This window comes from Emys orbicularis, chromosome 3 (genome assembly GCF_028017835.1).
Source record: "Emys orbicularis isolate rEmyOrb1 chromosome 3, rEmyOrb1.hap1, whole genome shotgun sequence".
NCBI classification, from domain to species: Eukaryota; Metazoa; Chordata; order Testudines; family Emydidae; genus Emys; species Emys orbicularis.
In genome coordinates this window covers 102,875,025-102,946,770 of record NC_088685.1, presented here as the reverse complement: position 1 = coordinate 102,946,770, position 71,746 = coordinate 102,875,025, and the positions used below count along the sequence as shown (strand labels likewise).

At 44.6% G+C, this 71,746-nt stretch overlaps 2 protein-coding genes and 1 pseudogene across 9 annotated transcripts in view; 2 read left to right on the top strand and 1 right to left on the bottom strand.

Moving 5' to 3' along the window:
* The window catches only part of LOC135875485 (mediator of RNA polymerase II transcription subunit 23), a 56,438-nt gene extending 49,587 nt beyond the window's left edge, over positions 1–6,851 (top strand). For all 7 annotated transcript variants that reach the window (XM_065400331.1, XM_065400332.1, XM_065400336.1 and 4 more), the window contains 2 exons: positions 5,535–5,666; positions 6,693–6,851. In XM_065400331.1, the coding sequence (XP_065256403.1) occupies positions 5,535–5,666; positions 6,693–6,851 (291 nt within the window). The remainder of the gene's footprint in view (positions 1–5,534; positions 5,667–6,692) is intronic.
* Positions 6,852–15,428: 8,577 nt separating this feature from the next.
* LOC135875876 (arginase-1-like) lies at positions 15,429–29,152 on the bottom strand. 2 transcript variants are annotated; one of them, XM_065400937.1, is made up of 8 exons: positions 28,974–29,151; positions 24,886–24,958; positions 22,925–23,099; positions 21,241–21,400; positions 20,662–20,756; positions 18,635–18,742; positions 16,815–16,951; positions 15,429–15,832 (listed from the first exon to the last, which is right to left on the bottom strand). In XM_065400937.1, the coding sequence occupies exons 1-8, from the start codon at positions 29,031–29,033 to the stop codon at positions 15,684–15,686; spliced, it is 957 nt and encodes a 318-aa protein (XP_065257009.1). In that variant the 5' UTR covers positions 29,034–29,151; the 3' UTR covers positions 15,429–15,683. The 2 variants fall into 2 exon arrangements, with proteins under 2 accessions (XP_065257009.1, XP_065257010.1); XM_065400938.1 differs by lacking the exons at positions 20,662–20,756; positions 21,241–21,400 and having other exon boundaries at positions 28,974–29,152.
* A 27,605-nt stretch (positions 29,153–56,757) lies between these two features.
* Positions 56,758–71,399, top strand: LOC135876233 (mediator of RNA polymerase II transcription subunit 23-like; annotated as a pseudogene).
* The last annotated feature ends 347 nt before the right edge of the window (positions 71,400–71,746 follow it).

Below are 71,746 nucleotides of genomic sequence, written 5' to 3'. Positions count from 1 at the left end.
CATTTGCACCTGCTGGAGGGAGTGAAAAAAGGAGAGAATTTTTTTAAAAGATACATTTTTCAGAACAATGCTTATACTCTTTCACGGTGTATACTATTCACATTACATAGCACATGTGATTTCTGTGCAAGGTCGCATTTTGCCTCTTAATATTGAGTGCCTGTGGCTTTGCTGCTAGAGATCACAGACGCAGGTCCGGGCAACAGAATTCACCTTGCATGCTGCCATGGTAAGCCACTGTCTTTAGGCTTCTGCGCCCTGCTTTCACACATACCAAGCAAAGCCCGTTGTGCTGCAGTTTTCCTGTTAGCTTGTTTTCTGCTGCTGAAGGTTAACACCCCCCCACCATCCAATTCTCTGGGATGAGTGCTTTCTCCCTCCCCCCACCGCGTGGCTGGTATCAGGGAAGATCCCTGCAGGAACCAAACTAACAACCCCCCCCCCCCCCCACCCGCCATGAATTCTCTGGGATGAGTGCTTTCTCCCTCCCCCCACCGCGTGGCTGGTATCAGGGAAGATCCCTGCAGGAACCAAACTAACACCCCCACACACACACACCCGCCATGAATTCTCTGGGATGAGTGCTTTCTCCCTCCCCCCACCGCGTGGCTGGTATCAGGGAAGATCCCTGCTAGCAAAACGCGAAAAGCTCTGGGCCAATCCTCCCCCCCCCCCCCTTTGCACTTGGCTAAATGCAGGGAAGGATTTCTTTTCAGCCACAGGCAAACAGCCCAGTAGGAACGGCCACCTCTGTCCCCTTAATTAAATTCCCTTATTTCAACCAGGTTACCCTAAGCGATATCACTCTCCTGAGGATTACACAGCAAGATAAAGAACGGATGTTGCTTGAATGCCAGCAAACACCGGGACCATACGCTGCCAGGCTCTGTCAGGCAATGATACCAGATTACTTGCTACTAGCATGGCGTGGTCAAGTGTCCTACCATGGAGGACGGAATAAGGCTGCACTGCCCAGAAACCTTGTGGCAAGGCTTTTGGAGTACCTCCAGGAGAGCTTCATGGAGATGTCCCTGGAGGATTTCCGCTCCATCCCCAGACATGTTAACAGACTTTTCCAGTAGCTGTACTGGCTGCGAATGCATCCCAAGTGCTCAGGGCAAATTAATCATTAAAAATACTTGCTTTTAAAACATGTTTTATATTTTAAAAGGTAAACTCACCTGAGGTCCCTTCCATGGGGTCATGGTCTTGGGTGCTGGCTTGGGAGGCTTGGGAGGGTACTTCAGTCAGGGTGAGAAACAGATCCTGGCTGTTGGGGAGAACGGAGAGCTGGGTGCTCTCTGCCAGCTCGTCCTCCTCCTCCTCCTCTTCCCCTTCCACGGAATCATCAGGTGTACCTGATGAGATTATCCCCATCTCGGAATCCACAGTCAGAGGTGGGGTAGTGGTGGCGGCCCCCCCTAGAAATGCATTTAGCTCAGCGTAGAAGCGGCATGTCCGCGGCTCTGACCCGGAGCGACCGTTTGCCTCCTTTGCTTTTTGATAGGCTTGTCTGAGCTCCTTGACTTTCACGCGGCACTGATCTGAGTCCCTATTGTGGCCTCTCTCCATCATGCCCTTGGAAATTTTTTCAAAAGTTTTGGCATTTCGTCTTTTCGAACGCAGTTCTGCTAGCACTGAATCCTCTCCCCATATAGAGATCAAATCCAGTACCTCCTGTACGGTCCATGCTGGTGCTCTTTTTCGATTATCAGCCTGCATGGTTACCTGTGCTGATGAGCTCTCTGTGGTCACCTGTGCTCTCCACGCTGTGCAAACAGGAAATGAAATTCAAATGTTCCCGGGGCTTTTCCTGTCCACCTGGCCAGTGCATGCGAGTTCAGATTGCTGTCCAGAGCGGTCACAATGGTGCACTGTGGGATAGCTCCTGGAGGCCAATAACATCGAATTGCGGCCACACTAACCTTAATTCGGATTAACAATACCGATTTTGACGCTACTCCTCTCGTCGAGGAGGAGTACAGAAATCGAATTAAAGGGCCCTTTAATTCGAATTAAATGGCTTCGTTGTGTGGACGGGTCAAGCGTTAATTCGAATTAAGGCAGCTAAATCCGATTTAAAGTCGTAGTGTAGACCAGGCCTTTAACTACTAGAGAATACTCCTCTCAGGAAACCTGAGTCTTTAAGTTCCTCTGTTGTCAGGAAATAGTGTGTATCTTATCTCCCTCTAGTGGCTGGTCTACATAGAGACTAGCAACTGACTGGCTACCAGTTACTCTGTTATCTCAACTGGTAGAGGTCTGTGCTGTGGAACTTAAGATCAAAACCCTGCTGATGATCCAAGTTGGGGATCAGTATGACTCCACATAAGGCAACTTCTGTTTTTTTGTTTTTGTTTTTTTCAGTTTGTCTTTTTTAAAAGACTGAGGGGGGTTTTTTTAATGTAATTTCTTCTGTTAAAAGAACATTAGGCCTGCATACCTGTAAGGGGGGCAAATTTCCTATCTTGGCATGACATTTAGGAGGGCTTGACTATGCAACTTTAATATTCTTTTGATATTTTTGGATGTAATGTGTGAACATATGATGGAATAAGTGTATGTATAATATAGCTAAGTAATCATGTGACCTTGTTATTGTGTATTTATAATCTTCCTCCTTATTTCTCCCATTTCTTTGTAACTCTCACCTATTACCTTATGCTGTCTCTTGGGTTTAATTTTATTCCTTTAGACTTACAAAACCACAAAAAATCATATTCTGTGCTGCAGGCGACCCTTTACATTTCTTTAAATAACACATATCACAATAGAAAGACAACACTGCAACAAATTCCATCATATGCCAGCAATAATTTGCTAAATTTTACAGCAAAAAGATTGAAGAATTAAAAAAAAAGGAAAAATAAACTATTCAGGGCAGGAAAGAGCATCTTTTTATACATTTCTATAAAGCACCTAGCACACTTCTGAGTGCTGTATACTGTACACAGCCACTAAATATTGCCTCCAGTGGCTTCTTTCTCTCTTCCCTCAGTCAGGAAGAAAATAGATTTTTTATATCTGTATTCCGTATGCAGAGCAAGAATATAATGCTCGTCAGGAAAAGTAAAGAGAAAAGACTTAAAATTTCTTAGTCGCTTTAATCCACTGACCATCTCGTTACTTCTCCATAAAATTCTCATTCTGTTCCTGAGAGAATCAAAGTCCCAATGATGTATTCACTTTATCCTCTGCCTCCCAAATAGGGAACAAATACCTTTTGACTTAGCTGACTAATCATAGAGATCAAATGTTAAATACTCCTAGGCTGAAACATGTTTGCACAAAACATTTGTTTAATAAATACAAACAAACATTCTTTCAAATCATGATCTGTTCATGGAGAATTCATGAACAGTTAAAAGAATATATTAAAAAACAAGCAAACCCAGATGTTTCCCAGCTTTAGGTACCACTGTTCATTAATTAGCATTAGTTTATGTCCATCAACTAATAGGAGACTTTAAAATCTTTTTCTGTATTAGCATAGCACTCTCTAGGACTCCAGCAAATCACATAAGCACATGCTTAAAGTCTGTTTCAGTCAATGAGACTTAAGTTTGTGCTTAGTACTTTGCTGAAGAGGAATAGGTTGCTGACTCTGAACCTAGTAAAAATCTGATTAAAAGCATTGGGTATCAAACTACATAAATAAAACTACCATAATTCAGATTTTAGGAAGGTTATTAAATTATTCTAATTTCCAAAGTGAGGCGCCGTGGGGCCAGTTAGGCTACATGTATGCTGTGAGCTAGGAATGTGATTCCCTTGCTCATGTATGCATACTCGTGTTAGCTCTCATCGAGCTAGTACGAGTACAAATAGCAGTGTAGCTGTGGTACCACAGGTAGGGCAGCGTAGGCACAGCTGAGCGGTGCCTAGTACAAACCCACGTGAAACTGGTTGGTATGTATTCGGCACAACCGTGCCTCTACTGCCGCTGCCTGTTTGTACTTGTCCTAGCTCAATGAGAGCTTGCGTGAGTATATGTACATGCACAGGGGAATCACACTGCTGATTCATAGTGTAGACCGGGGTGGCCAACCTGTGGCTCCGGAGCCACTTGCAGCTCTTCAGAAGTTAATACGTATAGGCACCGACTCCGGGGCTGGAGCTACAGGCACCAACTTTCCAATGTGCCGGGGGTGCTCACTGCTCAATCCCTGGCTCTGCCACAGGCTCGGCCTCCACTCCACCCCTTCCCGCCCCCTCCCCTGAGCCTGGCGTGCCCTCGCTCCTCCCACTCCCCCCCAGAGCCTCCTGCACGCCACAAAACAGCTGATCAGGAGGTGGGGGGAGGGAGGCACTGATCAACGGGGCTCCCGGTGGGTGGGAGACGCTGGAAGTAAGTGGGGGGAAGCTGATGAGGGGCTGCTGACATATTACTAGGAGTCTGGTGGCACCTTAAAGACTAACAGATTTATTTGGGCATAAGCTTTCGTGGGTAAAAACCTCACTTCTTCAGATGCATAGAGTGAAAGTTACAGATGCAGGCATTATATACTGACGCATGGAGAGCAGGGAGTTACTTCGCAAGTGGAGAACCAGTGTTGACAGGGCCAATTCAATCAGGGTGGATGTAGTCCACTCCCAATAATAGATGAGGAGGTGTCAATTCCAGGAGAGGAAAAGCTGCTTCTGTAATGAGCCAGCCACTCCCAGTCCCTATTCAAGCCCAGATTAATGGTGTTGAATTTGCAAATTAATTTTAGTTCTGCTATTTCTCTTTGAAGTCTGTTTCTGAAGTTTTTTTGTTCAATGATAGTGACTTTTAAATCTGTAATAGAATGACCAGGGAGATTGAAGTGTTCACTTATTGGCTTATGTATGTTACCATTCCTGATGTCCAATTTGTGTCCATTTATTCTTTTGTGGAGGGACTGTCCGGTTTGGCCAATGTACATGGCAGAGGGGCATTGCTGGCACATGATGGCATATATAACATTAGTGGATGTGCAGGTGAATGAGCCCTTGATGGTGTGGCTGATGTGGTTGGGTCCTCTGATGGTGTTGCCAGAGTAGATATGGGGACAGAGTAGGCAACGAGGTTTGCTACAGGGATTGGTTCCTGGGTTGGTGTTTCTGTGGTGTGGTGTGTAGCCTGCATCTGTAACTTTCACTCTATGCATCCGAAGAAGTGAGGTTTTTACCCACGAAAGCTTATGCCCAAATAAATCTGTTAGTCTTTAAGGTGCCACCAGACTCCTTGTTGTTTTTGTAGATACAGACTAACACGGCTACCCCCTGATACTTGACATATTACTGTGGCTCTTTGGCAATATACCAATGGTAAATTCTGGATCCTTCTCAGACTCAGGTTGGCCACCCCTGGTATAGACATAACCTTAGAGTTGTCAGACTTCTTTCACATGAAAGCAAATGTTTAACAGGAAGTTCAGATAAGTAGAAGATGCACATAATAAATGTATTTCTCCTCCACAAAAGAATAAACTTAAAAATATAGCGTGTAAATCCAGACAGCAAATGTTTTCAACTTTTTATTTTCATTTGGTTTTTATGTGTGAAAACAGATTGGGGTGGCATTTTATGAAATGCTTCTGGATGTGGACCAATGCAGTACACATCTGAACTACATGGATCCCATATGTGATTTCTTGTATCATATGAAGTACATGTTTACTGGGGACAGCGTGAAAGATCAAGTAAGTGAACAATATACCTTGAAGCTAAAAGCAAGGTTACATTTAATCTAACAATTTGTACCATGATCTCTTTTTGTGTATGATCTTAAATGTAAAAAGATCACAGAACCCTTCACAGCTGTGTACATTCCCAATCAATTACTGGTACAGTTTTTCACAGTTAAAAGCTGTAGGCTAGATTCTGAGACAGATTTCAGACCACAGGGAAATTGTGACGAGAGTTTGATTTTCTTTATGAGATGGCAATAGGAGTGCTGCTATATAAATGTCAGTGTGTTTGATTCATAAGCATTTATGTTTAGATTTTTGTGCTGTTTCAATCCACACCTTCTGAGTTTTACTTTGAGCTTTAGGTTCAAATTAAATAACCAAATTTCATCTGGTTTTGTTGCAAAAGCATAAAACATCCCATGTTCACCAAAAGGGTTCTTGAACTTTAATTAATCTTTTACTGAAACCTGATCCAGGTTTCTATTTTGTAACAAAGTGTAAAGTCCAGATAAGCGTTATGTTTCCTGAATGAATTTTGCACGGTTTTGGTTGAGTCCTAGACCGAGGAGGTTTTGGGATGAGAACTGATGAAATTCAGAGATTCATTTAGGTAGCATTTATGATAAATCTGTCTTGCCGTATTGTTCTAGGGTATCATTCTTCTCTTGAGTTAAAATGTGTCAAATTACTTTGTGTTTTGATAATACATTTTTCAGCATTTGTGGGTACGTCTAAACTGCAGCTGGGAACGTACTTCCCAGCGTGGGAAGACGGATGCGCTACCAGTGTAGCCAGGGTAGCGCAAGTGGCTGCTCAAGTGAGTTGCCTGAGCACAAACCTGCCCAGCCCCCCTTGGGAATGTACTTTAGTGACTAGCCAAGCCGTTGCCCTTGCTATCCCCCAGCTACACCACTGTGTTTAGCGCATTAGCTTGAGAAGAGCTAGTGCATGTCCATTTGCCTGCACTGGGAAGCATACTCCCAGCTGCAGTGTAGATGTATCCTGAGGGGTCTTTTTTTGTTTTGTTTTTTATAGGTAGAGAAAATTATTTGCAATTTAAGACCGTCTTTGAAACTCCGTCTACGTTTCATAACACACATCAGCAAAATGGAACCAGCTGCTATTCCTCAGCAATCCATCAACAGCGGGTCTCCAGCACCACAGCCTAGCCAAGTGCCTGTTAATGTTGCTTAGCCAGTAACACAATAGAACAGGACATCACACTGGTGTCTATGTGAAGACTCTTTTCTATTGATCAAGATGAAACTCTCTTTGGTCTGAACTTGGTGACATTGTGTAACAAGGGAAGAGAACCATCTCCAGCCTGCTGCTTCATTTTGATTTGTGTGGTGAATCAGTTTGTGCATCATCTGCACTCCACTCCACTCCACTCTTCCTGTTTATATCAGAGACTAGATAAGGGATGTGTTGAACTGGTCAAAGGTATGCTGCAAACAGTGACATTTGTGGATGTCTGATAAGATGACTATTTTGTAAAGCAGCTCCATATCCCTCTTCAAACCATCGTAGTTTTCCTTCTTTCTATCTGTCTATATTAGCTTTTTTCAGAGGTGCCTAGAATGGTGGTATGTAAAAACCTAGTTTTCTTTTAAATGAAAACGTTAATCCTAAATGTCAGCCAGATTCTCTCTTCAAACCCTGGGATCGAATATTAATCCATGGACTAAACATAAAGATGGATACTTCAATTGTTATTCACCAGTACTGTCTACTTAATCACTAGGGGACAGATATTGATCCTCACTCATCTTGAATACTGCCTTTTTGAAGTCAGTGGGACTACCCATGTAATAAGGTGCCATCCGACATGAGTAGAGGCGGCACCGTCACATCTTGCGCGCACAAATCCCTTTTACTTGACCTCCCGCTCATGATGAGAGTGAGCTGTGAAAATTCATGTTCTTGATTTTTGATCATATGAACAAGTTTAGTCCCACAGGGAGGGCGCTTAACTACATGCTTAAGTTCCAATGGTGTAAGTCAATGAGACTTGCATATCTGATTAAAGTTAAGGCTGTGTTTAAATGCTTTCTTCAATTGGGGATTTAGGGCTTGTCTGTGCATACAGCACTGCAGCAGCACAGCTGCAGCACTTTAGTGAAGACACTGCTACACGGACAGGAGAGCATCTTCTGTCATCGTAGCTAATCCACCTCCATGAGAGAGGGTAGTTATGTCGATAGGAGAAGTCCTCCCTCCCCCCCCCCCGTTGACAGCACTGTATACTCTCGGGGTTAGGTGATACGACTACGTCGCTCAGGGGGGTGGATTTTTCACACCCTGAGCAACATGGTTATACCGATATAACTCTGCAGTGTAGACCTGGCCTTAGTCTCTTTAATGACTGTGAATGACTCATTGTAAACTAGGGAATTTACTGATGTCTTCATTAAAGTAAATAGATGAGCAGTGGCTTTGATCTAGCGTGAACTAACAGGCTGCTAGATTATTAGCCAAAGACCATCTAAAATGGAACTGTGTTTAAAATCTGTGTATTCAATTAAGATTTGCTGGCTGATATTTATTTTCCCTAGTTGGGAAATGGTGTAATTTTTATTAGTCAGTCACGGTTGGATTTTTATCACATCCAAGCTTTATTTTAGGTTTGTATAATCCACTACTTTAATTCTTCAAATTTTATTTGTGTGTGTGTACTGTCAGTTGTTTACCAGGTATGACTGGATAACAAAAGTGAAAGTAGTCTTAATTAAGATTTGTAAAATATTGATCATATTTGACATCTTTAAAGAATTTTTTAATTAAAAAAACCCTCCAAGTTTATGGTAATACTGTTTGCTATCTTACGCCTTATTACACTGCTCTACAGCCAAAATGCTTCTGAAATAAATGTAGTCAAACTTTACTAATTCTGGGTCACTGAGAACGAAAATGATGCTTAAAATTGTTGATTAGCTCTAGTTTTCAAGATATGCTATTGGGTCAGTATATACGACCCTTGACTTGGGAATGGCGGAGGATAAGTGAGTTATAAAGGGAAGGGATCTCAATTTAAACCAGAAATGACTAAAATACATCTTTGACTGGATCTATGAATAAATCTATGACTGGGTTTGGACAGTACTTTTTAGGCAAAACAATGAATGATGCAATCTGAAGCTGGTATTGCGTCATACATGATATGAATTGCATCATGTTATTCCTAGAAGTCATGGATGATGCAATCATAATGAAGCTTACATCACTCTGCTGAACAAATTGCCCTATATCAGCTCTAGAAATCATACAGTGTCGTGCTCTCTTATTTGTCAGGGTTTGATTTTGCAAAGGGACACATTTCTGTTTAGCCAAAGTGAGCAGAGATGCCTCGTACTTGTGTGAACAGTGCAGATAACTTCTGCTATGTTTGTGGTGAAGTGACTTTTGCATCACAAAAGCGCAGTATAACCACTATGGTTAAGAAAGCCTATCACCTTTATTTTGGCTGCAAAATTGGAGATCAGGACAAGAGGTGGGCCCCAAACATATGCTGCAACACTTGTGCAACAAATCTTCGCCAGTGGTTGAACAGGAAAAGGAAATCTATGCCTTTTGCAGTGCCAATGATTTGGAGAGAGCCAACAGATCATACCAGCAATTGTTACTTCTGCATGGTGCCTCCAGTTGGGAAAGGTGTGTCAAAGAAGAAAAAGTGGACTGCATTATCCAAACATTCCATCAGCTATACGCCCAGTACCCCACGGAGGAGGACTGCCGGTTCCTGATGCACCAGAATCATTCTCACTTGAGTCAGACAAGGAAGAGGAAGAGGATGAAACTTCTGGTCCTTGAACCATCAATGTCACAGGACCCACATTTTCTCCCATCCTCCTCCTCTGAACCACACCTCATAACACAAGGTGAACTGAATGACCTTGTCAGGGATTTGGAACTACCCAAGAGTAAGGCAGAGCTGTTGGGCTCCAGACTACAGCAGTGGAATCTCCTGGCAGGTGATGTTAGGGTTTCCATGTTCCGTGACTGTCAAAAGGATCTTGTCCCATTCTTCTTCATGGAAGGTGATCTTGTAGCCTGCAACAACATCGATGGTGTGATGGCAGCCCTCAACATCGTTCACGATCCAGATGAGTGGAGACTGTTCATTGATTCATCGAAGACGAGTCTTAAAGCTGTTTTACTGCATAATGGCAATGTTTTGCCATCAATTCCAGTTGGTCATGCAGTCCATATGAAGGAAACCTATGACAACATGAAACAACTTTTGAGGTGCATAAACTATGACCAACATCAGTGGCAGCTTTGTGGTGATTTGAAGGTTGTTGCTCTCTTGCTTGGTCTGCAGACTGGATACACAAAGTACTGCTGTTTTCTCTGTGAATGGGATAGTCGTGCAAGAGATTCCCACTACATCAAGAAAGATTGGCCACTCCGACAGTCATTGGAGCCTGGGAGGAAAAGTGTTCAGCATCCACCACTTGTTGAATCAAGGAAGATTTTGTTACCACCCTTACACATCAAGCTGGGTCTGATGAAGAACTTTGTCAAGGCCATTGACAAAACACAAGCAGCTTTCAAGTACCTCCGTGGAAAATTTCCAAGGTTAAGTGAAGCTAAGATAAAGGAAGGTGTCTTTGTTGGTCCTCAGATTCGTGAACTTCTTCGAGATGATGCATTTGACCATGCACTGCGTGGCAAGGAAAAGACGGCATGGAAAGGCTTCCAGTTAGTGGCAATAAATTTTCTCGGAAACAACAAGGCAGACAACTACAGGTTGTTGGTAGAAAACCTCCTCAAGGCATACAAAAGCCTTGGTTGCAACATGTCACTAAAGATACATTTTTTGCACTCTCATCTAGATTTTTTTCCACCGAACTGCGGAGCAGCGAGCGACGAGCACGGCGAGCGATTTCACCAGGACATTGCAACAATGGAGAATCGCTATCAGGGCAAATGGAGCCCATCAATGCTTGCAGACTATTGCTGGACAGTGACAAGAGATGCTCCATTTAATGAATACAAGAGACAAGCCAAGAAGCGCCGAGTAGACACTGAATAGGACTAAACTATGTACAGAATAGTTTTTTGCCTTTTGTTTCATAATAAATTGTATTTACATAACCCTTTTGCTGATTTTTACAGTGTTACATAAACAGGACAGGTGAAATATTATCATGTAAAGCAACCATAAACACATGAAAAGACCTAGGTTTACAATTTATGATTAAAACTCTACTATCTACACAATATACATAGACATAAAATGTAAAAACTTAAATATCTTAGAAACAGTAGCCAATCAGTTGTTTTAATTGTCATATTTGAATTCAGCACATCAAAATACATAATAAATAGCACATTTTATCTCTGAAGCAGACGACTTCTCAAAAATTGTAGACCAGTGTTATTTATTTGCCATGCTCTTCAGTTTAAAAATAGGGGTTAATTAGAACATCTAAGTCTCTGTGTCCTAAATCTTCAGTTCTACAACACCATCTCAGATGATGATCTCCACAGAACTCACAACTTTAGTAAGGTTAGGCCTCATGAGTACCTCCTGCTGAAAGCCCTGGTGCTTTAAAAGATAGTGTTGATTCAGTAGAAAGAATTCTTCATATTAGTCTGCATAGTCAACACCTAGCATAGTGTTAGAAGGCACTATATTGTCATACCCCCCAAGATTCTAACAAGTGGTCCAGTGTGAGTAATTATGAACTGCCTTACCTATATTCATCTTACAGTTTGCATAAGGTATACAACTTCACAACAGTTTAGGACAGGAACAGTAGTACTTCTGCATGCTGTTTAAAAAACTGTCTTGCTCCATTCCAAAGTTGAGTTAAGTGATTCTCGTGTCTGCCAGACTGGATTTGGTAACACACTGCACCTAGGTGCCCTCCAGAAATCCAGTACACATCTTGGAAGTTTAGTCTGCTTCTCCAGAGGCCTCTCCAAAGGTTATTCTGGGGCAGAGCCAAAGGGTCAATTGATAGGGTTGGGATGCAGAAGGGCTGAGTTCAGTTCCCGGGTCTCCTATATCACTCTGGTCAAATCACTTACCTCTCTGTGTTTCAATTTACTTCTCTGTAAAACTGAGATAATATTTGCTCACCTTTCTAAACAGGTTTAAGATGTATGAATGAAAAATGCTGTATAAGTATCAAGCTTCATTACTGGTGCGTGCGTGACCTCTGACCGAACAATAGCAACTACTATGTGCACGCACACTACAGAATAGTCCTATACTATGTAGAAATAATTCTTGGGGTTGGCCTGGGACTAGAATGTACATCTGCAGTTCTGTGTAGCACCTATTTACGGTCATTGGTCTTGCATGGAGAGTAACAGAGAATTTGGCCTCCTGCCTTTAGGAGCAAATGTTTAGAGCTATTGGGAACCCTAAAACCTGTGAGGTTTTTCTCACCTTTTAAAATTGGAGCCTGAAATCTTTTGTTTCTTCACTAAGCAAGCTGCAACAATATAAATTAGCCCTCTCCCTCCATCTAATGTCTACCTGTGTACATAAATGGGTTTAGTAGCTCAGTGTCTAAGCTCCTTCAGTTCCTGGCCTATGCAGAGATGACAACATGTGAAATTGGACTGAGGCCATCAAAAGATAATGTTTGGCCACTACCAGCCTGGGTTTGAACCTGTGACCTAAAGCTGAAAGGCTCTCTGTCCCATTAACAGTCTCCTGAGTCATTCTGTCTTTAGCTAGGTGGTAGAATTACTGTCCAATGGGTTTAAGTATTTTTTAAATACATAAACGTGTTAGGATATAGTCTCCTTTTGATGTGTGTGCAAAGCTCATTAGCAGGCTTCCGAGGTTGTCGCCCTTTACCATCGATTACACATTGCCACCTGGCCCCTGGGGCCCACAGGGCAGAGGCAGCCCTGACCCTGTCCCTCGCTGCGCGGGCCGCCCAACTGCCTGCCCTGGACCTCACGGGGCCGGCTGGCTACCCTAGACCTCGCCATGTGGCTGCCCCGGGCCCTGCGGGGCCGGCCAGCTGCCCACACCGGACACCTTTTGAACCACGCCAAAGGAACAACTCTACATGTTCATTCTCCACACATTTCACTTCTTCACCGTCGTGTCCCACCATGATACCAAGTGGCAGGACCTTCTACCACCTGTAGAGGGTGAGCAACCCCAGTGGACCAGCCTATATTCCACCCTAGTCCCATGGCCTGCCCAGGATGTCGGTTGGTGGCTCCTCAATAGAGCCGCGAGCACGGGCGTGTACCTGGTGCGGTTCACCCCCATCCCCGACGCCTGCCCACTTTTGCTGTGTGAGGGAGACTCTGGCGCATGTCTATCTAGAATGCGCCAGGTTGCAGCCCCTATTCCGGCTCCTCCAGGACCTCCGGTTGAGGTTCAGGCTGCACTTCTCCCCACACCTTTTCAAATACGCACACCCTGTCCATGGCCCCACGAAGTTGCGAGACCTCCTAGTCAACCTCCTCCTGCCGTGTAGTGTTGTTCCCTTGGCACGGTTTAAAAGCGAACTGGCAAGCTCCAAAGTGGCCATATATACAATACCAGGAGGAGGCTGCTGGATGGGGAGGTGCTCTGCGACTGAGGTGCCTATTTCCATTCCTCCCTTGTCTCTCATAGCCGGGCAGAGTTCCTGTGGGAGGCGTCTGCTGGCTCCCTAGACAGCTTTGAGGAGCCGTGGGGCTGTCTGGGGTTCTCTGCTCGGAGTCCCCATCTGCATCCCTAATTTTGAACCTATGACCCCCACTCCCTGCCCTGTTCTTCCTTAGTTGTCTCCCACATTCAGTTGGATCCCAGGTCCAGTGGCTCCTCCTGCAAGGCTGGGGGAGCGGCCTTTAGATGTGGACGGGCTTCTGCCCGCCTGCCTCCTGGAATTTCAGTAAGGCCCCGGAGCTCGTGGGGCCGGCTGGCTGCCCAGACCCTGCCAGTCCAGCCAGCAGCCCCGGACTCCGAGGGACCGGCCGGCTGCCCTCGAGCACACAGGGCGGGCAGGCTTCCCTGGACCCGGACTCCAGAGCTCGTCTGACTCCAGACTGCCCTGGAGCTTGCAGGGCTGGCCAGCTGCCCCAACCCTAGACATCCTGCCCTGGACCCCAGAGCTTGCGGGGCTGGATGGCTGCCCCGGGCCCCCACCCTGGAGGATCTGCTGGAGCCCCTGACCCCAGATTCCCGCCACGCTGGGCAGGCCAAAAGCCCTGACCCCATCCCCGCCACATGGGTGGTGGGGCAGCCCAGCCAGACCTCTCCGTGCTGGGCCGCAGCTGTGTGCTAATTGGGCCACATGCGGCCTGTGGGCTGCGGGTTGAGAACCACTGCCCTAGACAGTTGGAATAAGGTACCTGACCAACAGAAACAGATACCAGAATTGTTTGATGTGAGTGTCCTTAATCTCTTATCTTAACCATCAGTGGTCTAAAAAGAAATTATTGTTGCCTAATGTTGCCTATTTTGGACTGAATGCTTTAGGTTAGAAGTTGCACTTTTTTGCTCATGCTTTAAATGACTATCACAGCAAAGCATAGTTTGTGTACAATTTCAGTCCTACATTTGGGTGGCTGATCGTAGAGTTTAAAACTGAAGGTGAGACCCTCAGCTGCCCAGGCAATGGCAGCATGGGTTAATGTTTGTGGCAAGCACAGCAGCTGTCAATAATCAGATTTGCAGGAGGTGAAAGAAGGGCCTTATGCGTAAGAATTGAGAGATTGTTCTCTGTTTAGGAGGCAGCATGGAGACTGTAGAGGCATGCACATGGTTGACTGTTTATTTATCTGATATTTTTAGAGTGACCATATGTCCTGGTTTGGCCAGGACAGTCCCTTTTTTAAGCCCTGTCCCAGCTGTCCTGACTTTTTTTGGCAAAAGTGGGCATGTGTCCTGTTTGCTCTTGCCAGCTTGATCAATTCGCAAGATCAAATGGGACAGATGCCACTTTTGTCAAAAAAGTGGGGTGCGGTGCGGAGGAACGTGCAGGGAAATGGGCAAGCGGTGATGCCAGCCCCGTGCAGAGTGGGGGAGGTAGGGCTCAGCTGAGCAGTGACGCCAACCCCCCGCAAGGGGGGAGGGGTGGTCTCAGGCTACCCTACGCAGTGTCCTCTTTTTCCTTAGGGAAATATGGTCACCCTAGGTATTTTTGTATATAATGTATTTGATCAGAGGAAACTCATCTAGTAAGACTTGAACAACTGTCTGTAATGCCAAAGTCATCTGACTTAACTGAGATCAGTCTCTGGAAAAGGTTCAGTTTAGTTATTAGCCACTAGAGGGAACTCACATGGTGCATTCTCATTCCATGGTTTCATAGAGCCATAGATTCCGAGGCCAGAAGAGACCATTGCGATCATCTATTCTGACCTCCTGTAGAACACAGGCAATAGAACTTCCCCAAAATAATGCCTAGAGCACATCTGTATATTAATCTGTCTGCAAAATTTCAATATAATGTTAATTGATATTTCATTTATAATGAAACATATATACCCATTATAAAACTACTTCCCAAATCCAGTTACTTGGTATTTTAAAATGTCAATTTCTTTTTAATTTGTAAGATAACATGTTGGATGTGTTGACTCAAGTTTCAGTAATGCAGAAGGTGAGCTAAAGTAATGTTACTTACTACCTAGGGTTTGGTTTTTTTTGTTTGTTTTTTTGTATATAGAAATTTGTTGAAGGATTATCTAGTACTAACAGTTTGCATTTTCTTCCAGAAAACTTAGTTTAGTGCATAAGAAAAATGTCCACTTTCTTTTTAACGAACCAAGAACTTTATAGAGAGTAACGAAAACAAGGTCAGTAAATAATAGTAATAATGTGATTTAATGCAATGGTAGTAATAAAATTATGGTAATACTTCAGCAGCCACCATTAACACAAGTGACAATTACTGTCTCATTAGTGACTGAGCTTTGATGAAAAACTTATTTTTGTGCTTGAGGTTACCAAAGTCATTCAGTAAGCAATTGGCATTAACAAAATGTTGTTATACTTCAGGATTAAAAAACTTCTTGGAACATAATTGTATATGTTCAAATGGATTTTTGTGGCTGGGGTATTCAGCAACTGGAACTATGAGAACCTTCACGTGCTTTACCAAAACAGGACAAAATAATTGAAACAGCTGTGTTGACCGTTGAGTCAACTTCTTCTTGTGTCTTCCCAAGACACGGATTGATCTCCACTATATCTACTGCTGATAGCAACCCTGTAAAAACAAATGACAGTTATACTCAGAAAACTTCTAGTTGATACATAATTTTCTTTTCGGGTCAAGAAATTCAAAACACACTACCACAGAGGTTCCAAGGCAGGATGTATTTTTCCCCTTTTGGGTTTTGTCTTTATCAACATTAACAAAGGCTTGTATAAGAAGACTCAACCAGTAGTGTACCTTTTCCCAGTGTAGGATGCAGCTATTTAGAGTCAGATATTCTACTGTGCTCATCTTCTGCTGGACACAACAACAAGGAGCTGATATCAGAGAACTAGTTAGGACTCTAATCCTCAGCCTCAGGCATCGTTGGGGGGCTACTCTAATTTGAACCAGCTAGCTTTGTCCCCAAGGGTTCATACACTACCTGAGGCATAGCCAAAGTGCAGAATGCTCTGGATACTCCCCCCTCCCTGCCCAGGACCCATTCAGTCCCACCCCCAGTATGTCGTCTAGACCAAGGGTTGTAGGAGCCAGCTACATCAGCTCTATGCCTGTTGGGGCTCCCATACTACAAAGTTGCAGGCGATATCTAACTTTCTTTGTGTCTGTTTTTACATTTTATAGAACACCTGCGTTCCAATGAATTGACAAAGCACTTCGCAAACTAAATGCCACTAAAATACAGGTAGCTGTGGTGGGAGTGCAACAGCTACGCAGAGACCGGAGTGCTACACAGTAGGGACAGCATGGGAAATGTAGCCTATGGACATTAGTAAATCCCTATTCATGCAAAATGTGCTATGAGAGCAGACAGGACCTCAGTTAAAGGTCTTACCCAAAAGCCCTGCACAGAGAGTAAGCTATATGGTAGTTTATCTCTCTGAAGGAAGGATGAGGAGATGTTGAGGAGATTTGAACCTTTGGTTCCAGAACATCTAGTTATGCAAAACCTGCTATTTAACTCACTACTCTGTCCCCTCCCGGTTTAATTTTCATGAGCTCCACTCTTCAGCAATACTTTCGTTTATTGTACCTGTTCTATAAAGTTGTTCTGCTACATAGATACCCTCTCTCAAAGTCACTCCTCCAGGAACTGGGGTGCCTGTAGCTGGTGTCAGAGAGGGATCCAAGCCATCAACATCAAAACTTAGGTGAATTGGTCTCTTCTGACTTTATTGGTGGAAAGCAAGAGAATAAAATTAAACACGTTCAGAGAAGCTGTAAAGTGGTCCTGTGAAAATGTTCTTCACAAACAATGGAAAAACTTAAGCCCCCTGATTCAGACTTCTTGTGTCCTACTTAGAAAACATTTGTGCCACATAAAGAAGTTATGGAATGGCATACTACCTTGGACTGCATCACAGTGAAGCAAGGAACAGATTCTAAATTGGCTCCCTGTTTGTCACGAAAGTCACAGATTCCATGATCTCTGACTTCTGCAGTGGCCGGTGCTGGAGCAGTCTCGAGCCCCCCAGTCCCCTAGAAGCAGGAGTTTGGGTGTGTGGGGGGCTCAGGGCTGGGGGTTGGGGTGCGGGGCAATGCTTACCTGGGGGGGCGGGAAAGTGCTCCCCAGAAGGGCAACAGCAATTCCCCTCCCTCAGCTCCTAGCTCCATGTGCTGCCTCCACCTGCAGGCACCACCCCCACAGCTCCCATTGTCCACGGTTCCCAGCCAATGGGAGCTGCAGAACCGGGGCTTGGGGCAGAGCAGAGGCAGCATGTGAAGCTAGGAGCTGGGGTCACCACTTCCCAGGAGCTAGGTAGGGAGCCTGCCCCAACCCCCGCACCCACGGCACCCCCCGAGCCGAGACTCCCCCAACCCCGAGCACCTGTGGAACCCCCCCGGGCCGCAAACCCCCCCCCTCGCCCTGCAAGCACTTGCGGCGCCTCCCAAGTGCCCTCTCCTTCTCTTTCCCCCCCCCCCCCCCCAGTTTTAGTCAGAGGTATATAGTAAAAGTCATGGACAGGTCACGGGCCGTGAATTTTTGTTTACTGCCTGTGACCTGTCCATGACTTTTACTAAAAATACCCGTGACTAAAACCTAGCCTTATTTATAAAGCATCTAGTATGTACATTAGAGCTGTAAAACTAGAGACGGGGGAGACCAATTGGGTCACCTAATCTATCCTGCTAACAGTAAAGGAATGTTCCCTAGAATATATTCACTAGAGTAAAATGAACCAAATTGAGCTAAATTGATGATGCTGTCACCATTTCCCGATGTGAGACTGTTCTAGTCTTACAATCTCCCTGCAACGAAGCTTTCCCTGAATTCTGCCTAAAGTTGTGCTGTTTTTTAAATTTAATCCTAACACTCCTTCCTGCTACTACTACCCTCAATAAGACTGTAGGCCCCAAGGATGGGGAGGAATCCCTGCTTGAGCAGAGGAGAGTTCCAACGGTAGCAGCAGGTGGGGGAAGCCTTTAGCAGCCTAGCTCTGTTTGATCTGCGGGTGGGAAGAAGACCCTAGAGCAATTATATGATCTACAATACTTAGTGGGTCTCCTGTAACTCTCAAGGCAGAAATTTTGTTTCTCTGATCTTTAGGTTCAGAGTGTCAGTACATAAATTGGGCTTGATTTATATGCATGAGTATTTGGCAAAATGTGCCGTGTTCTCTTAGATCTGTTGAACTTTAACACAACTGCATAGTCCTATTACATAGAAAGGACCTCTTCTCCCACTGTCCTAAAACAATTTTGCTGTACTGTCCTGGCAGGTATCTATTCAGCATCCCTGGAGCGCTTCAGCGACTGGGATCTCAAAATTCTGGGGTGATTTACCTGATCATTTTTGTGCATGCGTTTCAATGTAATTTTTATCCTATATAAAAAAATGAAATAGTTTCTTACTTATTGGCCAGCAAATAACAAAGTGTTTCTTCCATCACTTTCCCAATCCCAAGTTGATCTATTTCAGTCATTGAATAGTATTTAATACCCAGAGTTTTCAGATTACGGCTGAAAGAGACATGACAGACAAATTAATGGCTTATGAATGCAACTAAAAGTACATTGTTTTTTCAGCATTTTGTAAATACACTGATCTCTGAAATGTTTATCTTCCATCAGAGAACTAAGTATAACTATTAAGTAAATTTTACATTTTAATTCTGCTTACAAATTATGAACCAGATGAGTGAATTATAAAGGCAAGAGTGGGGGGTAAAGTATTCTGCTTATATTTAAGTGCTTAATTTGTGAACTTGGGTACCTGAGCACATATATAGGCACCTAATCTTTATTGGTTATATTTGAAATATGTATTTAGTTAATATGAACTTGGATGCCTTAAGTCACCATTTAGATGCCTACAAATCAATATTTAAGTTCTTAAATTTGGATTTAAAATGTATGTATTTATACATGTGCTGGTTTAGGCAAACGGAGGAAGGGATAGGGAGCAATAGCTGGACAGGCAGGAGTTGATCGAAGATATTTTTTGATTGGAGACGCAAATGACTGAAGATTAAAGTACCAGATGGGTGGGTGAGGATAAGAGAAGAGGCAAAGAAGAGAAGGGAACGCTAAGAGATGATGTAGAGAGGATGGACTGGACATTAGAGGACAAGGAGGAGACAGACCTGTGAGACATAGACTGGGATGAAAAAGATGAAATGTACAGGGTAGGAGATGGGCAGGAAGGTGAGAGTTCTTGCTGGATTGCATCTTTTCTCTTTGAAGAAATTGGAGAGACTCCTCAGCACAGGAGAGGAGCAGGCAGCTGGTTTGAGGAGAGAGCCAAAGGTAGAGAAGAGGTGTTGATGGCTGTGGGTGCAGGCTTCATTCAGTCAGCAAAAAAGGGTTGAGCAGTTTGGGAGGAAGTCTTTGTAGTCACTGGATTTTCCCCCGACATTTCATGCATAAATGTGAGTGGAGGAATCCGATATGAGAGGAGGGGAGGGAAATCACTTCTGGTGAATGTAGCATGACCTTTTGAGGTGAGATGATATTTAAACATAGTGTCTTCTCCCTGCAGTTCTTGATTTATATATTGCAGATTTTGTCCATTGGCTGGCTGTCTTTGGGGAAGGTGGGCCTATTTTCTGCTGTATTTTCTCTTATCAAAGAATCATAGAAATCTAGGGTTCAGGCAGGACCAAGTAAACCTAGACCATCCCTGGTAGGTGTTTGTCTAATCTGTTCTTAAAAACCTCCAAAGACAGGGACTCTACGACCTCCCTTGGAAGCCTATTGTAGTCCTTAACTATCCTTTATACTTAAAGTTTTCCAAATATCTAACCTAAATCTCCCTTGTTACAGATTAAGCCCATAACTTCTTGTTCTATCTTCAGTGGACAGGGACACCAATAGATCACCATCCTCTTTATAACAGCCATTAATATATTTGAAGACTATTATCAGATCCCCCCTCAGTCTTCTTTTCTCAAGACTAAATAAACACATTTTATTTTTAACACTTCCTTAGAGGCCAGGTTTTCTAACACTTTTCTCATTTTTGTTGCTCTCCTCTGGACACACTCTGATTTAGCCACATCTTTCCTAAAGTGTGGTGCCCAGAATTGGACACGGTACTCCAGCTGAGGGTTCACCAGGGCCAGGTAGAGCGGGACAATTACCTCCTGTGTCTTAGATACAACACTGTTAATATACCCCGGAATATTCGACTTCTTCCACAACTGCATCACATTATTGGCTCATATTCAATTTGTGATCCACTATATCCCGCCCCTCTCCCCCCCACTCCCCGATTATTTTCTGCAGTACTACTGCCTAGCCAGTTGTTTCCAAATCACATCACATTAAGCCTCACACTGGTCAAGGAGGCACCTACTTTGCAGTCTGCAGCAACACCACATATCCATTTAGGCAAGGGAAATGTGGCTTATGAGCACTATTGAGAGAGGAACTAGACTCACTGTTCTTCAGGGTCCACATCTCTTAGTCCAATATACACAATGTCTTCAGCAGACAGGCACGGGGCTAACCACTGGAATCCTGGAACACCAGACACCTCAGAGAATCAAGAGGTTTTATTTTTACTACGTTACCCCCATAACAACCAGCCGCCTCCTCAAAGTGGGGTGGGGAGAATAAGGTTTGACTTCTTAAAAAGCCCAAAATCTGAGTGTAGAAAGGTTGGATGGATTGAGAGCAGGCTGAAAATCAAACCTTGCCCCCAAATCAGAGCCATAGGACACTGGGTCCTTGGGGGTCCTCCTTTACCATGGCTCCCGACCAGAGGCAGAGCTTTGAAGCTCCTGGCTGACCCTAAGGGTTCAGGGCAGGGACTGCCAGGCTTCTTGCCCACAGGAGCCATGGGTGATCCACGGGGGGAGAAGGGGTCCCAATATGAGGAAATAGGCGGGTGTGTTCCGTTACTAATTCTAAATGTTACAGTAGTAATTGGGGGAGCAGAGGATGAGCAGAACCCACATCTGTTTAGGACGAGTTTCCAAGATACTTGCAATGTAAAGAGGTGATGGCAATTGTATTACCTGGTCCTCCAGTTCCTTCAGAAGGAAAGCCACAGGCTGCCCATGCATGTTCCCAGATAATGATGTCTTTGGAGTGTTAATATCAGTGTGGGCATCAAACCAAATTACACCAAGATCAGGGTGAATCTTTGCATGGCCAGATATGCTTCCAATTGCCAAGCTGAATAGACAAGAGAGTTGTGCGTAAACACAGGCATTACATGGCACAGCACACAACATATTTTCCTTCTCACAGCACCATGCTAAACTTATTTGTAAAAGCATTTGTTGTTGCAAAACATTCTCTGAGGATGAAAATCTGCAGCCCACTGTGCAGCCAAGGAAGGCTCCTCATGCACTGGAAATGCTATATTTCTTCTGGGTGGGGAGAAGCCAGGAAGAGAGAGGCTGGAAAAGGAAAGGGTGTGGCTTCCTGTGTACTATGGAGTTGAGCTTGGGGTCAGCACTCTCACAGAAGCACAGGGCAAAACTCTGGAACATTGGCAGGAGAATGGCTAGCGAGTTCACATACTGCACAGATGCCCTGGTCCAGAATGGTAATTTGGGCCCTGATCCAGCAAAGCACTCACGCATGTGTAGAACGTCAGTTGTCCCCTTCACTTTGCTGGGAGGACTCAAGTGCCTAAAGATGCACACAGTTTGAATAGTCCCAATGAAGTGAATGAGACTCTTTGTTGTTGAGACCTGGCCTGAAGTAATTAACACCTGTGTGGAGGCCTCATTCTTTGGAAGATAGAATTAGGGAGGTAAATGAATCATCAGGCTGAAAACAGGACATTTGTGCTAAATAAAATAAGTAGATAGGTCAGAAGGCTAAAAAGACAATGAGTGAGCTAGCTAAAATGAGAGGGAGAACACCCAGGGAACTATTTACTATGAACTAGATAACAAGGGACAAAGTAAATTAGGAGTGTAGAGAATGAGGTAAAGAGGAAGTCTAAAATGGACAGCACGTGGATAGAGCATGCGGTACTGGGATCGGTTCCTACAGATTAACCAATCTGATCCTAAAGTGTGTGATGCAGTGTCTAGTAAATGTAATGAATTGTGTGAATGTGTACAAAGAAATAGTTTCTGTATAACTTTGGAGCTGTGATGTTCCCTGATCAATTCAGCGTAGCATTGTTGTATGCCAAATTACGATACCTGAGTGACAAAATTTGGAGTCAAACTGAGTTCTTGGGAAGCTGAATGAAGAGAGCTCTCCAAGGGAATCCCAACACTATTTACGTTCTTTAAAGCTACGCTCATGCTTGAGTGCTTTGCTGGATCAGCGCTTTGGTGAACAGCCACATTAACTACCCACCCCTCCCTTACTGAAACTATTTGCACTGCATAAAATTATGCATGTGCATAAGTGTTTACAGGATCAGGACCCAAATCTACATAAAACTCCAAGGTTAACCTCTGCTGGAATGAGGGTTCCTCATACATTTTTTAAATTTAAACACTGCTGTGTATGAAACAGCCTTGGCTTGCTTTAATAGCTCGTTATTTCTTCTACCAACCTTTTTAAAGGGGTGTTGGAATGGGGAAAGGCTTTTGGTCAGATTTAACAGACAGCTGCTAGTCTTGAAACTGAACTGAAAGGACTTAGCTAAAAATGAACTGCCTCTTCATTTGGGTAGTTTGTGCAGCTCTGAAAGCCATTCATGCTTTTATATAGACAAGTATAACAAAGGACCTGTGATCCCCGCCAACTACCAAACAGGTTCTTCCACTCTTCTTCACTTCTGCCGCAGCGCTGGCTAGCTTCTCGTTTGCGCGCCCAACAGTTCTGGGATTCTTTGCATTAAGATGTGGGGGGTCATCGGCAATGACATCAAACCCCAAGGTTACATAATCTTTAACATCACACCCTGTGATTAGCACAGTGGAAGGAAAAAGTTAAATGACACAAGGAAATACATTTTTCATTTAAAATTTCCTGTTCAAAACAATTGAACATTATTGTGTAGCAGGTAATATGGAGTAAATCACATGTAATTTGCAAAGCTATTTTATGCTTAGATGTGTTTTTTGTTTGCAGCTTAATCTATAATTCTTTTCTTCTTTAGCTCCTTATTGAGCAGCTTCTAACCCAACTCACCCATTTGCCTACGTTACCATTCTGAAAATCCAGAGACTGGAGCTTATGCTGCTATTACTAGCATGGCTTCCAGAGGCCTATGTGTAGGAGAGCAAACTTTCACCCCCCCAGAATAGCTAAGGATACGTCCAGACTACCCACCGGATCGGCGGGTAGCGATTGATCTATCAGGGATCGATATATCGCGTCTAGACGAGACGCGATATATCGATCCCCAAACGCGCTCCTGTCGACTCCGGAACTCGACCAGGGCGAGCGGCGGTAGCGGCGTCGACGGGGGAGCCATGGCCGTCGATCCCACGCCGTGAGGACGGGAGGTAAGTCGAAATAAGATACGTCGACTTCAGCTACTCTATTCCCGTAGCTGAAGTTGCGTATCTTACATTGCCCTCCCCCCCGCCCCCCCGTATAGACCAGGCCTAAGAGATGGTCAACAAGGGCAGGTGAGGAAGGAGCTAGCTGCTAGCTTACAGGGAAAGGAGCTCTCCGGGGCAGGGATTGGTGTTTTGTTCTGTGGTTGTACAGTACCTAGCTCAATGGAATCCTGGTTCTCTTAGGTGCTGCAGTAATACCAATAATAATAATAAATAATAATAATGGTGCAGTGGTTACGGTGTTGTCCTAGTTTTGAGAGTCCCTGGTTCAATTCCCTGCTCTGCTGCAGGCTGCCCGTGTAACCTTAGGCAAGTGACTTCGTTGGTCTGTGCCTGAGTTCCCCTGCTGAAAAATGGAGCTAATAGCACTTCTCTACTTCCCGGGTGCTGTGAGAATAAATACATCCAAGACTGTAGAGCACTCAGATACTATGGCCAGGGGGGCCATATAAGTACCAGGTAGGCAGCAGTGTACAAGTACAAGGCAGCGCTCTGTCAGATGAGGAGGCAGCAGCTCATTCAACGCCAAACGAATGTTGGGTTCTGCTACTTCTGCAGAGTTCTAAGCCTCCCAAGCACCACTGGGGCTGTGACATAGGCAGCTTCCCTCCGCTCCAGAAACGTTTGAAGAACATCTCTCCAGTGGTTTTGAGCTTGGAGGGGTGGGGATGGGAAACATATTTTCATCCTAAACCTGCTTTTTTCATTCACACACATTTGATATATAGTTAGCCCTCCTTTGGCTAGACTTCACAAAATATAAAGTTATACAGTAAGTGATGGGGGGGGGAAATCTACTTTTGGACTTACGAAGTGAGGATCTGCTAAGATGACATCACCAGAAATCTAAAATAAGTACACGCTTTTGCTGGCCAAGGGGAGGGGCAGGGTAGAATGGGGGCTTCTGGGTCAATTTGCATGAAGAAGGTAAGTGTCTCAAAATACTTAAGGAATCCTCTCAGGTGACAAAAAATTGTGAGCACAAAACTTCTACAGCTTCTGTGATTTTTAGGCACTTTGCAATTTTCTGCAAATTTTCAAACATAGTGTTCTGGTTTTATTTAAATGTTTCAGTCATTTTTTTCATTAAAGATGCCAGAGCATTGCTTGCGTACTTGTTGGTGTGTTTATAATGGATAATGTTAATTGTATTTAAATTTGTGGTTTCCATTTGAAAAATACCTTGAGCTTTTAGTTTCTCAATCACGTCAGCTTCCTTCACCACTGCCGGCCCTTGTGCCACTCCTTCCCGTGCCTGTTAATAAGAAATATAATAAGTCAGGCAGATCATGTACCTGAGCCATCATGTTAGAGAAAAACCTGTTTTGGAGCAGAATTTACATTAAACAACACATTATGTGCAAATGTGCTGCTCTAAAATAATGTGATTGGAAGAAAAACAAGTATAGCACCTATTCTGTTCTGATGCAAGTACAGGAGGCAAAAATCCTATCCAGGAAAGAAATCTGGGTCCCTATCCTGCAAGCTGATCCATGCTGAAATGAATCAGGCTCTGCATGGGTCGACCCACATAGACCCAGGTGCAGGATCGGGGCTGTAGTTGAAATAGGGCACAGAAAATAAATTGCTGTAATAAATCCATGGGTGCACATAATGACACCTTAAGGGAGCCCAGACCCTTGAAAAGTAGTTTACAAGCATCAAGCCCTTTATTCTAATTTTTCAGGTAATGGAACATCAGTCCAGGTAACCTTAATAAAAAATATTATTTTAGTTACAGTAGCACCTACAAGCCCCAGCTAAGATTAGTTACTTATATTGTCCACATTAATGCAGTATCTGAGCACCTCACAATCTTTAATGTGATTATCGTCACAACACCCTGTGAGGAGAAGTGCTATTATCTCCATTTTCAGAGGGGGAATCTGAGAGTCCAAGTGATTTCCCCAAGGTCCCACAGTTAGTATGGGGCTTGAACCCAGGATTCCCAAATCCTAGGTTAACCCCCTAATCACACTGGTGCATCCTTCTATTATATATGTACAGATATATAGTAAGAGACAGTCTTTGCCCTGAAGAGTTTACAATTTAAATAGAACAAAAAGTGGGAGAAAAGAAGTACTGTCATGTTACAGATAAGGAACTGAGGCTCAGAAAGATTAAATGATTTGCCTAGGTTACTTAGGAAGTCTGTGGCAGAGCATGACCTGAACCCAGGTCTCCTGAGTACCAATCCAGTGCCAGAAATACAAAACAAAGTTATCATCGTTTATTCCCGTCTGTTCTTATCTTTCCATTACAAACTATTTCACAGTGGAAAGAGATGCTTTATCTAACACCAAAATGAGTTTTTGAAACAAACACATTTAAAATGAAGTAGCTAGATTCTAATACCAGTAAATTGTCATAAGAGAAACAGCCATGCTGAGTCAGACCAGTGTTCCATCTACTCCCATATCCTGTCTCCAGGGATAGCTCAGTGGTTTGAGCATTGGCCTGATAAACCCAGGGTTGTGAGCTCAATTCTTGAGGGGGCCATTTAGGGATCTGGGGCAAAAATCTGTCTGGGGATTGGTCCTGCTTTGAGCAGGGGGTTGGACTAGATGACCTCCTGAGGTCCCTTCCAACCCTGATATCCTATGCTAACTGGGCTAGAAGAGAAATGTAATTTTTCCCTTTTGAAGGTGGAAGAAACCCTAAAATAGGCAAATATGAAATAACTTGCCCCCATAGAGTAAGTTTCTTTTTAACCACATCAGTTAGTGGCTTCACTTATGCTCAGAAACAAGAGGGTGTATATAACTTACAAATGTTGAATCCTATCTGATTTTCAAAGGGGCGGAGCACGCACAGGCCCCGTTGCAGTATATAACTGAGATATTCATACGTGCAAAGGTTAGGAATTTCATTCTAAATGTTGCTTAACAGATTCCACTCCACACACACTTTAAATTCCTTGCTTGTTATTGGGGGGGGGGGGGGGGGAGAATTTGGTGTGTTTTTGAGATATGATCATGTCTGAAAGTGATCTGCTCCCACCATTGGAGCCAGATTTTCAAAAGAACTTGGAACATTGGAGGCTGAGCTCTTTTGAAAATCTGGCCCTACATTATACACATTCATTCTGGGACTTGGGACCCCAGAGGCTGCAACTGTTTACACATCACAATATTGTAGGTTAATTAAGAGAAAGCTGCACTTGCTTTTCTTTTGCCCTAACACCTCTGAGTACAAGCAGCCCAGCCAAACCAGAAGGTTATGTATTGCATGCTTGTATCAGTCTAGACATTATAATTTTTTGTGATACTTGGGGTCAGATTTTCTAAGGAATGGATTGCAGAAATGGAATAACTCTCAAAAAGAATAAATGGGTAATGGGTATGTTACTTTAATTAGTGCATGTAGCTAACTACAAGTCATGCCCTCACCCTCAGGTGCACTTTACAGTTTGGAAATGGAGTGTGTAGAAAGAGAGTGTGCTGGTAACAGGAGCAAGCACATGCCAGGCTGGAAAGAGAATCTGTTTCTTTTCCAGCGTGTGTACTTTCGTTTCTGAGACAAAGCTGAACTGGGCTACAGTGCAGGGTAATGCTGCTAGCTGAATAAAAAGGGACTGAAGACCACGCCCTTACAGCTTTGAAGAACCAGCCTTACAGCAGGCTGAAGAGGGCAGGGTTTTTCCTAAGGAAAAGCTCAGTTTGGGGGTGATGCAGTAAGTTTATCTGAAGGAAAGCCTTACAAAAGAGGACCTAATTTTTAAAAGTGTTGAACACCTACAACTGCCATTGATTTTTAACTGGAGGGGCAGCACCCCTGAAAATAAGGTGACTTAAATTTAGTTTTCTATATAACACTGTTTAGTCATATAGTCATACTGTTTATATAGGAAGATCACCTAGACAGTGGTCAGCTTTGCCACTGGAATGCTTAAAGCTGATCGAGGTAGGAATTTCTAAACAGACTAGGGCTGATTGAAAGTTTCCATCAAACCTGACTTTCAATGGAAAATTGCATTTTAGACTAAACAATCTATTTGTTAAAATTATCTGTTCCCGCCCCCCCAGAAAACTGAATACTGAGACATTTCACTTGTGAAGTGCTGCTGTGGTGCCTCATACTGCTATTCTCGTCTGTGGACCAGGCCCCCAGCTGGACTTCATCTTTCATGATGTACCATGGCACATGATTCCCATGATGCCTCACCCTCCCACCCCTACAACCCCACTGAGAGGAGACTGTGATACATTATGGGAGATGGAGTCTGACCAGGGAGCCTGGCTTGTAGAGGAGAACAGGAGCAAGCTACATCTGAATTACAACTCACATGAGACAAAATGGCAAAACTTCAGAACTGAAATATTTCAGTTTTTAATTTTTCCTCTGAAAACATTTTTTCCTGCAGAAAAACATTTTCCAACCAGCTTTTTATTCTTTGTATTTGTTTTTGAATAGTATTGCATCACAAAAGTTAATGAGCTAATATTTCTATACCAGTATTCTCTCTTTACTTGTGTATTTATTTCCTATGTCGCTGCCATGAACCTCCTGTCTGTGTGTGTGTGTGTGGGGAGGAGTTACCATCTTCATAATTAAAGGAGAAAACATCATTCTTGGAAGCAGAGTACATATACGATGGTGGAGGGTGTAATCTGGAAGCAAGTATAATCACATCAGAGGCATTGTGTAGGCCGTGACTAATTATTGAAATAAGCATGACTGTACTGATTCAATGTGCTCGGGCAGGTGTATATCCGGAACTCCCCCCTGCAAGATGTCATTAAGATTAGGAGAACTCCCATATTACACAAATAAAGACAGCAAATTTCTAACACTTATAGTGTAATTATGTTTAACCCAACTTTTTGCTCATATTTACAAGGGCAGCATTCGTCCATGAATGAAGACTCTGTTCATGACAAGTGTGCAATATATTAATAAAGGAGTTTTGAGGTCTGCAAAGCTGGTGTGGGGAGAGAGAAAGTTCTCTTGTGCTTCAATTGCTCAAACCAAACAGAATTTAACTGAACTTTTTTGAAATATAACATTTTCACTAAGAACAAAAGAAAGCTAAGTGTTGCCTTTGGGACTGACATGGGTGAAAGTGCCTTCTCATCCAGAGCTGTGGAAAACTGTGCTAGACATGTAGCTTACTCGATATTCTTTATGCCCCCCTTTCTAATAAAGAGAATGAGACCAAGAGGAACAAGGAACAAAGGTCACAGACAGTAGTGGCTTCATAATTTCCAGTCTAAAACCCCCTAAACACAAGCATTTATAAGCACATTTTAGAAAAATTGGAGACATTCTACCTGTCCTTTTGAAAAAGGAGCCCAGATGATTCCGACTGAGGGCTTCCGTGGGACACTCATTCTGCCACACACCCTCCCCTCTGGAATCTCACCAAGATGGAACAGGTCGCTCCCTTTGGAAGGCAGGCTCTCAACCCTCTCACTGGCAGAGGTCAGATTTCTCCCATTTATAACAGAAGGGAAGCTATGGGTGGAAGGGAGGGGCGGGGCATTCCTTTTCTCCACCCACTGAAAAGAGCAATTACATAAGAACAGCATAAGCAACTGCCACTTTCCTGTTCTTGAGTCTATGCAAGAGAATAACCCCATTAACTGTGTATTTTGTATTCGTTATTGTTTAATTCTACATAACTATGGCAAGCTTGTTAATTCACAGCGGTTTATGAGTGCCAAGCTTCTAACTCTTTTGCAAGTGTTAAGTAGCACACCTTGCTGTGGTGTGCATGACAGGGCAAGACATGCCTTGGCTATATTGTGAAGTAGAAGGCCTTTATCCTTCAGGAAAGTACACCCTGCTGCAGCCTGTTGCTGTTCTACTATAGCTATAGCTTCTTAATTTTAAATTCAGTGGTTTAAAAAGAAACCTTAAAATCCAACTTTTGTGATATTTATGCAACAGCCTTCTAAGTATTAATATATCCTTTTGTAGTAGATGGATGGATAAGTCTCCATTAAGTGACAGGTTTATAAACACCTCCCCTGTGCTCCAGTAACTATTATTAAAAAGCCTTTTTAGGTTTCCTGAACCCATTCCCTGCCTCATAGCACCCAATCAGTATGATCTGCCCTGTAATAGTGCAGGTCCTGAGCCTTCCTATCTGGAAGGGACAGACAAAACCAGAACATAGTCATAGTTCACATCTCTGCAGTACCTTGAAGATACTTTTGTGCATCAGTGCTAGATATGCACTCCGATGCACACACAGGAGATAGCAAGGGTGTGCCTGCCCACTATGAAATCTAACTCCCCGTCTCTGAAAATAGCTATCTGAGTCCGTTCAGGGTGTAGAGTGTATAGTCCAAATACAATTTTGATGATAGGGGATAAAATCTGAAAGAAACAAACTTACTCCTTTTGGGAGCTTAACAGCTTTATGTGTCTGTCAACAAGTCCGGCAAGTGTTAAAACACTGCTGAGTCAGGCAACAGCCAAGGTTTTCAAGTGAGTAGTTATTTTTTGGTGCCTCCATTTTTTGAGGACCCAATCTGAGATACCTGGAAAGAGTCTTATTCGTTTAGCGCATTGGTGCTCAGCAGTGTTTTCCCCAGGAATTGAAATTGGGGGTGGTGTTTGAATTTCCGGGTACGGGGTGGTTCAGGCCGATGAGGGGTGAGACCGTGAGGGTGAAGGTGGGCTGTATGGCACCATAGTAAAAACTGAAAAATGTTTCATGACCATTTTATTAGATTTAACTCATGTTTTAAAATCATAACACACATTAAAGTTGGCTACTGGGGGCCGAACGTACGGGAAGAGACAATTCAATCCCTTAAAGAATCGGCCAGTTATGGCATGGGAGAACACCGTGTTGCCCTGCACTGGCGGGTGGAAGGCCAATATGGCCGCCAAGTGCACCTTGATGGACGAGGGCGCCAGGCCCTGGGCTCTAAGGCGAAGGAGGTAGTCCAAAATTAGCTGGATCGGGGAAGCCATGGGGGAAACACCCTGCTCATCCGCCCATCAGGAAAACCGAGACCACTTTGCCAAGTAGGCTCGGCGCATGGAGGGTCGCCTGTTTTCCAAGAGGACGCGTTGAACTCCTTCCGAGCACTCCCTTTCCTCACCGCCTAACCATTGAGCAGCCACGCTGTGAGGTGGAGTGCCGCTAGGTTGGGGTGGAGGAGGCGGCCCTGGTCCTGGGAGAGCAGGTCTGGGCGAGACAGCAACGGCCACGGCAGGGCAACCACCAGGCTCGTGAGGGTCCTGTACCAATGCTGCCTGGGCCACGCCGGGGCAACCAGGTAGACCCGGGCCCTGTCCGTCTTTATTTTTTCCAGGACTTGCCTATCAGCGGGAATGGGGAGAAGGCATAGAGGAACTGGCCCGACCAGGACAGGAGGAAGGTATGGGAGATAGCACCCCGTCCCAGCCTCCCTGGAGCAGAACCAGGGACAACAACGGTTCTGACGAGTCGCAAACAGGTCCACCTGGGGAATTCCCCACTCTCGGAAAGGTCTGTGCACCACCTCTGAGTGAAGAGCCCACTCGTGCTGAGAGGAGAGTCCCTACTCAAGCGATCTACCCGCAAGTTCCAGGCGCCCGGTAGGTGGTAGCCTGTAGGCAAATGTTGTGGGCTATAAAGAAGTCCCACAGCCTGAGGGCTTCCTGGCAGAGGGCAGAGGATTGGGCCCCGCCTTTCCTGTTGATGAAAAACATCGAGGCCATGTTGTCCAGGAGAACCCTGACCACCCGGCCCTCCAGGTGCGAGCAGAAGGCCATGCACGCCAGCCGGACCGCCCTGAGCTCCTGAACGGTTATGTGGAGGGCCAGGTCCTGCGCAGACCACAGACCTTGGGTCTGAACATTCCTCACATGGGCTCCCCACCCCAGGTCCAATGCATCGGACACCAGCTCTATCGACGGGGGCCTGCCTCTGAATGGGACCCCGCGGAGCATGTTCCTTGGGGAGGACCACCATCGTAGGGAGGCGATCACCAGTGTGTCCATCCTGTCTCTGGCCTGGAAGAACGCCAAGGCCAACCATAGCTGGAGGGGCCTCATCCTGTGTCTTGCGTGGTGGACCACATCTGTGCATGCCGATAAGTGACCCAAGAGCTGGAGACACGCTCTGGCTGTTGTCACCGGAAACCTTGTGATCATGTCGATGAGCCCTTTTACGGTCTCGAACCTGTCCGGTGGGAGGGAGGTTCTGGCCAATGTGGTGTCCAGGACCGCCCCAATAAACTCTATGTGTTGCATCGGGACTAACGTGGACTTGGTGTCGTTTACCGACAGGCCCAGAGTGGCGCACGTGGACAGAAGGAACGCCACATGATCCCGCACCTGCGACTGGGAGCTGCCCATGACCAGCCAGTTGTCCAGATAGGGGAAGATCTGGACCCCACGGCGCCTGAGGTAGGCCACCACCACAGACATACACTTCGGAAACATCGTGGGGGCAGTGGACAGGCCAAACGGGAGGACCATCAACTGGTAGTGTTCCTGCCCAACCATGAAATGGAGGAAGTGTCTGTGCCCCTCGAATATATGAACGTGGAAGTATGTGTCCTGCAGATCGAAGGCAGGATCCAGGAAGGGGATGATGGAGGGAGACCATGCGGAACTTGAGCTTTACCCATGTACTGGTTCAGGCCTCGCAAGTCCAGGATGAGCCTGAGCCCCCCTTTGGCCTTCAGGATAAGGAAATAACAGGAATAGTACCCCTTGCGTTCGAACTCCGCTGGCACCCGTTCCACGGCGAACGGTGTCGGGAACATTCCCTCGACCGCGACCAGTACCGAGTCGGGGGCGACTGCGGAGATCCCAGCGGCGGCTTGCCTATAGACCGTGGGGCCAACATTGACGGTGCTCCTGGTACCAGCATGGACATCACGTCCTGAGCCGTCTGCAGGACCTCTGGTGTGGAGGGCATCCGGACATCCGGGGAAGCCTGCTCCGAACGGGCTGAGCTACTCTGCTCGACTTGAGTCGGAGGCCTAGAGGCCGATGGGGATCGAGGACTGCCCAACATGGGTCTAGTTTCTGCCCCAGATTTATTCCGGTGCCGTGGCGGCGAAGGCCTCTTCTTAGCCTTCTTGGCGTGTCCCATGGACGGGGAGCGGTGCTGACTAATAGATGGCGCCGGGGGTCGCCGTGCACTGAAACCGTGGTGCCCGGTGCCAACTCGGAGTGGCGCGCCGGAGTCGGGGTCAACGCCGACTCCATGAGGATAGCCCGGAGCCTAATGTCTCTTTCTCTCTTGGTCTGAGGCTTAAATGATTTGCAAATCTTGCAGTGATCGCTGAGATGGGTTTCATCCAAACAGCGTAAACAGTCTGCATGTGGATCACTCACTGGCATCAGGTGCCTACAAGTGTTGCATGACTTAAAACCCGGGGTGCGCGGCATGCCCCGGCCCGGGCGCACTACCTAAACTAAACTAAAACTAATCAAGTACTAACTACAGGTCACATATACTGAACGAACAAGAGTTCTGGGGACAAGCTACAGCAGAGCTGGAGCAGAGCAGTTATGAAGCACCTTCACTGTCGGCAAGAAGGAACTGAGGGTGGTGGGAGCACGCAGCACCCCTTATACTGGGCCATGGAGGCGCCACTCCAGGGGTCGCTAGGGGCGCTCCCCTACGGGTACTGCTAGGGGAAAAACTTCCGACACCGGTGCATGTGGCAAGCACACACACCTATTGTGGAATACACATGAGCAATCACTCGAAGAACTAGTAAGATGACTTCAAGGGACCTTGACTGGGGTAGTAAGGAGTGGAGGCACATTTTCATGCTTCTCTCAGTTTTCAGGTTTCCATTTCTAGTCACTGGGAGAGGTGTGATGAAGGGACTAAAACTAGAGGGAATAAGCAGAAAAAATGCAAAATATACAAGGAGAAACTTTCCTTGAGGATATCTGTACTTACTGTTCCTTTAAATCTGAAGCAGGGAGCCAGACGGGAAGGTCTAAGCAGAAGCTCTGCAGTTAAACAGACTGAGGGACAGAGTAGGTTTAGGAATAATGCTGTTTTCCTTGTTTTAATAAAGTTCCCCATTCAGTGTTACAAGAAAGTTGCTCCTCGGCGCTTTACCGTTGTCGCATGGCATCTTTCCTTCTTCCTGTGTATATCTTGGTTTGTGGGGGAGAGAAATAACGAACACTTAAAGATGACATAAGTTAGTTCAATAGAAAGTTTGGCACAATTGTTTATCTAGCACTATTGGTATACCTGGTATTACACAACTGGAGAGCTGTGCCAGAGCAACTATAGGATTCTTGCCCTGATGTCCTTGCATTCTAAGGGCACGCACTGGCAGAATACAATACAGGAAAATACAGTGGCGAGTATAAAATCAAATGTTTCATTTTTATCAGAAGATACCAAGAGAACAGGACTGTGTGGGAACTGAGGGCATGGTGTAACTCCTTGCCAGAGGATGTTGTGAAGGCCAAGCCTATAACAGGGTTCAAAAAAGAACTAGATAAATTCATGGAGGATAGGTCTATCAATGGCTATTAGCCAGGATGGTGTCCCTAGCCTCTGTTTGCCAGAAGCTGGGAATCGGTGACAGGGGATGGACCACTTGATTTACCTGTTCTGTTCATTCCCTCTGGGGCACCTGGCATTGGCCACTGTCAGAGGACAGGATACTGGGCTAGATGGACCTTTGGTCTGACCCAGTATGGCCGTTCTTATGGTTGGCCTTGGGAGTCCAGTGTTCCTTCATAGGGGAGATGTTGGTTTGGAATAAAACAGGGTGTATGTGTGTCATGTAACGCTGTGGGGAAAAAGAACTAGGTGGCCTTCTTTATGACAGCCAAAGTAACACCGAAGGCCCAAATTCAGGCCCTCTGACCGATCAGTCGAAGAGCCATTTCAATGAGAAACATGGGCGGGTAGTCAATTCTCAGTACTTTACAGTGGTGTTGATAATTAACAGGACTTAATAAGAGTCCCTTAGCATGGGGCCACGGCAGTTCTCTGCTGATGGACCTCTATGTAGACCCAATCTCCTGGTTTCAGTGAGTGGCAGGACTGCTGTATATAAAAAGACCTAACACATTTCGTTAGTGCCTGACTATTGTGTAATTTATTAAATGACTGCAAAAATAACAGGAGTACTTGTGGCACCTTAGAGACTAACAAATTTATTAGAGCATAAGCTTTCGTGGGCTACAACCCACATGCATCCGAAGAAGTGGGTTGTAGCCCACGAAAGCTTATGCTCTAATAAATTTGTTAGTCTCTAAGGTGCCACAAGTACTCCTGTTATTTTTGCGGATACAGACTAACACGGCTGCTACTCTGAAACCTGTTATTAAATGACTGTTTATCTGAGCCAGGGCCAGCAGGGCACTGCCGGTAGTCGCATCGGGCGATTCTGTTAGAAATTTATGAGAGCTGAGTTCGGTCTTTTGATTTAGAGTGGTTTTTAAAAGCATTTGGCCATATTGGTCAAGCTTCACATAACTTGTTACAATTTGTTTAGGTATGCCAAATTGTGATATAAAATTCCTAAACCAAGCTCCACAACAGCTTCGGCAAACCAAGAAACACCTTTGCCCAAACTGTTGCAGCAACCCGTCCAAGAACCCTTACCATTTTCCTGGCTTTGTTTGCCCTGCTGCAGCCACAACTTTGGTTTTATTTAAAACAATTTAAATTTTGTAAAGCATTAAGTTACTTTAAAGATTAAATGCTAAATACCAAAAACAAACAACACTAGTTTACCTTGTTTGGCAAAAGTATTTTTTGGTTTTACAACCCCAAAGCAACACCAATTTATTTTAAACTTATAAAACAAAGATTGTACACACCAGGAGTGTTTTTTAGCAAATTTGAATAACTTGTTTATAGTTAAATGATTTCACTTAAATAATTCTTTTGCCTGGATTCCTTACAGACACTCCCAAAGGAATGGCTGCAAAGAAACCAAGAATTTTTTTTTCTTTTATAATACCTTCTTTTAACATTTACGTAGTGTTACTGCTTAATTTTTTCCCAGTAACTACAGAGTTAACTCTTTTACTTTCTTTCTTTTAACTTCCTTAAACTGCGGTTGCCTGCTTGACTGGGCCCAATCCTTTTTTCTTGCTGGTTAACTCCCCCCCCCCCCCCCCCAGTAACTAAGGGCATGAAAGATTCCGTGAAGGAAGAGGGAGTGGGCTGCTGTCCGCCCGCCTCGTCCTCACCCTCCGAGTCCGCCCCCTCCACATAGTGGGGAACTTCCTGTGGCTGGTCCTGGGGTGCCTGTGCCCTCCTAGGCGGTCTCCCGTGATCCAAATAAAAATCTATAAGGTCTTCGGGGGGTTGGTTATAGGGAGGAGGTACCATCGGGGCCTGGGGAGCTGAGGGTATTTGTCTAATGGGGAACATGGGGGCAGGCAGGGGAGTTAAGGGTTTAGATTGTACTTCCTTCGATTGTTTCTTTGTTTCTTCCAATTGGGTCTTAACTTTATCATAGGAGTTATTTAGACTCCGTTGAATAGATTCCCGACGTCGCTTCTCCATTTCCCCATACCAATTAAAAAATACATCCCATTGGGTCTGATTTGCCTTGTAAACTACTAAGGCCCCCCGAAGGTGCAAAATTTTGTTAATATTAAAAGTCCCTTCCTCCGAGAACTGCAAACTTGGATTATCCCTGGTATTCCAATTCCACTCCTTTAGAAATTTGCAGGTCAAGGGCCCATAGTTGGAATACATATACCCGGCCGGAGTGCCCTTTTCTGGCACTGGGACCTGCTTGGATTGTGAGGTTCCCATGGTCAGATGGCTTTGTCTGAACAAACCCCCCTTTAACAGGTGCAGGTGAGCAGTCAAACAACCCCTCGCCTGGACCACCTACCGAGCCACAAAGGTAATCCAGGCAAAAGGCTATTCAACATGCAGGTGAGCAGTTATCCAAACAAAACCAGCCGTACCCAAACAAGGGATGGTGTTCCCTTCCCCCCACCAGGGCCCCACACCAAGCCCGACAGACTCGTAGTGTCTGTGTCGGTACCAGATGCAGCACCCCGACCGGGGACAACACAAAGGCCTTGATTCACCTCAATTCTATATACATATAGTGAATTAAATTTAGACAATGCAACCCCCCTTCGTAGGGGAGGATTAATTATTTAATAAAGCAACTGCTATTATACAGAAAGAACAGTTAAACAAGCCTAGAATACTGCAGTAAGCCCTGGCCTCCTTTCCAGGCGAGGCCAACTCCTCAACATTCACACCAATGGGGGGGATTTATAAGGGAGGTCCTCGCACACACCCCTTTCGGCAAAGAGCACCAGCCCATCCTTTAAAGGAACGGGGTAGGATACCCTATTGCCTCCGGTACGGCGGGTGATTTCCAGGGACTTCCCCTCTCTCCGAGCAATGGGAGGGAGCCCACAGCTCCAGAAGGAAGATCGGGGGTAAGGTTTCGGTCGTAGGTCAGCCAACACGTCTGGGTGGGAATCGAAACCTTGTGGTCCTTATGGCCCTTGGAACCCCCACAGTTGTTTTGTCTCCGTAAGTTACACCCTGGGGAATTACTGAACATCTTTAATACAGTTTGTTGGGAAGGAGAAGCAGTAGGTAAGGCCCCAGGAGGAGAACTCCTATTTAGCAAAAAGGATGGTTGCGCTCTGCCATCAAATCCCCACACCCCTCTTCCCTTTCACCTTAACTTAACCACTACCCAGGGTAGCCACTTTATCACATGGCCTGCTAATCCCCAAATCTATGTAACCCTCCAACCAGCCATCCCCCTTACTTTCGATTGGACTTCCCTCATCCCGAACCGCTTCCTAAATTTGACTTTTCTGATCTCCCTCCTCTCCAACATATCTCACCTCCAAGACCAAATACATCTAATAGAGGTCGAATACAACAGAGAGGCCAAAGCATCCCACACTGCCTACCGGGTGGGTACCTTATGTTCTTCCCACGACGTTCTGTGTTTTGCCTCTAAAGAAATCACTCAAGCCACGCCCAGCCTTTTCACATCCTCAGTCTTAAAAATACTAGCTGGTCTAATTCTTGCAATCTGTTGCATTTTATTAATCACCACCCTTTGTTGCCTGTGCAGGGTGTGTCGTTTACCCCAGCTACAGGTTCAGTCACCACCCCAAGCCCTTCTTTTTCCCATCGATACCCCCAACACAACACTATACTTTCCTACAGACCCAGAAATTAGTCACCTTAGTGTCCACCCCTCCGGTACTGCCAGTCTCGTGTCCACTGATCTCCTTTTACAAGAAACTAAGCCTAAATACTGCACTATGGCCTCTTTAGCAAATTATAATAATGATGCCTACATGGCATCACAGGAGGGAAATTGTGGGGGAAAAAGAACTAGGTGGCCTTCTTTATGACAGCCAAAGTAACACCGAAGGCCCAAATTCAGGCCCTCTGACAGAAGCTGACTATACAGACGGCCTTTACATAAAACAGGAGAGGCCAGGGCCTGAACAAAATTAAGCTGTACAATTCCCTGCCAAATACGGTCATGGGCTTTGACCAGAGGAGGGAGGGGAAGGAAGCAATGCAATAGGCCTTAGCAACAGAATAACTGCTTGTTTATGAAATACATGATAAACTGCCTGTCTGTAAGAACATGATAACCGCTTGTTTATAAAAACATAATAACCGCTGTGACAAAGTTCCTCCTCTATCTTGGTGGGTCCTGCGCTTATTGGCGGATTTTCTTGTCTCAGAGATTCACTATGTGGGTTGGGGAACAGCCCAGAGACCTTCCCCTCTGGAAGAACCCACAGTCCAGGTCAATTGGGAGGTTTGGGGGGAACCCGGGCCCGCCCTCTACTCCGGGTTCCAGCCCAGGGCCCTGTGGACTGCAGCTGTCTATAGCGCCTCCTGTAACAGCTGCATGACAGCTACAACTCCCTGGGCTACTTCCCCATGGCCTCCTCCAAACACCTTCCTTATTCTCACCACAGGACTTTCCTCCTGGTGTCTGATAACACTTGTGCTCCTCAGTCCTCCAGCAGCACACCCTCTCACTCTCAGCTCCTTGCGCCTCTTGCTCCCAGCTCCTCACACTCCCACCACAAACTGAAGTGAGCTCCTTTTAAAACCCAGGTGCCCTGATTAGCCTGCCTTAATTGATTCTACCAGCTTCTTCTTAATTGGCTCCAGGTGTCCTAATTAGCCTGCCTGCCTTAACTGGTTCTAGCACATTCCTGATTACTCTAGTGCAGCCCCTGCTCTGGTCACTCAGGGAACAGAAAACTACTCATCCAGTGACCAGTATATTTGCCCTCTACCAAACTCCTGTACCCCACTGGTCTGGGTCTGTCACATATCCCTCCCCCCTGCTCAACACCAAGGGGTTGGGCAGCTTGGGACGCCAGACAATGCACACGTGACAAGCCATCGGCGTTGCCATGACGGCTCCCTGCTCTGTGTTGCACACGGAACTGGAAAGGTTGGAGGGATAAGAACCATCTGGTCACCCTTGTGTTCTTCTCCTTGTTCCGCTGCATCCATTGAAGAGGGGCATGGTCAGTCACGAGGACAAATCTGCGCCCGAGCAGGTAGTAGCGCAATGTTTCCATGGCCCATTTTACAGCGAGGCATTCTCTCTCCACCACTGCATATTTTTGTTCCCTTGGAAGGAGTTTCCGACTGAGGTATAGAATTGGCTGTTCCTCCTCCCCGACCATCTGTGATAGAACGGCCCCCAACCCTACTTCCGATGCATCCGTCTGCAGGATAAACTCCTTGGTGAAATCAGGGGCTATCAGTACGGGGTTACTGCAGAGGGCAGTCCGTAGGTCTGTGAATGCTTCCTCTGCTGCGTCAGACCATCTCACCAGATCAGGTCCATGGGCTTTCACTAGGTCTGTCAGGGGGCTTGCCCTTGTGGCAAAGTGGGGGATAAATCGTCGGAATACCCCACCACACCTAGGAACGCCCGGACTTGTTTCTTGCGACTTGGTCAGAGCCAATTTTGGATGGCCTCTAACTTGTTCACTTGGGGTTTTACCAGACCTTTCCCCACAATGTAGCCAAGATATTTGGCCTCTGTAAACCCTACAGCGCACTTGGCAGGGTTTGCTGTAAGGCCAGCTCACCTGAAGGTATCGAGGACTGCCTTCACCTTCTCCAGGTGGGTTTCCCAGTCTGGGGTATGAATGACCACATCGTCCAAGTAGGCAGCAGCATAACTGTTATGCGGGCGTAATAGCTTGTCCATGAGGCGCTGGAAGGTAGTTGGGGCCCCATGTAGTCCAAAAGGGAGGACAGTATATTGAAAAAGACCCTCTGGTGTAGAGAACGCAGTCTTTTCCTTTGCGTCTTCTGCAAGGGGAATCTGCCAGTACCCCTTTGTCAAGTCTAGGGTAGTCAAGTACCGAGCATTACCCAGACAGTCCATTAACTCATCTATGCGAGGTATGGGGTACGCGTCGAACTGGGATACTTCATTTAGTCGCCGGAAGTCACTGCAAAATCTTGTGGTGCCATCAGGTTTGGGCACCAGCACGATTGGACTGGACCACTGACTGGGATTCTTCGATGATCCCCAACTCCAGCATTTTTTTTTACTTCTGCTTTTATTTCCTCCCTTTTTGCCGCTGGCACCCGATAGGGCCTCATTGTTACTGTGGCCCCAGGGTTCGTGACGATATGGTGATATGTCTCGGTTGTTCGACCCGGTTTTGTCAAGAACACATCTTGGTTCTGGAAGATCATCTCAGACATCTCATTCTTCTGGTCGGGTGTTAAATCGAGAGACACTCTCACCTGTTTGGAAGGCTTGTTTTCCTGGGTTAGGTCTTTTTGGACCGTTGTGCATGCCAGGGTTTCAGAAGGTTAACGTGATAAATCTGTTCTTGTTTTCTGCGTCCTGGCTGCCGCACCTTGTAGGTTACTTCCCCCACGGGTTCAACCACATCATAGGGCCCCTGCCATTGGGCCAGAAGCTTGCTTTCTGCCGTGGGTACCAACACCATAACCCGATCCCCTGGTTGGAACTGTCGCACTTTTGCCTGGCGATTGTAATGGGTTCGCTGGGCCTCCTGTGCCTTCTCCAAATGTTCCCGTACAATAGGGGTAACCCGGGCTATCCGGTCTCGCATCTGCATTACATGCTCTATTATATTTCTCCCCTCATTGGGTTCCTCTTCCCAGATCTCTTTGGCGATATCTAGTATACCACGGGGGTGACGCCCGTATAGTAACTCGAAGGGGGAAAATCCAGTTGAGGCCTGAGGTACCTCCCAGATAGCGAACATAAGGTAGGGTAGTAGGGTGTCCCAATCCTTCCCGTCCCGACTTACCACCTTCCTTATCATAGCCTTGAGGGTTCGGTTAAACCTTTCTACCAACCCATCAGTCTGCGGATGGTAGACCGAAGTTCTCAAGGTATGTATATGGAGCAGCGTACAGAGGTCCTTCATTAGCTTCGACATAAATGGGGTTCCTTGGTCGGTTAATATCTCCTTCGGTAGCCCCATTCGGGCAAAGATCCCCACCAGCTCTTTGGCTATAGTTTTAGAGGCCGTGTTCCGCAGGGGGACGGCTTCTGGGTAGCGAGTAGCATAGTCCAAAACAACAAGTATGTATTGGTGGCCCCGAGCCATCTTCTCCAGGGGTCCCACTAGGTCCATGGCTATTCGCTCGAAGGGGACCTCTATGATGGGAAGGGGTACTAAAGGTGCCCTCAAGTGGGGACGGGGACTGTGCAGCTGACACTCTGGGCAGGAGGCACAGTACCTCCGCACTTCATGTACTCCGAGCCAGAAGAACCATCGTAGGACTCGTGCCAGGGTCTTCTCTACCCCCAAATGCCCCCCAAAAAGATGACTATTAGCAAGACTTAATACAGCGTTCTGGTGTTTTTGAGGTACTAGGATCTGCTGTACCTTCTGCCCCTGTACTGGTGCAACCCGGTATAAGAGATCCTTCTTCATTATGAAGTAGGGTCCTGGTCCCTGGGTTTTCCCTTCCATGGGGATCCCATCTATTTCAGTCACCTCCTTCCTAATGTTGTCATACCTTGGGTCTTCTGCCTGGTCCTGTCCAAAATTTCCTCTCCCGGGGCTAATCTGCCCAAGATCTAGGGGCCCAGTCTCTGTTGCCTCTACTGGTTCAGAAGCATTAGGGTGGGGGTCAGACTCAGGTGCTTCTCCCTCCTGCGTGGCCTCCTTTTCAGCTGCGCGGGTCCACCTACCTACAAGAGCGACCCTCTGGCTTTGGGTCAGTATTCAGGTTCCCAAGGCCTTAGCTGCCCTTCTTTCCCTTTTTGTCTTTCTACCCTGTCTGGGAGTGGAGAACAAATCTGGGGATATTTCAGAGAAGATTGGGGGTTGATAGTCTGCTGTGGATGCCTCACCAATTTTAGGGTCCCCATCTTTCTCCAATCCTTCTACTGGGAGTAAGTTTCCAAACCCTGGGAAGTCCCTCCCTATGAGCACCGGGTATGGGAGTTTAGGGACTACACCTGCTGCTGCCTCAGTAGTGTTCCCTTGGATCTCGATTTTTACTGGGATGGTGGGGTAGTAACTAACTGTCCCATGGACACATGTTATCCCCGTACGGTTAGCCTGCAGCAGCTGACTACGCTTCACGAGCTTCCCTGAGATAAGCGTGATAGCACTCCCCGAATCAACCAGTGCCGTGGTCCCTACCCCATTTAGTTTCACTGGTCTGGTATACATATGTGGGGTTAGTGAGACCCCCACAAGGTGGATTAGGGAGCATGGATCTGCCCAGTTCCCCAGGTTACACTGCATAGGCTCCTCAGCATTGGGACACTGTGCAGCTATGTGTCCCCACTCCCCGCAGGCATAACATCTGTATGGAGCCCTAGGCGTTCCCCGGTCTCTTGGTTTGGGCAGTCTAACATCTCGACCCTCTTCTCCCTTAGTGCTCCGACTCTTTGTGGCCTCTGATTGGCCTTCAGCCTCTCTCTTTTTCCACCTGGGCTCTCCTGGTGGTCCAGTCACCCGAACTTTAGGGCTTGGTGCTGCTAGTTTAACCCGGGGTGCCTCTTCCTTAACTGGTCGGGTCAGCTCTTGGGGTGCATTAGGCGAGGTATTTCTAGTAGGGACAAGGAGGTGCTGCTTCTGTTATACAAGGCGCTGGTGAGACCTCATTTGGAGTACTGTGTGAAGTTCTGGTCTCCGATGTTTAAAAAGGATGAACTCAAACTGGAACGGGTACAGAGAAGGGCCACTAGGATGATCCGAGGAATGGAAAACCTTTCCTATGAAAGGAGACTCGAGGAGCTCGGTTTGTTTAGCCTAACCAAAAGAAGGCTGAGGGGGGATATGATTGCTCTCTTTAAATATATCAAAGGGATAAATACCAGGGAGGGAGAGGAACTATTTCAGCTCAGTACTAATGTGGACACGAGAACAAATGGATATAAACTGGCCGTGGGGAAGTTTAGGCTTGAAATTAGACGAAGGTTTCTAACCGTCAGAGGGGTGAAATTTTGGAACAGCCTTCCGAGGGAAACGGTGGGGGCGAAAGACCTCTCTGGCTTCAAGATTAGGCTAGATAAGTTTATGGAGAGAATGGTTTGATGGGATAACGTGATTTTAGTCAATTAGGCAATAACGTGCCATCGCTGGTAAAATGGGGGTCCGGCTGGAGAATCTTGCCAGTATGCTCGGGGTTCTACTGATCGCCATATTTGGGGTCGGGAAGGAATTTTCCTCCAGGGTAGATTGGCAGAGGCCCTGGAGGTTTTTCGCCTTCCTCCGCAGCATAGGGCAGGGGTCGCAAGCTGGAGGATTCTCTGCGACTTGAAGTCTTTAAATCACGATCTGGAGACTTCAACAGCTGAGTTAAGGGAAAGTGGGTGGGTCAGCTTTTGTGGCCTGCATCATGCGGGAGGTCAGACTAGATGACCATATTGGTCCCTTCTGACCTTAAAGTCTATGAGTCTATGAGCTCCCTCGCTGTCCTTCGCCTCTCTACCAGGGCGACAACCTCGTCATAGGTGGAGGATTCGTTCTGGCTTACCCAGGCACGAAGGTCTGGTGGTAGTCCCCTCATGTATCGGTCGATGACCAGAACCGCTAGTATCTCTTCCAGACTCTGTTTGCAACCACTTTCGTGCGAGATGGATGAGGTCATACAATTGGGACCGCGGGGTTTTGTCTTCCTGGTACCTCCAACCGTGATACTGCTGGGCCCGCACTGCTGTCGTTACCCCAGATCTGGCCAGGATCTCCGCTTTCAGCTGGGGGTAGTCTGCCGCAGCCTCTTCAGGCAGATCATGGTAGGCCTTCTGGGCCTCCCCACACAGGAATGGGGCAAGGATGCCAGACCACTGATCTCGAGGCCAGGCCTCCCGTAGGGCTGTCCTCTCAAAAGCCAGAAGGTATGCCTCTACATCATCCTCCCGTGTCATTTTCTGCAGCCAATGGCTGGCCCGTATGAGCCGCGTCCCATCATGGCCGCGATTCAGCTCTGTAAGGGACTTTACCTGGTTTACCAGTTCCTGCAACATAGCTCGGTCTTGAGCAGCCTGGTCCATCAGCAGGCAATTAGTCTCTTGCTGCAGCCGCACTGCCTTCTGTTGGGCGGCTGCCTGGACACGGGTAGCCTCCTGCTGGGCCGCCGTAGCTTGTATCAGTGCCCGCGCTACGTCATCCATTGTAGTGAAAAAAAATAAACCCTCTCCCTTTTTTTTTTTTTTTTTTAAATCACCCTCCTTCTTCCGCCATGCTGTGCACCCCAAGATCCCACTCTTGACACCAGTGTGACAAAGTTCCTCCTCTATCTTGGTGGGTCCTGCGCTTATTGGCGGATTTTCTTGCCTCAGAGGTTCACCTTGTGGGTTGGGGAACAGCCCAGAGACCTTCCCCTCTGGAAGAACCCACAGTCCAGGTCAATTGGGAGGTTTGGGGGGAACCCGGGCCCGCCCTCTACTCCGGGTTCCAGCCCAGGGCCCTGTGGACTGCAGCTGTCTATAGTGCCTCCTGTAACAGCTGCATGACAGCTACAACTCCTGGGTTACTTCCCCATGGCCTCCTCCAAACACCTTCCTTATTCTCACCACAGGACCTTCCTCCTGGTGTCTGATAACGCTTGTGCTCCTCAGTCCTCCAGCAGCACACCCTCTCACTCTCAGCTCCTTGCACCTCTTGCTCCCAGCTCCTCACACTCACACCACAAACTGAAGTGAGCTCCTTTTAAAACCCAGGTGCCCTGATTAGCCTGCCTTAATTGATTCTAGCAGCTTCTTCTTAATTGGCTCCAGGTGTCCTAATTAGCCTGCCTGCCTTAACTGGTTCTAGCAGGTTCCTGATTACTCTAGTGCAGCCCCTTCTCTGGTCACTCAGGGAACAGAAAACTACTCATCCAGTGACCAGTGTATTTGCCCTCTACCAGACTCCTGTACCCCACTGGTCTGGGTCTGTCACACCGCCTATATGAAGAAATTGCTTCTAGTAAAGGTCAACTTCCCCTATAGTTCCAGCTATCTGCCAACCAGCTAATCATATATCATCTTTGGGCATCCTGTAACAAACCCCCATGCCCTTAACCATAGAATCCCGGAAAAAACAGTATGTACCCTGACGAGAACAACACTCCAACTGGTGCCAAGTACCACCCATGTCAGAAACCACCAAGAAACCCCCCCACCCAATAGGCACCCAATTCTCGTAAATAATGACAGAGCTGCCGGGGAAAAGGGACAGACCCCTACTCTTATTTTCGCATAAATGACGTATTATTTGTACTATGCTTGCGGTTTGACGGAATAAAGGCAGCCTGCGTGCTGTGCTAGGTGTGGTAGTTTTCGGACTGCTACCCCAACGCGTTGGTATGTTTTGCAATAAACTGGCCTCAGGCTTGAGTCTGTGAACTAAAATCAATGCGTGGGTGATTTTTTCCACGACAGCGCTGATAGTATTTTTAGAGTAATACTTCAATAACTACTGCTGGGTGTTGAGCTTTTTTCAAAATCGGATCATTACTGTATTTGCATGGATTTTTATCAGCTTGTGCATGTCTGAAGGATATACAGACAAATGGGCTTGGGCTTGCAAGTGCCTGTGGTGCATATTCATAGATTTGAGAATATCTTGCAGCTCAGGGGAGTCACCAGCGGACAAGGTGAACGGAAAAGACGTTGCTCAGGTAAATTAACAATTTAGAAGTAACGTTAGAGGATTCGTGTGTGTGTAATGGGGTTAGGAACCGGGGTTGTGTAAATCTAAAAACAAGCAGTGGGAACTTACACTTGTTTCTTTTCTGAAAATCTCTCAACAGCTCAATGATGCCTTTCTAGAAGACCCAGATGCCCTGGACAGCGTAGTATAAGGGCCCCACCATCAATCAAATGTTAACCCCGCCCCTTGACCCTTAAGACCCACCCACCTGTCACCGGAAGTCCCGCCACTGGGGGTATTACTTCCAGGGTCAAGCCAGACACATGACCGGAAGCAAGCTGTGTCATTTGACCCCTCTAAGAACTCCTCCCACTGCCCTCTACAAATCAGGAGGTGTTTCGCCCCCGTAGGACCGCGCTGAGAGGAGATTTGACCAATCGGGTGGAGCTCCGGAGCGGGGTGACCCATCCGGAAGTGGGTCATGTGACCCCTCTAACAAGTCCTCCCACCACTCTCTACCAATCAGCAGTGGTTTCAGCCACTGGGTACCCACCCCCGAGAGGAGATTTGACCAATCAGGGGGAGTTTTGGGGCAGGATGAACTGCCCAGAAGAGGGTCGTGTGGCCCCTCTAACAACTTCTCCCACTGACCTCTGCCATCAGAGTGCAGCACTATCACCCCATAAGTCCCAGCGCCGGGCAGAAGAGGCCATCTCTTACCAAGCACGCATGTTTTAGAAATTGTGGAAAGGCTGAGAGGAAACTCCTTCACCACCCCCGTGAGAACTTCGGACTTTGTTTTAGCCCTCAGGGTCTTCGGTCATCGACATAGAAAGTGCTATATCAACGACAGTTCCAAGGAGGAGGAGGGAGCCCTTTGGCCCAGCCATTGATGGATACGCTGGAACCCAAACGTGAAACCCAACTACTCTGAGACACCGCGATGAGCGTGGTGGCCTCTCGTCGTCCACCCCCCTGGAGGTGGAAGGCGATCATGGCTCGGGGAGTCACTGGCGGACAAGGTGAAGGGAAAAGACGTCGCTCAGGTAAACCACACCCCCACTGAACAGCTAGGGTGACTGAGATTATTCACCCTTGTTACCATCAGGGTTAATGTACTAGAGGTCAGTAATTAAATTTGATGGGTGTGCACCCACAGTAAGGGAGGTGGGTGAGAATAGTGAGTTCTGATTAATATGAAATGAAATAAAACCTCAGGAATTCACAGATGCTATTGGACAGTTTAAATATAACCCAGGAGCTGGTTGAACGCTATGGGTCACTCTTTTTCTAGCAACTCTAAGTCATTAAAAGTTTAAAATAATATATTTACAAAAAATAAACAAGGGTCTAACCCAAAACTCAAATGTTTCAAGGGTTCACAAACCTCCACCACACTTTAGAACAAGCATTTGCTCTAAAGACAATCAAACATTTAAAAGCTATGGGTATTTGTAGGGTGCTCACTATGGTTGTGATACACCCATTTTATTTCAAAAACAACCCCAAAACTTTAAGCATGAAAGAAACATGTTTAAAAAACAAATAAACCAGCCCCAAGACATTCATTGATATCTGCAAAGGGCCCCCACTTGGGAATGGGTATAGTAACAAAGGACTGGTGATTTACTATTTAATACTCTAAGAAGGCCCTACAGAAAAATGTATTTTAACTAAAAGAAAAATTTTTAGCCAAAAGCAGCCCAGTTGTGCAAACAAACTTAATTTCCCCCACCCCAGATCACAAAAGGGAATGTTAGGGGAGGGGTGCCTAAAGTCCTTAAGTATCTATTAATTCAGAGTTGTGGTGATCGAATCAACCTGCTAACTACAGACTTTTGAAGTCTGTTTGAAACAAAGAGTTAGGATGGTATAAAAACCTCAGTTTTTGGAGACTGTCCTCTTTCAACAGAAACTCTCTTGAATTGCTGTTGGACTGCAAGAGGAGGTATGCTCCCTGTTTTTAACTCTGAAAATATATACTATATAATGTCAATCTTTGGCCATGCTGTCCTTACTTAATAATGGTACCTATCTTTATTGCAGTGTGATCTGTTTAGCATGGAACCAGTAACTTTAAGCTGCATTTCACCACCAGGCCCAGGTAAAAACCATTTTTAACTATAGTTGTGCTTAATACTGTTAAATTAAAAAAACCAAAACTTCAGGTATTACACAGGTTGCATAGGGATTTGGGGGTAATACTAATTAACATTTTTGCTTCTTCTTTAACCCAAAGGCCCAAACACACATGGGGGGGGAAACAGAACAACCATGTGCCTGCAATCCTTTATCTTGTGGAAGAAGGTAACTTTCTGAAATTGGCTTTTAAAGGGATGTGAGTTTATTGAAAAGTATTTTGTTGCAAACTGTTGGTTTTAAACTGCTGGGGTTTTATGGCTGCAAACTGATGGTATGGTGTGTTTCTAACTAATAGAGGTTTCTGTGCAAAATGTGTTTTTAAAAGTTGGTTTTTAAAAGCAGTTTGGTTTTTATTCTGCAAAAAAAGATGGGGTGGTTTGTCTTCTTAAAAGAGTTGGCTTTAATGTTCAAATTGTTAGTGATGCAGGGCCAAAGCTAGAGATAAGGGTGGGTTTTTTAAAAGTTACTAACTGTTGGTTGGGTGTGTTTAAAGCTGCTGTTTGTGTGTGTGTGTGCGTGAGAGAGAGAGGCATCTGTGCAAGACATAGATATATACTTTTTAAAAAACCCACATGGTTGCCAAGTGTTGGTTTGTTTTGTTTCAAACTAACAGGGTTTTTTACTCTGCAAAATGTGATGTGTTTTTAAAATGGCTTGTTTGTTTATGGGGGTTTGATGTATATGGGGAATAATACTAACTAAAAGTTTTGCTTCTTCTTTAACCCAAAGGCCCAAACACACATGGGGGCGGCGGGGGGGAACAGAACAACCATGTGCCAGCAACCCTTTATCCTGTGGTAGAAGGTAACTTTCTGCAATTGGCTTTTAAAGGGATGTGAGTTTATTGAAAAGTATTTTGTTGCAAACTGTTGGTTGTAAACTGCTGGGGTTTTATGGCTGCAAACTGATGGTATGCATGTTTCAAACTAACAGGGGTTTCTGTGTAAAATGTTTTTTTTAAAAGTTGGTTTTAAAACAGTTTGGTTTTTATTCTGCAAAATGAGAAGTGTTTTTAAAAATGTTTGTGGGTTGTTGTTTTTTAAGTGGTAGAAATAAACTCAAAATCTGTGTTTGTTGTACAGCCTGAAATGGATTATTTTGTTTTAAAACTGTGACTTTTTAAATAGAAAAACACCCTAATGAGTATTTTATTTTTTAAGTTTACAAGACCGTTTCATGTGTTTTATAATAATAATGTTGTCTGCTCCACCGTACAGTCAAAACATGAGAGATCCTTAGACCAGAGGGTAAACAAGCTCAAAAGAAAAAGGAAAGAAACAGTTGAAAAGGAAAATTCACCAGCATCAACGGCTGATGGATGGATGAAGCCCACTAAATATATTTTGCTTATTGATTTGGTTATTTTATGAGGTTGTGTATTTTGAGTAAATACATAGGTGTGGGTGAGAAAGATGTAAAGTTAAGTTTTGTAAAATGTTTTTCCCCCTAATCAGACAAGTGCAGCTCTCCTGACAATGCTGTAGTTGGAGCTACAGGGACACCTCCACCACAACTGCCAAAGAACCAGGAATCTGCTTTGAGACCTTTAACGCCAGCGCAAAACAGCACAAGAGTGCAGATGAAGCATCAGGACAGTCTAATCCTCATATACGTCAAACCCAAGAACAAAACAAAAGACTCTGGTAAAAACCAACCACGCAAACACACCTCCAGTTCCTCAGCGGCCACCACCACACCAAGCCCTGAGAAAACTGTAAGCGAAAACGTCCACATTCACAAACCCGGAGCACGCGCTCTAGGGGTTGTGAATAAAAAACCAAGGACTGACAACCTATTCTCCCAACACCATAAGCTCGTCACAGCTCCCCCATATTCTAGTATTTGGGAAAAGTATGATGCTTCATTCAGAAAACTGATGTACTCTGTATCCTCGGGGGGCCTAAACGAAAGGAGGGCTGGAAACTACATCAAAAATGCAAAGCTCTGGCGGGTGACTTTTTGAAAAATACTTCAATTTTTCCAAAGGGGGGCTCTGAGCAGGCATGACTATTCATGGAAAGGGGCCTGGGTAAAAGGGGCACTCTCAAGGGTACACATCAGCTCAGCTGTAAAGAAAAGGGGGGACAGCGCTTGGGGGATAAACAGATGGCTGCCAAAAAGTTCCAGGTCAGGGTCGCTGTAACATTTTTTAAAAAGACTAAAGAGGTAACGAAGAAAAAACAAAACAAAAAGATGCCACCTACTGGAGGTTCTCAAACTGACTCATCTGAAAATGGGGAGGTGGAATCCGACCTGCGGGGTGGTGGTGACTCTCACACAGAGTCTGATTTAGAAAATTCCCCAGAAGGCTCTTTAGATGGGTCCAGGGTGACTCCTGATGACTCTCACGGAAGCCCCTCAGAGTCTGACTCTCAAATAGCATCTGATGTAGAAGATGCCGCTGATGGTCCCGTAGACGAACCCCCAAGTGACCCTGAAAATGCAGCGGTGTATATGGGGAGAGTGAGACTCCGAGGGGCCTCCGTGAGGGTCATCAGGAGTAGATGAGGACCGACCCATCTAGTGGGTTACTACCAGAACAATTGTGACGTGAAAGTGGGGATAGGGACGTGCTGAACCTGTGACATACGGGAGTGGCAGCTTGGAAGTGCTGTTCGACCCAGCCTGCTCAGGCTTACTCTATTCCGGTGCAGTACCTGTGGCATATAAGGGTGGCAGCTTGAGAGTGCTGATCGACCCAGCCCACTGAGTCCAGGGACATATAAGGGGTCAGCTTGATAGTGCTGATTGACCCAGTCCACTCAGACTTGCTCTGTTAGTGTGTGCGCGTGTGTGTGTTTGTGTGCACGTGCTCATCTGATTCTGGGGCTGGAGGAACCCAGCCCTGGGGAACCTAGGTCCTGCAGGATAGCTCCATTAGGAGGGGACTTGCAGAAGGGAGGAGCAGAGCTCCATATGAAAATACAAGTGACACAAGCAGTACATTAATAGAATTACAGAACACCCTCTCCCCCGAAGAGTAACCCTAATAAATGAGCATACCCCAAAGTAACGGGCAAATCTGGTAACACTCTGGATCTCTCATGTTTTGACCGTACTATGGAGCAGACAACATTATTATTATAAAACACAAGAAACAGTCTTGTAAACTTAAAAAACCAAAAAGATGCCCCCTCTTGGAAGCTCTCAAACTGGCTCGTCTGAAAATGGGGAGGCGGAATCCGACCTGCGGGGTGGTGGTGACTCTCATGCAGAGTCTGATTTAGAAAATTCCCCAGAAGGCTCTCTAGATGGGTCCTGGATGACTGAGATTACTAACCCTTGTTGCCATCAGGGTTAATGTATTAGTGATCAGTAATTAAATTTGATGGTTGTGCACCCACAGTAAGGGAGGTGGTTGGGTGAGGATGGTGAGTTCTGATTAATATGAAATGAAATAAAACCTCAGGAATTCGCAGATGCTATTGGACAGTTTAAATATAACCCCTGGAGTTGGTAGAACACTATTGAACAGTTTAAATATGACCTCAGGAGTTTGTAGAACAATATTGGACAGTTTAAATATAACCCAGGAGCTGGTTGAACGCTATGGGTCACTCTTTTTCTAGCAACTCTAAGTCATTAAAAGTTTAAAATAATATATTTACAAAAAATAAACAAGGGTCTAACCCAAAACTCAAATGTTTCAAGGGTTCACAAACCTCCACCACACTTTAGAACAAGCATTTGCTCTAAAGACAGTCAAACATTTAAAAGCTATGGGTATTTGTAGGGTGCTCACTATGGTTGTGATACACCCATTTTATTCCAAAAACAACCCCAAAACTTTAAGCATGAAAGAAACATGTTTAAAAAACAAATAAACCAGCCCCAAGACATTCATTGATATCTGCAAAGGGCCCCACCTGGGAATGGGTATAGTAACAAAGGACTGGTGATTTACTATTTAATACTCTAAGAAGGCCCTACAGAAAAATGTATTTTAACTAAAAGAAAAATTTTTTAGCCAAAAGCAGCCCAGTTGTGCAAACAAACTTAATTTCCCCCACCCCAGATCACAAAAGGGAATGTTAGGGGAGGGGTGCCTAAAGTCCTTAAGTATCTATTAATTCAGAGTTGTGGTGATCGAATCAACCTGCTAACTACAGACTTTTGAAGTCTGTTTGAAACAAAGAGTTAGGATGGTATAAAAACCTCAGTTTTTGGAGACTGTCCTCTTTCAACAGAAACTCTCTTGAATTGCTGCTGGACTGCAAGAGGAGGTATGCTCCCTGTTTTTAACTCTGAAAATATATATTATAGAATCATAGAATATCAGGGTTGGAAGGGACCTCAGGAGGTCATCTAGTCCAACCTCCTGCTCAAAGCAGACCAATTCCCAACTAAATCATCCCAGCCAGGGCTTTGTCAAGCCGGGCCTTAAAAACCTCCAAGGAAGGAGATTCCACCACCTCATTAGGTAATGCATTCCAGTGCTTCACCACCCTCCTAGTGAAATAGTGTTTCCTAATATCCAACCTAGACCGCCCTGACTGCAACTTGAGACCATTGCTCCTTGTTCTGTCATCTGCCACCACTGAGAACAGCCGAGCTCCATCCTCTTTGGAACCCCCCTTCAGGTAGTTGAAAGCAGCTATCAAATCCCCCCTCATTCTTCTCTTCTGGAGACTAAACAATCCCAGTTCCCTCAGCCTCTCTTCATAAGTCATGTGCTCCAGACCCCTAATCATTTTTGTTGCCCTCCTCTGGACTCTTTCCAATTTTTCCACATCCTTCTTGTAGTGTGGGGCCCAAAACTGGACACAGTACTCCAGATGAGGCCTCACCAATGTCGAATAAAGGGGAACGATCACGTTCCTCGATCTGCTGGCAATGCCCCTACTTATACAGCCCCAAATGCCGTTAGCCTTCTTGGCAACAAGAGCACACTGTTGACTCATATCCAGCTTCTCGTCCACTGTGACCCCTAGGTCCTTTTCTGCAGAACTGCTACCTAGCCATTCGGTCCCTAGTCTGTAGCAGTGCATAGGATTCTTCCGTCCTAAGTGCAGGACTCAGGTTTTTTTTGACCCAATCCTCTAATTTGTCTAGGTCCCTCTGTATCCGATCCCTACCCTCCAGTGTATCTACCACGCCTCCCAGTTTAGTGTCATCTGCAAACTTGCTGAGAGTGCAGTCCACACCATCCTCCAGATCATTAATAAAGATATTAAACAAAACCAGCCCCAGGACCGACCCTTGGGGCACTCCGCTTGAAACCGGCTGCCAACTAGACATGGAGCCATTGATCACTACCCGTTGAGCCCGACGATCTAGCCAGCTTTCTATCCACCTTACAGTCCATTCATCCAGCCCATACTTCTTTAACTTGGCGGCAAGAATACTGTGGGAGACCGTATCAAAAGCTTTGCTAAAGTCAAGGAATAACACATCCACTGCTTTCCCCTCATCCACAGAGCCAGTTATCTCATCATAGAAGGCAATTAGGTTAGTCAGGCACGACTTCCCCTTGGTGAATCCATGCTGACTGTTCCTGATCACTTTCCTCTCCTCTAAGTGTTTCATAATTGATTCCTTGAGGACCTGCTCCATGATTTTTCCAGGGACTGAGGTGAGGCTGACTGGCCTGTAGTTCCCCGGATCCTCCTCCTTCCCTTTTTTAAAGATAAGCACTACACTAGCCTTTTTCCAGTTATCCAGGACCTCCCCCGATCGCCATGAGTTTTCAAAGATGATGGCCAATGGCTCTGCAATCACATCCGCCAACTCCTTTAGCACCCTCGGATGCAGCGCATCCGGCCCCATGGACTTGTGCTCGTCAATCTTTGGCCATGCTGTCCTTACTAAATAATGCTACCTATCTTTATTGCAGTGTGATCTATTTAGCATGGAACCAGTAACTTTAAGTTGCATTTCACCACCAGGCCCAGGTAAAAAACATGTGGGTTTTTTTTTTTAAGTATATCTATGTCTTGCACAGACGCCTATCTCTCTCTCACACACACACATACACAAACAGCAGCTTTAAACACACCCAACCAACAGTTTGCAACCAGATACTTTTAAAAACCCCACCCTTATCTCTAACTTAGGCCCCTGAATCACTAACAATTTAAACATTAAAGCCAACTCTGTTAAGAAGACAAACCACCCCATTTTTTTAAAAAAACATCTTTTTTTTTTTTGCAGAATAAAAACCAAACTGCTTTTAAAAACCAACTTTTAAAAACACATTTTGCACAGAAACCCCTATTAGTTTGAAACACACCATACCATCAGTTTGCAGCCATAAAACCCCAGCAGTTTAAAACCCACAGTTTGCAACAAAATACTTTTCAATAAACCCACATGCCTTTAAAAGCCATCTGATTCTGGGGCTGGAGAAACCCAGCCCTGGGGAACCTAGGTCCTGCAGGATAGCCCCATTGTTAGGGGACTTGCAGAAGGGAGGAGTAGAGCTCCATATGAAAACACAAGTGACACAAGTAGTACATTAATAGAATTACAGAACACCCCCCCCCCCCCCACGAAGAGTAACCCTAATAAATGAGCATACCCCAAATAACGGTCAAATCTGGTAACACTCTGGTTAAAGAAGAAGCAAAAAAGTTAGTTAGTATTACCCCCAAATCCCTATGCAACCTGTGTAATACCTGAAGTTTTTTTTTTTTTTTTTAAATTTAACAGTATTAAGCACAACTATAGTTGAAAATGGTTTTTACCTTGGCCTGGTGATGAAATGCACATTTTTAGGATTCCCTCGGAAGATTCTACAACATACATTTCAGCTTTTTGCTGTAAATGGATCTCTTTTACACAAAGACACAAGAGCTAGGTTCTCACAAACTATTTTTTTTTTATTTAAAAGACCTACAGCTCCTTGAAAACAAACCAAGCTGCTCCATTAAAACTTTTAGCTCACTTAAGGGCCACAGAGACCTTCTAGCAGAAACACAGATAGTCACAAAGCCCTTTTCAATAGATTTTTTTTTAATTATTTACAGCTACCAAGTTTTATATCGCTTGTTTGTCCCCTCACCATTCTCTCACTTAATCCTTTTAGATTTCTTACAAATAGTCTTTTTGTTAAGCAGGGTTCTGTAACTTTTTGTGCGGACCAGATGGTCAATATAACGCTGTAAGCAGGCATCTTCCGGTTTGGTCATTTTCTTTAAAACACGGTCAGGGTCTCCACTGAATTGCACAGCATTTATCAAGGACATCCCTTGTGCTAAATGTTCTTGGGATAGGCACAGACATTGCATAGCATAACCTATGGCAATAACAGTGTTTAATAAGCTTTCTAAACACAGCTCGGCACACAGGCCTTGGAGCTTGCAGTTTATATCCATTGAAGTCCAAGTCACACAGTCATGGTGCCACTGGCCTGGTGCATCTATGACACAGCTCTCACAATCTTCAAAAAGCTTTTCCCTAAGGCAGTGATTAAGGACAGCATAAACAGCAACACATACAATAGTCCGCATGACTTTTTTACGCTCACGACATGGCACTGGCTCAGTTAGCTCCATGCCAAGCCTCCTCCTAAACTCATAGCCATCATCCTCGGAGTCCTCTTCAACAATTTGTATCGGCGTTGAGCAAAAACAAGGTGGGCCCGGTTCATCTTCGCTGCTTGATGCAACGCTGTCCAGAGCCTCCAGGTCCTCTAGAAAGGCATCGTCGAGCTGTCGAGAGATTTTTAGAAAAGAAACAAGTGTAAGTTCCCACTGCTTGTTTTTAGATTTACACAACCCCGGTTCCTAACCCCACTGCACACATACAAATCCTCTAACGTTACTTCTAAATCATTCATTTACCTAAGCGACGTCTTTTCCATTCACCTTGTCCACCGGTGACTCCCCCGAGTCATGATCGCCTTCCACCTCCAAGCGGGTGGATGACGAGAGGCCACCACGTTCATCGGGATGTCTCACAAGCAGTTGGGTTTCGGGTTCAGGTTCCGGCGTGTCCATCAACGGCTGGGCCAAAGGGCTCCCCCCGGCCGCTTCCTCCTCCTCCTCAGAACTGTCACTGATGTAGCGCTTTCTCCGTGGATGATCAAAGACCCTCAGGGCTAAAACAAAGTCTGAAGTTCTCATGGGGGTGGTGACAGAGTCCATGTTTCCTCTCAGCCTTTCCACGATTTCTAAAATACGCGTGCTTGGTATGAGATGGCCTCTTTTGCCCGGCTCTGAGACTTATGGGGTGATTGTGCTGCGCTCTGATTGGCAGAGGGAAGTGGGAGGAGTTGTTAGAGGGTTCACATGACCCTCTTCTGGGCAGTTTATCCCGCCCCAGAACCTGCCCTATTTTGGTGAAATCTGCTCTCAGGGCGGCCCGCTGCAGCCAAAACCCATCCGAATTGGTAGAGGGCAGTGAGAGGAGTTCTTAGAGGGGTCACATGACACACCTTGCTTCCGGTCATGTGTCTGGCTTGACTCCAGAAGTAATACCCCCAGTGGAGGGACTTCTGGTGGCAGGTGGGCGGGGATTAAGGGGTCAAAGGGCGGGGTTAATGTTTACTTGACGGTAGGGCTTTCATCAAAAAATCCCCAACCAGCTCCACTGGGAGTCCTGTGGTAGAAGCTCGAGGTGCAGTCAAGTGTGGGGAAAAGGCTTGAGTTGAACTTAATTGTTGAAAGGTCTTTGTTAATAAAGCCAAACCCTAGGGAAGGGTATGAGCTGTTAAGCATCAAGTCCCTTTGTCCAGATCAGTTTTCTCAGTTGGTACCAAGGAAGTCCTTCTGACTACATTCTGATCTCTTAGCCCAAATACAACTGTAAGCTGCTTAGTAATTACCCATCTCTGTTGAGAGAGAAAGGAAAAAGTGAGGGGGACAGGAAAGTGGAGGAGTGTTTATTTCCAAGCCTTACTCCTTCAGTTATTATGAACTTTTGCATGTCTCTTGAAAGATAAGATCATGGCAGAGACCTGTCAACATGGAACTAGAGGTACACAACTAGAAATGAAACAATTGGACTCTGCATTGTAGGTGTTTCAGTAAATTTAGATGATACAATGACAATATCTCTTAAATTGCTTCTAACTACCAAGTGAGAAAACTAGCTGTAACTGAACCAGTGAAGAACTTAAAATAATGCACCTCAAATGAAAAGCAATAGTTTATTTCCCTTCTCCATCCCCTCCTTCCCCTCCCCCCGAGATTTTAATTCAAAACAGTATAATTACTATCTGGCACTTGTCAGAGAAAAACTGAGTTCTCACTCTTTTGTTTGGGTGCAGCAAGTCAGAAGCTTTATTAACTTTTACAATTGTGCAGAGGGAGAGAGCTAAGCAGGTCTCTCTCTCTGATACCTAATTACAATAAGCATTTATACCTTTTATTACAGAAAATAATGAGGGACAGCTGCATTTTGTTATACATAAGCCATTTTGATATTTTATTTTTTAATTGTTTTGACTTTTGCCAACATACAATATTTTTTACACCTTATTTATACAAGGTTACAATAACTTCTTACACAGTACTTTTTTACCCGCCTTACACAATTCTTGGTTTTACAAATCTTGCGTTATCAGGGCTACAGTTAGCCTGACTCTTGCTAACAAACTGTCATGCATTGCAGTTTTTTTCTGACCGTTTTTTTTTTTTTGCTTCCACACACTGTAAATGAAGAAGTTGGCTTTGCAACTTCCTATACCACATTTGTCTCTTTAAATAATGACTTCAGATCTTTGGACCAAGATTCTCAAATATTTAAAAAAAAAAAAAAAAAAAAAGATTTTTGGGTGCCCAACTGGAGAGTTCTTGCCCTTTTTCAGAAGGTATGTGCTCAGCACTTTCTTAAAACCCAAAGATGGAGGCATCCAAAATCACCGATCACCTAAAATTCTTGGCCCTAGCCACCAAAAAGCACAATCCCCAGACATTGTTCTTTCCATACTAAAACTGTTTTAAAAACAATTATATACATTGTATAATTAGGGATAGCTCAGTGGTTTGAGCATTGGCCTGCTAAACCCAGGGTTGTAAATTCAATCCTTGAGGGGACCATTTAGGGATTTGGGGCAAAAATCTGTCTGGGGATTGGTTCTGCTTTGAGCAGGGGGGTGGACTAGATGACCTCCTGAGGTCCCTTCCAACCCTGACATTCTATGATTCTATGATATGAAGCAAAAAGGTAAGAAATGACAAGGAGTACTATTGTTTTTCAGTTTTATAGTAGCAGTAGGGTGACCAGACAGCAAGTGTGAAAAATTGGGACAGGGGTGGGGGGTAATAGGAGCCTATATAAGAAAAAGACCCAAAAATCTGGACTGTCCCTATAAAATCGGGACATCTGGTCACCCTAAGTAGCAGTGTCTTTATTTTTCCCCTAACCAGTCTAACTTTTTTCTTTCTCTTCTTTAGTGTTGAGAGCACTGCTCTAAGGCTAATGACAGCGTTGGGCAGCTCTGAGGTCCAACCACAATTTACTCATTTCCTTAGTGACCCTAGAACAGTTCTTTCAGCAGAGTCAGAAGAACTCAACAGGGCTCTGATTTTGACTCTAGCAAGAGCAACACATATGACAGGGAAGAGTGAATTTGTCAAATAAGGGATAATCTACGTGAAAGTGGATTAAATCATCTTCCTCCAAATAGAGAGATGCCACTCAGGGGCCAACAGCTAGCATTAATGCAATACTAACATTCTGAAATCAAGAACTAAACATCAGGAATTCTGAAGTTAGTTTATTCTACAATGTTAAGTCAGTTAACTTGCACATATGTATTTTCCATTTTAGTTTTCCTTATTAAATTTAAATGCTCATGTACTAATGCACACCATAAATATATATTGGAATGTACAACAGGGCTAAAGTTAATGTTGTGGAAGAAACATTCTGAAACGCGATCTGCAAATCAAAAGAAAACTTGGCTTTTGTGTCCTTTTTTGCCTTTTTATGATTTATAAAGGCCTGAAAGGTTTGGGTGAGTGTTTTGGATAGGAGAGAGTTAAAAGCTTTTTTTCCCCCTGGTTTTATTTTTTACTTTGGAAATTCAGATCTAGTCTGGAGACTGACTGGAGAATTAGTACAATTGTAATATCAAAAAATCCAAGAGAGTGAAAGTTTGAATGGGGAAGGGATTTTTGGCATTTTCTGACTTATTTGCTCGATTTTTGCAACCTTAACATTGCATTAAGCTGTATTTTGAAGGGTTGGCAGAACAGGTCAACCCTCCTGTTCAGATCCAACCCCAGTACCTACCCATCTACTTCGGAAATGTGTGCCTCCGCTTCCTGCCAGTATTTGACATTGTAATCCACAGATTTCTGGAATTGCTTCCAGTGTCCAAATCCCTGGAAACTCTACTGGATCATCTAGGAGGCTTATACAAATTCCATGGTAAGCTCTTCAAGCCCATTAGCTCTTTATACTTGCAATACAATCACTACAGATTCTTCGTCGTGGTGCATATCAGTAAAGTCCTGTCCACGATGGGAAACCAAACCTTATTAGCTAACTGTCTGTCTGTTTTGAAGAGTAACTTGGTTTACTAGCAGAACCATAATGACTGACTCTTTTTGAACACTGATCTAGCTGTTTCAGTGTTGTATGGGCTTTAATATAGTAAACCTTGTTAGCAAAAACCTTATTCAACGCTACCCACTCTATCCAGTCTCTTCCTTCTCAGCAGGGTTCAAACACAGTTTTTTAACTTGGTTGTAATCATGTTGCGTATGACACAAACCATGTTGTAATAATGGCACAACAGTCAGGGCCGGCTCCAGCATTTCTGCCGCCCCAAGCCAAAAAAAAAAAAAAAAAGCCGCGATCGGCGGCGGCAGTTCAGCGGCAGGTCCTTCGCTCCTAGAGGGAGTGAGGGACCTGCCGCCCCCGAATTGCCGCAGGTGCCGCCCCTCTCCCTTGGCCGCCCCAAGCACTTGCTTGTTAAGCTGGTGCCTGGAGCCAGCCCTGACAACAGTGTCAGTCTTGTTCTTTCTACTCCTTGTTTCTTGTCAAGGTCTCCCCATGAGATGCTCTCTAATGCTGTGTATATAGAGAGGCCCTGTAGGAGGAGTTTACTTATTTGTAAATAATATTTTAAGCAATATCACAAACATAGAAATATTGGTTTTGACCTCCTTTTAAATAATCTTTTTGTCCAGTTTCATTTAACATAGTGGTACAGTAACGATAAAAACATGGGGCATTTCAACTTGGTGTATCTGTTTTTACATCACCCTTAATTTTGCATAAGCTTACTATTACCAATATAAAATTAAGTGCGATGCTACAGTGTTTCTGGGGGTTTTTTGTTGGCTGACCATCCAGTGACATACCTGTACAATACTCTTTATTATTATGAGAGGCATCTCAGAGAGTGCACAAACCTCAAGTGGAAGCTCGTCCATGCCATCATTGGTTCTCTCAAAGATAATCGACCACAAGGCTGGTGTCTAAGTGACACTTATATCAAGTCTGCTATGAATGTACGAGAAGATAATCCGTGGATCCCCGATAACACTTATTATTGCAAACTGATTGGAAGACTAGTAGACAATATCCTTTTTATAATGATTTGTGCTTAAGGAAGATTATCAGTATTGTAGTTTTAGTTCACCAGAGTTTAGTTATGCTCCATACAGTTGAAATACTGCAAGACTGAGAGCTTGTCTCCACTTACTGGGGGATCGACGCGCAACGATCGATCCACCGGGGGTCGATCTAGACCCACTAAATCGACCACTGATCACTCTCCTGTCAACTCCGGTACTCCACCGGAACGAGAAGCATAAAGTAAGTCAGCGGGAGAGTTTCTTCTGTCAACCCAGCGTGGTGTAAATACCGCAATAAGTCGACCTAAGGTACGTCGACTCCAGCTACGTTATTCATGTACTTGGGTCGAGTTGCGTAACTTAGGTCGAGTTAGCCCCATAGTGTAGACCTGCCCTGACTCTCCCTGGTCATCCTCTTCCCCTTTTCTCTAATGCCAACCTGCTGAGAAGTTGGCTAGTTCTCTGTGCACATTTGTTATCCTCCTCCCACAGCTCCACCATTTCCCCTACTATGCTGAGATGTCCAACTTCGGGAGAGCTGGACTTGTCTCTCTGATTAAGGGAAACTAAAAGCATATAAACCCCTAGTTTACATATGTTTTAAGCATCTAATGATGCTAGTGATTCCACTGTCCTATAAGTATAAAAAAGCACTTTGTGTTGTTGATCTGGAACAGTGGCAATCAGATAGTCATTGTTATTTGTTCTTTGTCTATTCAAGAGTTTAATTTTTTTCAATGTTGCCACCTGAAAAATTCTAATTTGAGTAGTATGTTTACATTTAATAATATACTTCAAAACAGATTATTAATAGTGTAGAAAATTTTCACCATTTTTCTAATAAACAAAATATCTTAGGTTTAGTGTAAATGGACTCTGACATGGCCCAAACCCAATAAATCTTCCTGTCAGAAAAGTATCTGTTGTATTGTGTGTATGTATGTGTTTCTATATATACAGATATTTCTCTAGATATTTATTTTAAAAATGCTTTCCAATAACTGACTTATCATCTTAAATATGTGCCTTTGGTTGACTGTGGCCATTAGTTTCATTCAGTACTGTCGTGTGTGTGTCTGTTATAAAAAATACATGCACGTATTATCAGGAATTTGTGGGACTCTATTTTTTTGTTTGTGTATTAGATATATTTTGTGTTAAATACAGTTTGTACATGCAGAACTACATTGTTTGCGTCTTACCAGTCCCCATGTGGGAATTTGTTGTTTTCCTTAATCATTGTTACCTATGGCTGGCAAGTCGCCTGGTCCATTTCCAAACTGCGACTGGCGATTCAATGAGTTTCCTAACCCAGCTGCCCATGCTCTTCATGTTACCTGTGTTGAACTCATGGCTTTGGCTGTTCCAGGAAAGGATGTGGGCAATGCACTTCTAAATGTTGTGTTAAAGAGGTATGTTGGACTTACAGAACTGCTCTCTACAAAAAGCAGTACAGTGGTTACAAATTGCTCACTGGTTCTGAAACTTCCTTTTCTTAAACGTTGTTTTATATATTGATCTCTTTGGGAGGCGAGCAGTAATATGGTGTTGGATATCATTCTAAGAGCCAAGAACAAAAAATGCGTGTGGTGAATACCTATACCTTAGATCCCGATGCTGGTGTTGACTGAGACTCAGCTTCATGTGGGAGAGATGGTGGAAGTACCGTACATTTGTCAGCAACTTGTCCAGTGTGTTCATAGGCGTTAACAGGAGGGCAAAGGAGGCATGTGTAGCACTCATCCAGAGGGGGAGGGCCATCAGCTCCTGTAACAAAAGATCTTTGACTGCAGGGGAGGGAAAGCAGAAAAATTGGTAGGATGCTTGAGGTCCAAAAGTGTATCATAGTTTATATTTTTATATGCATTTAATATCTGTTATCATAATTTTCATTTTTGCCATGTGATAATGGAACTGCATTTTACAGATCTCATTCTGTGTTGCCACATGAGACATTTGGACTTCATTCCTAAGCTCAGTGACTTGCTTTTTGGGCCAGCAGGTACTGAAAGAGTTGTAAAGGGACGAAGCACCTTGCATTTAATCAGTGACTCAGACGGCCATCTCTAAGTGGTCATGATAAGTTGAAAGAAAGGATTCCTTTCCCACCTTTCTCAGCCAAGGAAGGTTGCCTTGATGCAGGCTTTGGGACCATGGGGAAATGAGTCATCAAAGGAACCGATATCACTGTGAAGACTTTATTCATACAAATGCCTCTAATGAAAATACCTTAAAAGAAAACATGCTACAGGAACAAAATTGTTTAAAAAGTTTTCCATGCAGTGTCAATGTGGTACTCAACTAACCAGTTAAATAAACCACATAGTCACGTGTTTGTATATATAGCTTTTTCTTAAGACAAAATGTCTATAATTTCTCTAGGAATATATTTCATTCATCATAAATACATCAAATGTCCTGAGAAATTTTATATAACTTCAGACTTTTTTTCCCCCTCTGTATTTGTAGTCAGCCTCTGGTGCCAAGAGAGAATATCACAGCTTGGATGAATGCTATTGGACTGATTATCACAGCCTTACCAGTGAGTCTGTATATATTTTAAAAATTTCTGAACAGAGAAGAGAATGCATTCTTCCATAAAAGCTGATATAGGTGGTAATCTCTGTGAGGGATTAGTGCGACTAGTTTCTTTGTGATGCACCTGGAGTAGTTCCAAAAGCCACTGGGAAGCTTATGAAACACCTGTGCTTTGTCCTTCATTGTCTGACCAAACCCACTGTGGGACTGGGGAGAGAGAGAGCGCGAAAACTGGATTTTTCACAATCTTGTTTCCTCGGTACCTTGTGGGGAAAATAAAGTTTTGCTATACATTAACTACAAAACATTTCTTGTGCAGTGTTTAAGCTTGAGAATGAAGTCAGAAAATTCTCTAAGATAAGAAGTCTGATGTAACATTAACTCTGCACATCCCATATAGCTTTATTGAGCATAATGGAATAGGAATAAATCATAGAAAGGAAGTGTAAAATGTAACAAGGAAAACAAGAATAGAAAATATGTATAACTGAGTTTAAATTGTTCTAGTAGAAATTTTCATCTTTTGAAGATACTGAGTTTTAGTGTTTGATGACTCAGCTTCAACACTGATGAATATTTTTGATTTAATTTCCTTTTTTCACCCCTTTTCTGCTCCGGTCCCCTTTCCACTTGATCTACCAAAGTTATTTCCACACCCTGCCCAGTTACATCACGCATCACTTTGAAACCCTCCATTGTCTTCCTATTTCTCATTGTAAAAAATGTAAGCTTCTCATCTTCATCTACAAGTTCCTGCATCTCTGTTTTCTTTGCTCCTTACAGTCTCCTACCTTAACACCTCCCTTTGTCTCCTTTTCCCATCATTATCCCTAGCCTCTGTTTGCCAGAAGCTGGGAGTGGACGACAAGGGATGGATCACTTGATGATTACCTGTTCTGTTCATTCCTTCTGAAGCACCTGGCATTGGCCACTGTTGGAAGACGGGATACTGGGCAAGATGGACCATTGGTCTGATCCAGTATGGCCGTTCTTATGTTCTTAGCTTGTGCCTTGTATTGTTCCTATGCCTGGAACAGTTCCCCGATCTTCTTCCACCAACTGCCATTCTTTTCTGCTTCAGATCACTCTTTAAATTCCATATTTTCAAACAGTCCCTCCACCCTTCCTTTCATTAACAATCCCCATGCTCTCTCTCTCCTGGACTGGTGGTATCTTGTCTTATTTAGATATTAAGATCTTTGTCAGGAAATGGGTAGGTAAAGCATTTGGGTAAATTAAGAATGTTATATAAATATTTTTAATAATTTACAGTAATCTGAGGGAGGTGGGGGAGAAAGTATTCTCTTTTCTTCTAAAAGTTAAAAGAATAAAAATCATTTGGGGTTTTTTGTTTTGCCAGGAGCCATACTGGATTGTCCTCCATGATGGAATTGTAAGTGTTATCAACAGTCCTAGCTTGACATCAGAAACATGGGTTGGTTGCCCATTCCAGCTCTTTGACTTCACAGCTTGCCATCAGTCTTACTCTGAGATGAGCTGTAGCTACACTTTAGCATTGGCACATGCCGTAGGGTGACCAGATGTCCCGATTTTATAGGGACAGTCCCGATTTTTGGGTCTTTTTCTTAAATAGGCTCCTATTACCCTCCACCCCCTGTCCAGATTTTTCACACTTGCTGTCAGGTCATCCTAACATGCCGTGTGGCACCATTCTAGCATTGGCCAACTTTCCCTCATTCCAAAGTATGTATAATGGGTAACTGATCATTTAAAGTACACTTTTGACACCCCTTCTGTACTGTGTACAGCAAAACAATATGTTCAATATGTACACAAGGAAGTGTGTGGCGGAGAGAGAAAGCAAATCAGAACAAGTAATCAAAAAATCCTCTAAAACATGGGTGATGGTAGGGTTTTTTGGTTTTTAAGCTGGTTCTTGTCTCTTTTATCTGTATCTTTAGGCTCTCCACCAGTGTTTGGTAGCCTTCAGGATATGATGTAAAGCATATTTTATCTCATTTAGCTTGTGTTTGGTTTTTTCTTACTCATTACAGTTTGGCTACAGCTTATACTGGCAGTGGCAATACACTTGCTTAATGCCATCCATTATGATCAGCTCTGCGTAATTTTGTTTTGAATCTTTGTATGTAGCATTTGTAGCCAGTGGGGGAAGTTCTTTGTAAATTAATAGACATTGCAGTGATACACTTGGAGATGTCCTTAGCAAGCCAGGAAGCTGTAGCATTTCATACCTTGCAGTTTATTAAAAGTTTAGTTAAAATGTATTTCTATGCTGCCTTTTAATGGGAGCGTTCAGAGCATGTGTGGGGGCTTTAACTCAGCTTTCATTTTAGCTTTTCAGTTCATCTTTTAATATTCTGTCCTGGATTTATCATTATCTACGTAAGTGGGAGATGGCATGAGGTACTAGTCACAATTAGGTGACCCTATTCAGTGACTTAGTGCCAGTGTCACTACCTAAGAGGCCTGCATTTGACTCTCCCTTTCATTCTCCAGGCTGATCTTGGGTGAGCCTATGCAGCTTCTAGTCCTTGGGGCTGTGTGAACCATTCATAGCTCAGTCATGGTCCCTACGGCTAGTTGTGCTGACATACTGAGTATGGTTCTATGAGTGTTATTCAGCAAGTGTTCAGTCATTTTTAACATGAGCACTCAAGTTTAGGTTTTAGGGGAGAATGAAACACTTTGACTGTATTTCCACCATAGCAAAATGCTGTCACTCCCAACCAGTCTGAGGTAGAGCAGGAAAACCCCAAATGCAGTCATAAATGTCTGAGAGTAATGAGTGACGATAATATTGAATGTTGAAAAATGGTGTTGATTTTGGTGGCATGGCTACTTTAACGTAAGATAAATGTACAAAATAGTGATGTGTCCTGTTTGAACTACTGCAGATTCCTCACTGAAGTCTTGATACCCATAGTGAAGACAGAATTCCAGTTACTTTATGTTTACCACCTTGTTGGTCCTTTTCTACAGCGGTTTCAGCAAGAGAGGACACGATGTATGATAGAGGTAAAATATAGCTCTTGTCCTGGCTTTTACAGTCTAATTCTGTGTGGTCTTTGAAACTCAAAAGCTGGGGAAATCTTTGAAATTAAAGCCCCAGTCCTGCAATGAGCTCTGTGAGAAAAGAACCCTCTGCTTTCATGGTGCTCGCTACTTGAAGGGAGATAACCCACCCGCTTATTAAAAGTTTATTACTTTTTAGTATAGAAAGAACTTAGCATTTAAAGTAATTAAACATCAGGGTCAAATATATACACACATTTTATCACTCTTGCAGTGTATGCATAATAAATTATAGACAGGACTGGTTGCGCTAGTTAAAGCTGTAGTTAAGGTTACCTAATGCTCTCCATTGTAAGTAAGGCCCTACCAAATTCATGGTCCATTTTGGTCAATTTCACGGTCATAGGATTTTAAAAATCGTAAATTTCATGATTTCACCTATTTAAATCTGAAATTTCACGGTGTTGTAATTGTAGGGATCCTGAGCCAAAAAGAAGTTGTGGGGGGGGGGTCGCAAGGTTATTGTAGGGAGTATTATGGTACTGCTACCCTTACTTCTGCGCAGCTGCTGGCGGGGCGCTGCCTTCAGAGCTGGGCAGCTGGAGAGCGGCGGTTCCTGGCTGGGAGCCCAGCTCGGAAGGCAGAGCCACTGCCAGCAGCAGCGCAGAAGTAAGGATGGCATGGTATGGTATTGCCACCCTTACTTCTGCGCTGCATCGGTGGGGCACTGCCTTCAGAGCTGGGCATCCGGCAAACAGCCGCCGCTCTCCAGCCACCCAGCTCTGAAGGCAGCGCAGAAGTAAGGGTGGCAATACTGCGACCCCCCTGTAACTCCCTTTTGGGTTAGGACCCCCAATTTGAGAAACACTGGTCTCCCCTGTGAAATCTGTATAGTAGAGGGTAAAAGCACACAAAAGACAAGATTTCACAGGAGGGAGACCAGATTTCACGGTCCGTGATGCGTTTTTTGTGGCCATGAATTTGGTAGGGACCTAATTATAAGAACCTTTTTCAGTTGCGTACAACTTTGCCAAACTTCAGCCATTCAAGTTGAAATTTTTCATGATGGGTATCTGCCTCGGGTTGAATATTTTTGTAAAGTTTTAATTAAAATGGTTCCATTGTTTCTGAGCATGTACCCATGTGTTTTTTTTTTAAGTATAAATCTTGCAATTGTTTCATTACTTTCATGTTTTGGAATAAATGCTTGAAATTTGGCAGGGGAGTCACCTTAGTGTCATGGATGCATCTTGCCATCCACGTGAAATTTTCCCAAATTTGGCCAAGTTATAAGCCCCTGAAAATTCCCAGCTTTGACATGCTAAGTAGAGACTGTAGCAGCTAAATTCTCTGAAGATTCTCAGTGCTCCCCTTGGTGGTATCCCAGGAGCATGGAGGATGAGGAAGATCTACCCTGATTGGACTGCAGGAGGGGTAGGGCAGAGAGAGAGAGAGAGGGAGGGAGGGAATTGCAGGACCCAGAGGATGGGGAGGACAGCAGAACGGGGTAGGAGCCAGGGGTTGGTGCCAGAAGCTGATGGAGTGAAGAGCAGCAATGGGGAAGGAGGAGAAAAGAGAGGGGGGAGTATATAGACACAAATGAGGGGATGAATAGGAACAGAGGTGGGACAAACAGCCTGGGGACACAAGGGCAGAGAGGTCTTTAACTACTAGAGAATACTCCTCTCAGGAAACCTGAGTCTTTAAGTTCCTCTGTTGTCAGGAAATAGTGTGTATCTTATCTCCCTCTAGTGGCTGGTCTACATAGAGACTAGCAACTGACTATGGCTACCAGTTACTCTGTTATCTCCACTCGGTCTGTGCTGTGGAACTTAAGATCAAAACCCTGCTGATGATCCAAGTTGGGGATCAGTATGACTCCACATAAGGCAACTTTCGGGGGTTTTTTTAGTTTGTCTTTTTTAAAAGACCATTGTTTTTTTAATGTAATTTCTTCGTTAAAAGAACATTAGGCCTGCATACCTGCAAGGGAGGCAAATTTCCTATCTTGGCATGACATTTAGGAGTGTTTGACTATGCAACTTTAATATTCTTTTGATATTTTTGGATGTAATGTGTGAACATATGATGGAATAAGTGTATGTATAATATAGCTAAGTAATCATGTGACCTTGTTATTGTGTATTTATAATCTTGCTCCTTATTTCTCCCATTTCTTTGTAACTCTCACCTATTACCTTATGCTGTCTTTTGGGTTTAATTTTATTCCTTTAGACTTACAAAACCACAAAAAATCATATTCTGTGCTGCAGGCGACCCTTTACATTTCTTTAAATAACACATATCACAATAGAAAGACAACACTGCAACAAATTCCATCATATGCCAGCAATAATTTGCTAAATTTTACAGCAAAAAGATTGAAGAATTAAAAAAAAAAAGGAAAAATAAACTATTCAGGGCAGGAAAGAGCATCTTTTTATACATTTCTATAAAGCACCTAGCACACTTCTGAGTGCTGTATACTGTACACAGCCACTAAATATTGCCTCCAGTGGCTTCTTTCTCTCTTCCCTCAGTCAGGAAGAAAATAGATTTTTTATATCTGTATTCCGTATGCAGAGCAAGAATATAATGCTCGTCTAGAAAAGTAAAGAGAAAAGACTTAAAATTTCTTAGTCGCTTTAATCCACTGACCATCTCATTACTTCTCCATAAAATTCTCACTCTGTTCCTGAGAGAATCAAAGTCCCAATGATGTATTCACTTTATCCTCTGCCTCCCAAATAGGGAACAAATACCTTTTGACTTAGCTGACTAATCATAGAGATCAAATGTTAAATACTCCTAGGCTGAAACATGTTTGCACAAAACATTTGTTTAATAAATACAAACAAACATTCTTTCAAATCATGATCTGTTCATGGAGAATTCATGAACAGTTAAAAGAATATATTAAAAAACAAGCAAACCCAGATGTTTCCCAGCTTTAGGTACCACTGTTCATTAATTAGCATTAGTTTATGTCCATCAACTAATAGGAGACTTTAAAATCTTTTTCTGTATTAGCATAGCACTCTCTAGGACTCCAGCAAATCACATAAGCACATGCTTAAAGTCTGTTTCAGTCAATGAGACTTAAGTTTGTGCGGTACTTTGCTGAAGAGGAATAGTTTGCTAACTCTGAACCTAGTAAAAATCTGATTAAAAGCATTGGGTATCAGACTACATAAATAAAACTACCATAATTCAGATTTTTAGGAAGGTTATTAAATTATTCTGATTTCCAAAGTGAGGCGCCGTGGGGCCAGTTAGGCTACATGTATGCTGTGAGCTAGGAATGTGATTCCCTTGCTCATGTACGCATACTCGTGCCAGCTCTCATCGAGCTAGTACGAGTACAAATAGCAGTGTAGCTGTGGTACCACAGGTAGGGCAGCGTAGGCACAGCTGAGCCGTGCCTAGTACAAACCCACGTGAAGCTGGTCGGTATGTATTCGGCACAACCGTGCCTCTACTGCCGCTGCCTGTTTGTACTCATGCTAGCTCAATGAGAGCTTGCGTGAGTATATGTACATGCGCAGGGGAATCACACTGCTGGTTCATAGTGTAGACCAGGGTGGCCAACCTGTAGCTCCGGAGCCACATGCGTCTCTTCAGAAGTTAATATGAGGCTCCTTGTATAGGCACCGACTCCGGGGCTGGAGCTACAGGCACCAACTTTCCAATGAGCCGGGGGTGTTCACTGCTCAACCCCTGGCTCTGCCACAGGTCCGTCCCCCACTCCACCCCTTCCCACCCCCTCCCCTGAGCCTGGCGTGCCCTCGCTCCTCCCACTCCCCCCCAGAGCCTCCTGCACGCCACAAAACAGCTGATCAGGAGGTGTGGGGAGGGAGGAGGAGGCGCTGATCGGCGGGGCTGCTGGTGGGTGGGAGGCGCTGGAAGCAAGATGTGGGGAGCTAATAGGGGGCTGCTGTCGTATTACTGTGGCTCTTTGGCAATGTACATTGGTAAATTCTGGCTCCTTCTCAGGCTCAGGTTGGCCACCCCTGGTATAGACATAACCTTAGAGTTGTCAGACTTCTTTCACACGAAAGCAAATGTTTAACAGGAAGTTCAGATAAGTAGAAGATGCACATAATAAATGTATTTCTCCTCCACAAAAGAATAAACTTAAAAATATAGCGTGTAAATCCAGACAGCAAATGTTTTCAACTTTTTATTTTCATTTGGTTTTTATGTGTGAAAACAGATTGGGGTGGCATTTTATGAAATGCTTCTGGATGTGGACCAATGCAGTACACATCTGAACTACATGGATCCCATATGTGATTTCTTGTATCATATGAAGTACATGTTTACTGGGGACAGCGTAAAAGATCAAGTAAGTGAACAATATACCTTGAAGCTAAAAGCAAGGTTACATTTAATCTAACAATTTGTACCATGATCTCTTTTTGTGTATGATCTTAAATGTAAAAAGATCACAGAACCCTTCACAGCTGTGTACATTCCCAATCAATTACTGGTACAGTTTTTCTCAGTTAGAAGCTGTAGGCTAGATTTTGAGACAGATTTCAGACCACAGGGAAATTGTGACTAGAGTTTGATTTTCTTTATGAGATGGCAATAGGAGTGCTGCTATATAAATGTCAGTGTGTTTGATTCATAAGCATTTATGTTTAGATTTTTGTGCTGTTTCAATCCACACCTTCTGAGTTTTACTTTGAGCTTTAGGTTCAAATTAAATAACCAAATTTCATCTGGTTTTGTTGCAAAAGCATAAAACATCCCATGTTCACCAAAAGGGTTCTTGAACTTTAATTAATCTTTTACTGAAACCTGATCCAGGTTTCTATTTTGTAACAAAGTGTAAAGTCCAGATAAGCGTTATGTTTCCTGAATGAATTTTGCACGGTTTTGGTTGAGTCCTAGACCGAGGAGGTTTTGGGATGAGAACTGATGAAATTCAGAGATTCATTTAGGTAGCATTTACGATAAATCTGTCTTGCCGTATTGTTCTAGGGTATCATTCTTCTCTTGAGTTAAAATGTGTCAAATTACTTTGTGTTTTGATAATACATTTTTCAGCATTTGTGGGTACGTCTAAACTACAGCTGGGAACGTACTTCCCAGCGTGGGAAGACGGATGCGCTACCAGTGTAGCCAGGGTAGCACAAGTGGCTGCTCAAGTGAGTTGCCTGAGTACAAACCTGCCCAGCCCCCCCGGGAATGTACTTTAGTGACTAGCCAAGCCGCTGCCCTTGCTATCCCCCAGCTATACCACTGTGTTTAGCGCATTAGCTTGAGAAGAGCTAGTGCATGTCCATTTGCCTGCACTGGGAAGCATACTCCCAGCTGCAGTGTAGATGTATCCTGAGGGGTCTTGTTTTGTTTTGTTTTTTATAGGTAGAGAAAATTATTTGCAATTTAAGACCGTCTTTGAAACTCCGTCTACGTTTCATAACACACATCAGCAAAATGGAACCAGCTGCTATTCCTCAGCAATCCATCAACAGCGGGTCTCCAGCACCACAGCCTAGCCAAGTGCCTGTTAATGTTGCTTAGCCAGTAACACAATAGAACAGGACATCACACTGGTGTCTATATGAAGACTCTTTTCTATTGATCAAGATGAAACTCTCTTTGGTCTGAACTTGGTGACATTGTGTAACAAGGGAAGAGAACCATCTCCAGCCTGCTGCTTCATTTTGATTTGTGTGGTGAATCAGTTTGTGCATCATCTGCACTCCACTCCACTCTTCCTGTTTATATCAGAGACTAGATAAGGGATGTGTTGAACTGGTCAAAGGTATGCTGCAAACAGTGACATTTGTGGATGTCTGATAAGATGACTATTTTGTAAAGCAGCTCCATATCCCTCTTCAAACCATCGTAGTTTTCCTTCTTTCTATCTGTCTATATTAGCT

What these genes read in the sequence shown, in the direction of transcription:
- LOC135875876 (XM_065400937.1), bottom strand. Translation starts at nt 29,033, where the DNA reads ATGAGTGTCCCACGGAAGCCCTCAGTCGGAATCATCTGGGCTCCTTTT. An exon ending in GTAGTTGGCGGGGATCACAG is followed by an intron (nt 21,401 to 22,924) that starts GTCCTTTGTTAT and finishes TTGTCTATTCAG; the next exon opens with CTTGGCAATTGGAAGCATAT. An exon ending in TGTTATTTGCTGGCCAATAA is followed by an intron (nt 16,952 to 18,634) that starts GTAAGAAACTAT and finishes CCACCAATAAAG; the next exon opens with TCAGAAGAGACCAATTCACC.